The sequence below is a fragment of the Benincasa hispida genome, chromosome 12 (genome assembly GCF_027475165.1).
Source record: "Benincasa hispida cultivar pf3 chromosome 12, pf3_genome.v1.1, whole genome shotgun sequence".
NCBI classification, from domain to species: Eukaryota; Viridiplantae; Streptophyta; class Magnoliopsida; order Cucurbitales; family Cucurbitaceae; genus Benincasa; species Benincasa hispida.
The window spans coordinates 23,133,330-23,205,418 of NC_143489.1; the positions used below are offsets into that span (position 1 = coordinate 23,133,330).

The following is a 72,089-nucleotide window of genomic DNA, read 5'->3' on the forward strand; positions in this document are numbered from 1 at the left end:
GGGGCTCGTGATCTCTCTACTAGATCGTAAAACATGAACATCTTGGATTAGTAAATTGGGTGAATTTGAAATGATTAACAATTTGAAATGTTCAAATTGAATTTGGGGTTTTCAATTTGAAGTGTTCAAATTGCATTAGAGTTTGAATAATTATATTCGATATAATTAAACGTTTAATTTATTGAAATTAAAAAAAATTGGAGAGTTGATAATATTTAAATATTGATTTAAATATTAATTACATGAATAGGATTCATGTTTAAAATTAAGTATTTGATTAATTTAATATTTGATATTAAATTATTTATGTAATTAATTAAATTTATTTAATTAATTTAATTTTCAATTTTATTCAACTTAAGAAATTAAAAATTAAAAATTTAATTAATTTTGAATTAATCAAATTTAAAATAAAAGATTGAAAATTAATTCCATTTAATTTGAATTAAATTGAGAAAGTGGATTTATCCACAATTTTGGGATGATGTGGTGTCATCTTCTCAATCCAAACATCTAGCCTACTTCCAAACTCAAATTGAGGTGGCCATTGTTGAGAACCTTGAGTACTTGCATGCATTTGATGTATAAAATCTCAAAATTTCTCAGATTGCAAGTGGTTTTTTTGGCTGAATTTTGGAAATTTTGCAGCCTTATCCCTCCCCACCCAAAACCCTATTCTATTACCTCACTTCATTCACTTCTATTATTTTTTATAAATAAAGTTAGGTTTGATGTGTAATTTGATTGAAATAGTTTTTTTTTTTATTATTTCTTTTACAATAAATGTATATTCGAATTTCAAATTTATGAGTTTTTGGGTAGTTGAGTCTATTTGTTAGATTTTTATTTGAAATACACCATAATTTTAGGACTTTGGTAACAGGGGTATTTTTGTCCATTATCAAATTTTAAATAGTATTAGAATGAGTTGTTTGGCCATTGTCACCAAAAAAACTTGTTTGGCAATTTTGGTTTTGACCATTTGTCCAATCGACCCATATTTTCAATGTGATTCCATATTTGGCATGCTTCATAATCTTCTATTTCTAATGTCATATTTATTGTGGATTTCTGAGTATTTGAAAAAGTGGTTAAATTGAAATTATTCTTTATGTTTATGTTGATTTATGAAACTCCAGAAACCATTAGGTCGTGGGTTCGAAGCTAGGCGGCAGTAGTTTTCTTTTTTGTTGTATTTATTAGAAATATTGTAATTTTTAATTTTATTTTATTTAATTAATATAATATGTTTACATTAATTTAATTAATTTTTTAGGATGCCAAAATTCTATTTATTTTTGTTGTTTAATTTAATTTTGCATATGATATATGATTAAATTATTTTTCCATTATATGTTGCATAATATATGTCATATAGTTTAAAATCTCATCTTGTGATAAAAATGTTCATTCATTATATTTAATATAAGTGTTATATTATATGGTTACATGATTAATTAAACATGCTCATGCATCATATGTATAATTATTATATTGTATAATAGCATGTGAGTAATTTTTATTAGTAATAATAGAATTGCTCTATTGTTTAATGAAATGAAATATGCATTGAACATGACATAACTTTAGTAAATATAAGAGTTATATTTATAGTGTCGCTAGAATGCGTGTTATAAGTTTAATATTTCATTAAAATATAAGTGTTATAAGTTTAATGAATTATAAATTAAAATTTATAGTAAATAATTGCATGCTAACATAAGGTCTTGATTGAATTTTAAATTGTTTAAAGTTTGGTAATTAAGATTGTATGTTTTTTTTTTTTCTAATGAGATTAGAAATAGATTGATCTTTTATTTCTCTTTAATAGGGTTAATTGGAGAAAATAAAATATTAAATTTATAAAATATTTGCCTATAACCTTTGTTAACATTCTGTCTAGAGTATTAAGCTAACGAAAACGAAATATTCCCTACCTAGGAATTGATCTAGAATGTGAAGTAATCAAATATTTTTCAAGCATGCAATAGATGATTAAAGTTTATTAATGTGTTTGATAAATGATAATCATACATTGTTAAGCTATCTAATATAAGTGTTATAATTGGCAAATTAACAAGGACTTAAATAAATTTTTTAGTCGGATTTACCTAAGTAATAAACTCTAGTTTTAAAAAATACTTAGTGGGAGAAAATGATATATATGATTTGTCTGTTTTTCTTAAGTTCTCGGATAATTCAGATTCATGCTTGGCCTCATGGCACCCATAGGAGCGTCCTATGTGGAATGTGTTTACATGGATTAATATAGAGAGTATTTATAGTAAGTGGGTGTGAGAAGTATGTCAACACATCCTACCGTCTCCTTTATGCTTGGCTTCCTAACGCCTTGGGAGCATCCCTACAAATGGTGTTTACATAGGTCAATATCAGGGTTAACTCTTGAAAAAGATAGGAATATAATTTTTGTTGTCAATATTGTTCTTCCATATGACAGACTTGTTGGAGAAAATTTTATAACTTCCAAAATGATAGGTTACACTTACCAGAATTCATTAAAGAGGTTAATGATATTCGGATAAAAAATAATAGTAACTATATATTATACGAATAAAAGTTATTTCGTGTAATGTTTGGTTGAGAATATTTCAATTCATTGAAGGAGTAATTGATGGCCCGATGGCAGTTGTTATTCTAAATCATTGAAGTATCATTGCATTTTTAAAATGAAAATGGGTTCATTATAAATTTGCTAAAATGATTGAATTTGTTTTGAAGAGTTATACACGTTTTCTAATATAAATGATTTTGTTTGGTTTCATAAAAAACATGTTAGGAAAAGCCTCTCATTTCTACTGTAGGAATAAGTAGAAAAATAATAGAAAAATCAAAAGAAAGCAGTAAAACTAAAAACACAAAATTTACGTGGAAAACTCCTAACTCGAAGAAAAACCACGACCTACCAGAAAAAAGTCCACTATGTGAAAAATTATTACAACCACACAGAACAATTCTCTCACCGATCTCAATTACAAGAGCACTCTCTCAAAGTTTTTGACCAATCACACTCTTTTTCCCCTCTCAAACTAGATAATACATAAAGAAAATTTAACTAGAGTTGGCATTCTAATGGGACGACTGAAAATCAAAGGCATGGACTCCTTTTATATGCTTCGAGCCTATGACTTTCCTAAACCTTTTTTATGTAAAACAAGCCCATAACTTTCTTAGACCTTTTCAATATAGGACAAGCCCATGACTTTTCTAAATCTTTTTTAGGTAGGACAACTGCACTTCTCTATTTTGTGAAAAATGCAACAAATTCCACCTTGGTAAGATATTTGAAGAATCCACAACTTCTGCAAACATCCATTGTCTCCACCGACAATCATAATTCTCATCTCATAGAATTATAATATACTTCACCATAAAAAGTAGACCACTTGGAATACCACATCCCAAAATTTTCCTTCTTTGTCACATGCCGATAAACCAAGCTGATATTTATGGTGCAACTTCTACCTACTTAACTCACTTGAAAGTCCTTCAGCCATCGACACAACTTCCACCACACACCTTGTATAGTCGCCAAGTCAATGCCCCTGTGCAAACTTGTGGAACCATTAACCTCACATCCTCTATCATGGTAAAATGGATATACCACGAGGACGAATTTCGTCTTCTTTAGAGGAAGTCACTGGGATGATTGAAAATCAAAGACATGGACTCTTTTTATAGGCTTTAAGCCCTTGACTTTCCTAAATCTTTTGATGTAGAAAAACTACACTTATAATATTTTGCCAAAATCCCAACAAAACAAACATGTCAAGTTCATTAACTTCCTTTTTATCCGCTAGTAAATTAATTGTAGATAATTATACTACATGAAAAAAGTTCATTAATTCGATTTTAGTGGTTAATAATATAAAGTTCGTCTTATATGAGGAAAGTCCTCAAACCCCTGCTCCTAGTGCCATACAAAATGTTTGTGAGGCTTATGACAAGTGGAGGAAGGTTGATGAAACAGCTTGAATTTGCATCTTGGCAAACGTATCTGATCTCTTGGCCAAGAAGCTTGAGGTCATGCAGACAGCTCATGAGATGATGAAGTCTTTGCATGAAAGTTTTGGTCAACCTATGATTAAACATATTCAAAATGCAATAATGGAAGAGGGAACATATGTTCGGGAACCTGTTCTCGATATGATAGTCCACACCAATTTTGTTAAAATGAATAAAGTTGTCATAAATGAGTCCCTGACTAAAAAGAAGAACGCCAAAATAAATAAATTTGATTTATTTGTTGAGAAACATGTTTAGTGAAGAATGATGATTTTGCATGGATACTTGATTCATGAGCTACAAACCATGTTTGTTCTTCATTTCAGGAATCTGATTCCTAGAGGTAGATGGAGGCTGGTAAGATTACCATGAAAGTTGGGACATGGAAAGTTGTCTTAGTTGTTGTAGGAAGAATGAAGTTATTTTTTAGTAAGAATTATTATTTTTTATTAGATAAAAATTATCTGGTTCCTAAAATTAAGAGGAACCTTATTTCAATTTCTTCCTTAATCGAACAATCTTTTAGTATTTCATTTCTTATGAATAAAGCGTTTATTTCAATGAATGGATTTGAGATTTATCAGCTAGTTTAGAAAATAACTTATATGTGCTAAGACCGTTAGCATATAAATCACTTTGTAATACTGAATTATTCAAGATACCAACATCAAAGACTAAAAGACGAACATTTTCTCCTAAAGATTATACCTATCTTTAGCATCTAAGATTAGGTCATATTAATCTCGATAGGATAGAGAGATTGGTAAATAATGGACTTTTAAATGAGTTAAAAACTGACACTTTACCGGTATGCAAGTTATGTCTTTAAGGGCAAAATGACTAAAAGATATTTCTTGAAACAATTATTTTCTTGATTATTATTATTTCATTCTTTTACCAATTATCTTCCCCTTTATTCCTTCAATCTCTCATCTAATAACCATTTTTAGATCCCACTTTTATTAAACTTTTCTGCCCAAAAATCTCTTTAAATTTCAATAATCATCTTCTTAAAAAATCAAATCATAATTCTATTGCAAATTCTCTCATCCCCCAATTTCATTGAAATTTCTCTTCATTGTTGATCTACTTAAAGTTTCATATTCTTACAACTATTTTTGTTAGAGAAATTCATTTTTCAGATAGATTATTTTGAGTGCCCAAATTTGTTTTTGAAAGTGCTGTTTTTTTTTGTGGGTTTTTAATTTCATCAATTGACTTAGAAATTTGTAATAAGGTGTTGGTATGCCTTGGGTTTGAGCGTAGAGGTTTAATCATGAACCCGAAAAAGAATTTGATCTTTAACCTGTTGAAAAAGGTCGGAATAGGTTGGATCCTAAACCTGAAAAAGGATTAGTAGTGGTTTGACTATTGAACCCGTAAAAAGAGTGGTAAATCAGTTTAGTTCTCATCCTAAGAGAATTCATGCAGTAAAATACCCAAGGAATCATGAGGAGTGGAGTAGGGATTCCAAACTACTATAAAAATCATTGGTGTTATTTCTTTCTTCATACTCTTTTAATTTCTACAATTTATTTTTGTTGCTAATTATTTCATTACTTTAAATTATTTTAGATTAAATTGGTTTGTTTAAATTATTCGAAAAAATTTTAATTTTTGAAACAACCCTATTCACGCTCTAGTGTTGTCATACAATCTTACATGTTTTCCCTCAAAATAACAATCAAGTAATCCATAACAATAAATATTCTTCAAAACATATATAATCTAAAAATTAATTAGCATTATCCATACAAAGATAAGTAATATATTACCATTTTTACAAAGAATAAAAGCTCCACCTAAATATTTGAATCATGTTAGTAATAACAACCATCAATCAATTTAATCATCAATTTCTCATAAACACATTTCACAAATTAAAATTGATCATGATTAACACGAGAAACATTTTATTTTTAAGAGATATTTGCTCCCTCTAAAAATTACCATACTCCAAAAATATATATATGTGTAAAGAAATATTCATGGAGTTAAATAAATCAACATAAAGAATAATTTCAATTCAATCACTTGTTCAATTACTAGAAAAATCAACAATAAATATGACATTAGACAATATAATCCATAGAAGACTTTAAAACATACCAAATATGGAATCCAATCTTAAAAAAAAAATCATCACATATGCTATCTAAAAAAATCAAATAATTTGGCAACATGAGATACCAATTAAAAAGATAAAAATTTAAATACGTTAATCACCCAAATAATTTCACACATATACTAAATAATAAGAAACGAGTTCATCTATATTATTCTAAAGAGTAATCAATTTCATGGAGTTTAGACTATATATATTAAAGTTAATTCATACAAGAAAATATTAATATAAGCAAATGATATGTTATACTAAATATTAGCAAGATACCAAATATGTCCCTATATACATAAGATATAAAATATATATCAATAGCATGATCAATACACAAATAATAGGGATTAAAAACATAAACAATTTCAAGCACTCCCTATTGAAAGAAATTTAGATATTTTATTTTATATTATATTTTATCCATATTCAATTTTATATTATATTTTATCCATATCCAATTTCAAGAATTCCACTTCAAAATTCCATTAATATATTTTAGTTATTTTATTTTATATTATATTTTATATATTTAATATTATTATATTATATTTTTTCCATATCCGTGTTCCCGTTATGCTCGTCAATTTCACAACACGTTATCAGCACGAGCTCCTGTCGTTTTCTCCACTAAAGGTGGTCCTAAAGATATGTCGATTTTTTCCTCTTTGTTATAATTAATAAATTAAATGTTATTTTGCATATTTAGTACATATTAAATTTCTAATATAAATATAATATTTTGAGATAGTGTTGTCATGACAAACCTTACAAAATTAGAATTCGCAGCTTGACATTAATGACAATAATTATTTGTTCTTGTTACTCGATGCCGAAATTCACTTGGATGTTATGAACTTGGGAGAGACAATTAAAGAATGAAATACGACATTCAGTCAGGACAAAATAAAAACTATGACTTTCCTTCACCATCATCTCCATGAGAGATTGAAAATGGAGTATCTTACCATAAAAGATCCCTGTATCTTTTGGAAAATTTTAAAAGAGAGGTTTGATTATAAAAAAATAGTTATTCTTCCTAAAGCTCGTTATGAGTGGATGCACTTGAAGCTACAAGATTTCAAATCAGTAAGTGATTACAACTCCGCATTATTTAAAATCAGTTCAAAATTGTTGTTAAGCGGAGAGAAAATTATTGATGTTAATATGTTAAAGAAAACATTTTATACATTTCATATCACAAATATGCTCCTACAACAGCAACATTGAGAGAAAGATTTTAAACAATATTCTGAATTAATTTTATGTCTTTTCATGGACGAACAAAATAACGAGTTATTGATGAAAAATAATGAATCTCGACCAACCGGAACGACACCATTCCCTGAAGTGAATGCTGTGAATTTTAATAATAATTGTGGTCGAGGTGTGGTCACGATCGAGGTCGTGACCGTGGTAGAGGAAGAAATAATTATTATTTTCATATTGGTCGTTCTAATCATTTAAATTTCAAAAGAACTACACAAAATGATGATCAAAGGAAAAGCTCCACAAGATAAAAGTTCAAATAATGTTGAAAATAAATATTTTCAATGCGGAATGACTGGGCAGTGTTCACGTACCTGTCGTGCGTCAAAACACTTAGTTGGCCTCTATCAAGCCTCAAGGAAAAAGAGAAAAATGTGGAAGCAAATTTTGCATACCAGGATAATGACATATTTGACTCATCCACATGATAAATTTGGATGTGGCAGACTTATTTGAATCTCCTGAAAAGAATATTGACACAGTTGGTGGAACATCAGATGTTTCTTTTGACTTTGAGAATATCTAGACTTAATGTTGTTTTTTCTTTTATCTATCTTCATGTTTTTTTTAGTAACTTTTATATATTTTAAGTGTTATTTTTCTTATCGTAATTATTTTCTTTTACTGAAGGAACATGGATCATTTTCATATGTTGAGTGTTTAAAAAATGAGCAAATAAGATCTATGTCTGGCAGACAGTGCAACTACACACACAATACTTACAAATAAAAAATACTTTTCCAAATTGGCAATGCTTAAAGCAAAGGTAAATACAATATCAGGTTTTACAAACTTGATCGAAGGTTTTGGAAAAGCAAATATTATTTTGCCTAGAAGAATAAAATTTACAATTGACAATGCACTGTTCTCTAGTCAATTAAAGAGAAATCTTCTAAGTTTTAAAGATATACATTGCAATGGTTATCATATTTGAGACTGATAGTAAGAATAATATGGAATATCTATATATCATATCCACTGTCTCAAATGAAAAACGTATATTGGAAGAGTTGTCTGCTTTATCTTCTAGATTATATTATACTCGTACACGAGTAATTGAAATATATGCAACAATGAACCTGAAGTTCATGAATCCAAACATATTTACAATTTTGCATGACCAATTGGGTCATCCAAGATCTATAATGATAAGGAGAATTATTGAGAAGTCAAATGGGCATCCATTGAAGAGCCAGAAGTTTCTTCAATCTAATGAATTATCATGTGATGCTTGCTTTCAAGGAAAATTGATAATTAGACCATCATTAGCTAAACTAGGGACTAAATCACCTTCATTTTTAGAACGAATTCATGATGATATATGTGGACCTATTAACCCACAAAGTGGACCATTTAGATATTTTATGATATTAATAGATGAATCCAGCAAGTGGTCACACGTGTGCTTATTATCAAATCGAAATCTTGCATTTGCAAAATTACTTGCTCAAATAATTAAGTTAATAGCACAATTTCTTGATTATACAATTAAGTCCATTCGTCTTGATAATGCTGGTGAATTTACATCCTAAGCTTTTGATAATTATTGTATGTCAATTAGGATAAGTGTTGAACATCTTATAGCTCATGTTCATACACAAAATGGTTTAGCATAATCATTTATAAAACGTTTGCAATTAATTGCAAAACCATTACGTATGAGAGTTAAGCTTCCTTCATTTGTATGGGGACATGCTATTTTGCATGTAGCATCATTGTATGCATTAGGCCAGTAGCTTATCATAAGTACTCGCCATTACAATTAACTTATGGTCATGAGCCAAATATTTTCCATCTTAGAATTTTTGAATTTGTAATATGTTCCAATTGCTCCATCACAACGCACTAAGATTGGTCCTAAAAAAAGGTTAAGAATATATGTTGGATATGATTCCCCATCAATTATTAAATATCTTGAACCCCTGACAGGTGATGTATTTACTACACGATTTGCTGATTGTCATTTTAATGATACAAAATTGGCAACATTAGGGGGAGGAATTAAGAAGTTGGGAAAAGAAATTATATGGAATGCATTGTTATTGTCTCATTTAGATCTCCATACAGATCAATGTGAACTTGAAGTTCAGAAAATAATTTATTTGCAAAATATAGCAAATCAATTATCAGATGCATTTATAGATGCAAAGAAAGTAACTAAGTCACATATACCAGTTGCATATATTCCATCAAAATTTGATATGCCAACACAACTAGTTGTCACTAATTAGTTTGGAATACGCCAAAAGCGTGGTAGACCAATGTGTTCCAAAGATAAAATCCTCGAAAACGAAAAATAATTAATGGTGATAAAGACTTGGTTGAGGATATAAATACACATAAAGGAATCATTGACAAGACTGGTAAGGAAGGTGAAATATCTAAATATAATAATGAAATTTCAATAAACTATGTTATGACAGAAAAAATATGGAATCAAACTAATGTAATTATTGACAACATTTTTGCGTATAATGTTGTTCTTGATATTATATCTGAAAATGAGGATCATGAACTAAAATCAGTGGAAGAATGTCAACATAGAAAAGATTGGCTTTAGTGGAAAAAAGCAATCGAGACAGAATTAAACTCACTTTCAAAACGTCAGGTTTTTTTACCAATAGTCCGAACACCTAAAGGTGTTAAACCTGTAGGATACAAATGGGTATTTGTGAGAAAAAAGAAATGAAAATAATGAAGTCACAAGATATAAAGCAAGACTAGTTACACGGGATTTTCCACAAAGACCTGATATTGATTTTAAGAAGATGTATTCTCTGGTGGTGGATGCAATTACATTAAGATATTTAATTGGCTTGACTATGTATAAAAGTGAATATGCATCTTATGAATGTAGTCACATCATATTTATATGGATGATAATATTTATATGAGAATCCCACAAGGATTTAAAGTACCTAAAACATATACATAAAACTCCCGGGAATGGTATTAAATAAAATTACAGGATCACTATATGGATTGAAACAATCATGACAGATGTGGTACGTAGATATTTATTAAAGAAAGATATCAAAATAATCCAATATGTCCATGTGTTTTTATAAAAAAATCGCAATAAGAATTTGTTATTATAACTATACGTTGATGACTTAAATATAATTAGAACTCCTGAAGAGCTTTCAAAGGCAATAGAATATCTTAAGAAAGAATTTGAAATGAAAGATCTCGGAAAAATAAAATTTTTCCTTGGTTTGCAAATTGAGCATTTAGCAGATGAAAAATATTTATTTATCAGTCAACTTATACATGAATTTTTTTTTAAAAGATTTTATATGGACAAAGACATCCATTAAATATTCCAATGGAAGTTCGTTCATTGGATATAAAATATATATATATATATTTCGACATCGAGAAGATAATGAAGAACTTCTTGGTCCTAAAGTACCATGTCATAGTGCAATTGGTGACTTATGTATCTTGCTAATAATACAAGACCAGATATTACATTTTTAGTAAATTTATTAGTTAGATATAGTTCTTCTCATATAAAAAGACATTGGAATGAAATTAAGCATAAACTCCGTTATCTCCAAGGAATAACTGATATGAGTTTGTTTTATTCATAGTTGGTTATGCAGATTTTAGATATTTATTTGATCTACAAAAAACTAAATCTCAAACAGGTTATCTGTTCACATGTGAAGGAACTGTTATAGCATGACGATCGGTGAAACAGATTATAACAGCCACTTCCTCAAATCATGTTGAAATTCTTGCAATTCACGAGGCTAGTCGAGAATGTGTATGGCTAAGGTCAATGACTCAACAGGTTCGTAAAACGTGTGACTTGTCTTCTAATAAAAATCTTACAACAATATTATACGAAGATAACACAACTTACATAACCCAAATCAAATGAGGATATATTAAAGGAGATAGAATAAAACATATTTCACCGAAACTTTTCTAAACTCATGATCTCGAAGAAAATGGTGACATTACTATACAACAAATTTGTTCGAGGGATAACCTGACAAACTTATTTACAAAGGCATTACCAACCGCAACTTTTTAAAAATTGGTGCACAACATTGGAATGCGGCGACCCATTAATCTTAAGTGATGTTTTCATGAGGGGGAGTAAATATATTGTATCCTTTTAGGAGTATGTATTATAAGAAATATGTACTCTTTTTCTTCACTAGGTTTTCCCCATATGGACATCTAATGGGGAGTATTATGAATATTATAATAATAAATAGATGTCCATTGCTTAGTGTCCCAAAGCCATGTGTCACCCTTATATGTTGTCCATGTGACTCGTAATTATTCATACTTGGTGTCAAGTAAGTCCACATCCTACTTGCCACTTTGCCTATAAATAGTGACATTTTGTGGATTTGGTGAGAATTCCACTTCAAAATTCCACTAATTTATATATTGTCCAATTTTATAATTTTAGTTATTTTATTTTATATATTTAATATTATTATATTATATTTTTTCATATTCGTATTCCCGTTGTGTTCGTCAATTTTACAACAGGGATATAAAAATAAAAGTATAAAAGCATATTTAACGTAATATATTCAATAATAATAATTATTATCGTATTGATAACAAAATCAAATTAATAATTAAACTCTACAAAAATATGACAACAAAAAAATATAAACTTTCCATCCAAACAATCTAAAGATTATCAAATTCAAATTTAAATTTAAAATCATAAAATAACTCGAATTATTTCAAAAAATAAAGTTACCAATTCGTGGAATTTCCCTATAGAAGGACCAAGATGTGGCTAATTTGAATAAATCCATTTCTGAAGCTCAATCAATCTTCAAAATTTGAATCTTGGAGCATACCTACAAAATAAATTAGCAAATACTTTTTGGTACCCATATTTATTTGGATCCATGTAGGTTGGTCTTAATTTTTGGAATCCATTTCTTTTTAGTTCCAACATTCATAACATTTACATCATTAAATACAGGCATATAACATGAATATTATTTATGATCAAATTTACCATAAGAAAAACAAGATGCATTATGATTATGCATAAATTTTTCATTCACATTATATTTATGCATATTATTATTTTTCATATAACTATTCCTTTTGTAAGTGTTTTGAAATTTGATATCATAAGTAACATTTATCTTTCCATGACCATTAAGAACATTTTTTATTTTATAACAATTTGGTCTAATGTGATCTTTAATTTTACCATAATGACATGTAGGTATAAATTTTGCATTATACACAAATTTAGCATTATACTCGAAATTAGTCTTAGTATGAGAATGATTTTAACAAACACTCATTCATAAAATTTGACTCTTTTTTTAAGAGCTTTTAACAAGTTTAATGATTTAGAAAATAAAGAATTTTCAAAAATAGAAAAACAAGGAAAACTATTTACATAAAATAACATAATATTATTTTATAGAAGTTGATAGAGACTGATAGAAGTCGATTAGTATCTATTAGTGATAGAAACTAATATAAGTCTATCATTAATACTGTAGACACTGATAGAGAAGTCTATCATTATCTATCAGTATTTTTTGTATTTCCGTGAATAGTTTGACATATGTCTATCTGTGAAAATTTCTTTAAAAAATATCATGCTAAAAAAATTTAATCTTATCTAACATAAAACACTTTTCTTTATTATATAACATTTCAATATCATCAAGTCATTCAAGTCATTTTTCAATTCTATGTATGAGGAATTAATTTTCTCATTTTCTTCTTTCACACTACTAACCTCATTTAAGAACTCATTATATTTCTTGAGCTATTTTCGTGTTTTTCTTTCTAAGTGACATATATTCAGAACCTATCTTTCCTTCATCATCGGAGTGTGCCATCAAGCACTAATGAGATTTCCAAAGTCGTCTTTTTTTTTTTTTTTAATCTTTGGCAATTTTCTTTACTTCCACCTTTAAATATTTCATTCACACCAAGAAAATTATTAGAAGGATAAGATCTATCAATTAAATCATTAGCACAAATGTTTGCCATAAGCTCAAACAATTAAGTTTTCAAGAAAAATGTAATTTGGAAATAAAATATTTTAAGGAAAATATTTTTTTTAAAAAAAATCGTCCAATTGGAACACTTTTTCAAAATTGAATTATAAAGGAAATAATTTTCAAAAGTTTCTTTTTTTTTAAAGAAATATTTAAAAGTTTAAGAAAATTTAGTTTTCAAGAACACGTTTCCATAAAAAAAAAAAAAAAAAAAAAAAAAAAAAAAAAAAAAAAAAAAACCAGATATAATAAAACAATAAAGACAGTTTTAAAGTAGTGAAAGAATAGGATTTCAAAACACTTTTTGAAATAAAAAAGTGACCTACCCACTATGATACCAATTGTAGAATCACAACATTAAAGATAAATAGGGTTGCTTCAAAAATAAAAACTTTGTTCAAATAATTTAAACAAACTTATTCAATCTAAAATAATTTAATGTAACCAAAGAATTAACAACAAAAATAAATTGAAAAAATTAAAAGAACATAGAGAAAGAAATGACACTGATGATTTTTATAGTGGTTTGGAATCCCTACTCAATTTTTCAAGACTTCTTGGATATTTTATTGCACGAATTCTCTTACAAATGAGAACCAAACTGATTTACCACTCTTTTTACCAGTTTCAGGAGTCAAACCACTACCAATCATTTTTTAGGTTTAGGATCGAACCTATTATGATATTTTTCAACGGGTTAAAGATCAAACCATTATGAATCCTTTTTCTTTTTGGGTTCAAGATCAAACCTCTACACTCAAATCCAAGGTGCGATTACAAATTCACAAGTGAATTGATGATATTAAAAATCCAAAAAAAAAAAAAAAAACTCTCAAAAGTGTAAATTAAAAAATTTGGGCACTCAAAATAATCTCTCTCAAAAATGAATTTCCTAACAAAAATAGTTGTGAGAATATGAAACTTTGAAGTAGATCAACCACGAACAATTGAGAGAAATTTCAATGAAATTGGGGGATGAGAGATTTTGCAATTAAATAATGATTTGATTTTCGAAGAAGATGATTGTTGAGATTTAAAGAGATTTTTGGTAAAGAAAGGTTATTAAAAGTAGGAATTAAAAATGGTTATTGGAGGAGAGCTTGAAGGAATAAAGGGCGGAGATTAATTAGTAGAAGAATGAAATAATAATAATAAAATTAAAAAGGAAACTGGCCGTTGGAAAGCTTTTCCTTCTTTTTAATTCATTTTAAAATAAAAACTAATAATTATTCTTTTAGTTTCTTTTTAATTTAAAAAACAAGGTGTCACAATTTGAGTTATCCAATTGATTTGATTCGTCATGTGTGTACCATCTATTCAACTCGTATTGTCACGTGATTGGTTTACGTGTGCTATGTCATTGTCACATATGATTTTTCCTTTAAATCTTTTTTTGGCTACGACTTCTTCATTTGATGTTCTATTTGAATGATTCAACGTGCTTTGGAATTGTCTCTCCAAACTTTATGCTATGGACATTTTAGAACACTAAAATCATTAATAAAAATATTTATTATCATCAAGACATCTAGTAAGATTAAAGCTCATAAAATTGATACTCCTCGCTAAAACATGAGCGGCTATATTATCTGAACAAGGTACAAAACTAAGCCTTTTCATACAGACTTTGTTCATCAAATCACAAATCTCCTATAAAATGACTCCATTATTTGAATTAAAGAGGTTCTTAGGGTGGACAGCCCGCACAAGAGATTGTGAGTCTGATTCCACCCAACAATTAGTACTACCACATTCATCGAGCAAAGACCATGGAGCAAAGCAAAGGCTTCAGCAGCGAATCCTTCGAGGTTTCCATGATAACTTTTTGAGAAAGCATACACCATTCTCCCGCCCGAGTCCTGAATAATTCCATCTAGCCCTACCCTACAAGAATCAGCCTCAACAGATGCATCCACGCTCAACTTGAGGCTATTAATCTTAGGCATGGACCAAGAAGACTTTCATTCAACGATTTTCGCATACACTAAAGCCATCCGCCTGCACTTAAGTTTGGAGGGGAAATATAGCGAGTGAATCGATTGCAATCAGACCATATTATCCAAACCCCATGGCAACATACACCATCTTCGACTTCGACGAGCCCATCTACAACGCAAAACACACCTCTTGGCACAACATAGCATAAGACAGAATCGCCTCCAAGCTTGGCACCAACGCTCTTTACATTAGTCTCGCCTTGCGACACTTAAAAGAAGATATGTTCCATAGTCTCTCTATCCTTCCCACACATCATAAAAGCAGGGGTGAGACTGAATCCTTCTTCTATGAAGATTATTTATTTATCAAGGGATCAAAGATTTGCATTCTTCCAACTCAAAAAAAATAAAAAGATCTTTATAAGTTCCAAGAAATTTACTTATTCCATTTTATATTTCTTGGTAATTAATTTATACATTCCATAAAAAATGTAATTAATTTATATTATGAACATACCGTTTCAAATAAAAGCTTCAAATACTTAAATAATAAAATAAAATCCACTTTTGATTTTTAAGATTTGAACTTAATTTCTATTGGTTCAATGAATTTCAAAATTAACATTTTTTAAACTTCATATTTGAATTTAATTTTTATTTAGTATTTAAGACTTCATGATCAACATGTTTAATTCTCAAAGTTCAAATTTGATTTTTCATTGATCCTTAAATAGTTTGAAAGTAGTTTCTAAATTAGTCTCGAAGTAGAGGTGACAACTAATTGATAAAATAGAATGGTAGTGTAATAGTTAAACTATGTTGATTGGACTTTAATGTGCATTATCTTAAAAAAAAGATAATAATAAGTTAGACTTTTTATACTTATGAACATGTTCATGTTAGAAACTAATTTCAAATTTTAGATATAGATTAAAAATCAAATTTAAATCTCAAATACCAAGTATGTCAATTTAAGAACTCTAAGAATAAAAAAGACTCAAATTTAAATCTTAAAGAAGCGGGTGTTTGAGATAAGGAGTTGGTTATTATAGTCCTAAGGTATTATAGTTAGGTTATAATACTTTGTGTTTGAGCCGTAGATTATTTTAGTTTCAGTTATAATAATATGTGTTTGAAAAGAAAATAGTAAACACTCTAGCAAAAAATGAAAAAAAAATGATAATGTAAAATAGTAAAAACTATAGCAAATGGGGGTTTTGAAATAGTGTTAGCAAATGGGGGTTTTGAAATAGTGTTGACTGTAGTTAACTGGAGAATATAAACTAATATTTACTGTAGCAAGAGATGATTATTATAATTTTAAGATAGTTTTTGCCTCCAATGCATCCTAAAAATATTAGCTTTGAAAAATTTGGGATGAAAGAAAAACTAAATTCAAACTTTAGGCTTTAAATAATATGACATTTCAAAACATTTGCAAAATCTTTTAAATAAAGTATGGTAAAATATTCACCTTGTATTTAAACTGTAATCTCTGTTGAAAGTGAGGTACAAAAGAATATACAATACATATACAACTCACTAAAAATAATTTAATATGTTGTTGTCAAAGTGGAGTTGATTTATTTATCTATTTTCATCAAAGCTTTGAAGAAAGAGAGGGAGATGGGAGAGGGGTGTTATTGTAATTTGAAAGCAAATGGAAAACATTTTGGTTCAAGTAGATCATACTACTTTAATATATAATTTTGGTTTTGATTATTTTGGTTAATATATCTTCAAAATGTTACTTTCTCTATACTTTCATCTTTGAATTACTTTGGTCCTATATTTTCAAAATATTTAATCTAGTCCATGTAATTTAAAAATGTGACGATTTCTATTTGTAAAATTTAACAATTTTATACGTAATGAAGTATAATGCTAAAATTTTGATAAAAGAATCAAAATAAAAACAAAAATGAAGGTATCAAAATAGTCACTTGTTAAGAATACATGGATAAAGAAGCCAAAATTAAAAATATAATGATTAAAATAAACAGAAAATGAAAGCAAAGTAATCAAAACAAACATTTTGTTAAAAAGATATTTAAAAAATATGCAAAAAAAACAAAAATTGATAAGTTATATCACACTTGGTAACCACTTAGTTTTCAGAAGTGATACATGTTTTCTCATAATTTCTTACCCATAGACTATATAATTCCTACATAAATATTTGAATTATTTGACGATCTTAAAAATATCAAAATAAGCCTTTGATTTATTTTTTAAAAAAAGTTTTAGAGGACCATTTGGATTGACTTGAAAAAAAATATTTTTTACGAAACTCATTTTTATTTAAACATTTTTTTTATAAAAATAGATTAAAATACATTTGAAAAACAATTTTGAGTGGTTGTCAAACACTCTCATTTATTTCAAAATACTTATTTTTTAAAATTAAATACTTGAAAATATATTCTTTGCTTAAAAAAAATATTTATAAAATATAGACAATAAAATAAAATCCTAATAAATGAAAGTGCTGTTTATATACTTATTTATTTATTATTTAAAAAAGAAATTCAAGTGGAGATGAAAGTAGTATTGAAATTTTAAAGCACCCAAATATTTTATAGGTGGGGGGATAAAAAAGCAATAATACGATAATAATGGTGCTAATGTATAAATATATTAAAATCGTAACTTTCAACTAACCGTAGCGTAGGTTACTGTTCCAAACAACGTCTAGGTTATCTTCCCATCATTCAAATTTGACTTTTGCTTTCCTAAGGACCGTCTCACTGTAACATTTTCCAAGTAAAATTAATTTCTACAAATCCAACGGCAGGAAATAGATGAAGACAGATCATCCGTGATCCTGGTCGTCCCTTTTTTTGACTGGACTTGACCAACAACTTTTATTGGTTGAACATATCAGACTCAGATAACCTAAAATAAAACACACCGCGTCGTAAAATTGCCCGAAAATAATAGCTATTTAAAAAATCAATCTGTTTTTGTTTTTTGTATTTCAAATCCAGCTTTGCACTTCGCACTTCTTCTCTCCCTCCTCTTCCTCTCGCTTCTCCACTTCTAGGGTTTTCAGAACGCCGTCTCCAGCCTCTTCTTCGTGTATCTTCTTCAAAATCCATCAATTTTCTAATCTCAGGTAATTATTTCTTGCCCAGCTGCAGCTTTCCCACTGCTATTACCGATTGGAAATGTGCTCACTCCATTTGCGCCTTTTGATCTATGTATCAATGACTTGCTCCATTGTGTTTTTAGTTTATTTTGATTTGGATATACCTTTCTCTGGTGACTTTTAGTTGTTTTAGAGTGTCAGGTTTTATTGGCAAGTGTGGAATTTGTTTCGAGTGTTTGTGTGTGTCATTTCGTCAATAGTCCATTTCGATCTTGTGGGAATTTCTTGCCATGTTATTTATGGTATGGGTCTCTCCGGCTTGACGCTAGGTTTGCATTAGTTGGAGTAAGGGTGGGGTTCTTGCTAGATCAGTTCAAGTATGACTAGGGTTTTTAATGGTTCGTCTGTATTATTGAGATTTGCGATTTTGTATTTCGGTACGATATTTCTTAATGACGCTCGAGACGTGCGGACTAGATCGGATTGGGAGGTTTATATTGGTTTGCGAGTGGGTACTTGTTTGAACTAATGATTGACCGTTGATTGTCTTTCATGTGCTCAGGTGAAATATGGCAATGGAAGTTACACAGGTGCTTCTGAATGCTCAGGCAATAGATGCGTCTGTGAGGAAGCAGGCAGAAGATAGTTTGAGGCAATTCCAAGAGCAGAACCTCCCCAGTTTCCTGTTATCTCTCTCTGGTGAACTAGCGAATGAAGAGAAGCCAGTTGACAGCCGTAAATTAGCTGGTTTGATACTTAAGAATGCCTTGGATGCTAAGGAACAACATAGGAAGTTTGAGCTTGTCCAAAGATGGTTGTCACTGGACGGTAATGCCAAAACCCAGATAAAGACATGTTTGTTGAGTACTCTTTCTTCGCCTGTGGCTGATGCTAGGTCAACAGCATCACAAGTTATTGCTAAAGTTGCAGGCATTGAGTTGCCTCATAAACAGTGGCCTGAATTGATAGGTTCACTTTTGTTAAATGTCCATCAGCAATCAACTCATGTCAAACAAGCCACCTTGGAGACTCTTGGTTATTTGTGTGAAGAAGTTTCTCCAGATGTGATAGATCAAGATCAAGTGAACAAGATATTGACAGCTGTTGTGCAGGGTATGAATGCATCGGAAGGGAACAATGATGTCCGACTTGCTGCCACACGATCTTTGTATAATGCTTTGGGATTTGCTCAGGCAAACTTTAGCAATGACATGGAGCGTGATTATATCATGAGGGTTGTTTGCGAAGCCACCCTATCCTCTGAAGTGAAGATAAGACAAGCAGCTTTCGAATGCTTGGTCTCCATTGCTTCTACGTATTACGACAAATTAGCTAGGTACATCCAGGATATTTTTGGCATTACTGCAAAGGCTGTTAGAGAAGATGAGGAACCTGTTGCACTTCAAGCTATTGAGTTCTGGAGTTCTATTTGTGATGAGGAGATAGACATCTTGGAAGAATATGGGGATGATTTTACTGGAGATTCTGATATTCCATGCTTTTATTTTATCAAGCAGGCACTACCTGCTCTTGTGCCCATGTTACTTGAGACTCTTCTGAAGCAAGAAGAGGATCAGGATCAAGATGAAGGGGCTTGGAATATTGCCATGGCTGGGGGCACGTGTCTTGGGTTGGTTGCACGAACTGTTGGAGATGATATTGTCCCGCTTGTTATGCCATTCATTGAAGAGAACATAACCAAATCTGATTGGAGGCAGAGGGAGGCAGCAACTTATGCCTTCGGTTCTATTCTGGAAGGTCCTGCCCCAGAAAAGTTAATGCCAATTGTTAATGTGGCCTTGACATTTATGCTGACTGCCTTAACACAAGACCCAAATAACCACGTGAAGGACACAACTGCATGGACCCTTGGACGGATATTTGAATTCCTTCATGGTTCAACCGTGGATACACCAATAATTAATCAGGCTAATTGTCAACAGATAATAACAGTTCTGCTCCAGAGCATGAAGGATGTTCCAAATGTGGCAGAGAAAGCCTGTGGTGCTCTCTATTTTCTTGCTCAGGGTTATGAAGATGTTGGTGCATCATCTCCTTTAACTCCCTTTTTCCAAGAAATCGTTCAGTCCCTCTTAACTGTTACTCACAGAGAGGATGCTGGTGAATCACGTTTGAGGACTGCTGCGTATGAAACATTGAATGAAGTCGTTAGGTGTGCAACTGATGAGACAGCCTCAATGGTGCTCCAACTGGTACCTGTCATCATGATGGAGTTGCACAATACCCTTGAGGGTCAAAAACTCTCATCTGATGAAAGGGAGAGACAAGGTGAATTGCAGGGCCTGCTTTGTGGATGTCTACAAGTTCTTATTCAGAAGCTAGGTTCATCAGAGCCTACGAAGTATATGTTCATGCAGTATGCAGATAATATGATGGGTCTTTTCTTGAGGGTCTTTGCTTGTAGAAATGCTACGGTTCATGAGGAGGCAATGCTGGCTATTGGTGCTCTTGCTTATGCAACTGGCCCAGATTTTGCTAAATACATGACTGAGTTCTATAAATATATAGAAATGGGGCTTCAGAATTTTGAAGAGTACCAAGTTTGTGCTGTCACTGTTGGTGTAGTAGGGGATGTATGCAGGGCACTGGAAGATAAGATTTTGCCTTACTGTGATGGGATTATGACTCAGCTGCTTAAGAATCTGTCTAGTGATCAATTGCATCGCTCTGTTAAACCCCCTATTTTCTCGTGCTTTGGTGATATAGCACTGGCTATAGGGGAAAATTTTGAAAAGTACTTGATGTATGCCATGCCAATGCTCCAGCGGGCAGCAGAGTTATCTGCACATACTGCAGGTGCTGATGATGAAATGACCGAGTACACCAACTCCTTGAGAAATGGTATTTTGGAGGCGTACTCGGGGATCTTCCAAGGTTTCAAGAGCTCTCCAAAAACTCAGCTCTTGATCCCTTATGCTCCTCATATACTTCAGTTCTTGGATAGTATATACATGGGAAAAGACATGTGAGTTCTTTGCTGATCTCTCTCTCTCTCTCTCTCTCTCTCTCTGTGAATTGGATTTTTTGTTTATATTTTGCTTGCTTGGTTTTTCTTAGGGATGAGATCGTGATGAAAACTGCCATTGGGGTCCTTGGAGATCTAGCAGACACACTGGGAAGCAATGCTGGTTCTTTGATTCAGCAATCTGTCTCAAGCAAAGACTTCTTAAGTGAATGCTTGTCCTCAGATGATCATTTGATTAAAGAATCTGCTGAATGGGCCAAATTGGCCATCAGCCGTGCCATTTCCATTTAAGGCTTTTGCTGGTTGGCATATTCTTTTCATATTCAGAGTCTTTGCATGCATTTGGGTGTGTTGAGTCGGGGTCCAGGATTGCATCTTACAAGTCGTCGTCACTTATAGACAACGGAAGCTGTTCACTCCCAGTTGTCACTAACTCTTGCATCATCATGAAAGCATTGCTAACTATTGCATTAGCAACGTGAAGTCGGTTCATCTCATTTTGTCATGGTGGAAGCGGGAGGAGTCATCCATTAAGTACTGTCATTTATACAGCTGGGTTGGTTCGAATGTATCTCTGATTTGAGATAAATGCCCAGCCTAGAGGGGCTTACCTTTATGTGGGTCTGGGATGTTGAAAATGGATGAATGCACAGAGGGAGTTGTTTCCCTTGTTATGCCCCGCTTAGGCACCCTTGTGCTACTTTCTCTGAACTTCTACTTCCTTTAGCGGTTCTATTTAAAGATATTATCCATTCATATTTTTGTTCAAAATTTTCTGCATCAGTCTTATGAATTTCAAGGTCTCGTTGTATTCAGTTATTCACCTCTTTCTCTCCACTTCATAATTGTACACCTTCTTTGAGAACAGACACACCTTCATACCAATATACCCTTTAGGGCGTCATTCCTGTAATGTGCATTCTTTTTGGTTAACGTTCTGTAGTTATGTTTCATACCAATATACCCTTAAGGGTGTCATACCCTTAAGGGCGTCGCTACAGTCTTGAAAATTGTCATATCCCACACGCTCTGTAGTTCTGCTTTGTTATGACATTTTGTATGATGTACTGTGTTCTTATAGGAAACATCACATGAAATCTTGCTGGGGATGAAATATTGTAACACTGTAGCGATATCAATGAGAGTTTCCGTGAGATTGTTTATGACCTTTTTTCTTTACTTGAAGGAATAGGGTAGAACTCCGGTAAACCTGGTGTGTGAATCGTTGTTTTCTGAGTTTTTGTGCTGTGTATTCGAACGAAACGTTCACAAGGCCCTTCTCTGTTTGAGGTGAGGATGCTGCCTTGGGCACATTTTTGCATTTGAAAAAAAGTAAGCAAGGAGGGAAGCTTCCTTCACATTCACATATTTATAGAGGTAAAAGCCGTTTTCCCGCTATTTTTAAACCATTTTGCACATGCTTGGAATAATATGTTTATTTTGAGAAGTGTGTTATGTGATGGTAATGATTTGCTTTGTAAAATAAAATGATAACCCAATGCTATATTTACCTTTCCCCTTCTCATCGTATCAGCCATTTCATCTTTAAAAATTATCTCCTCTTCCTTTGTTTTTTCAGGCTCTCGCTGCTCTTTGAAAACTGGCTTGATGTTTATGCTTTGTGGTTTTTTTTATTGCCCAAAAAAAAAAAAAAAAAGAACAGACCAGCACATACCAAAGCTATTTATACTGAAATTATTAAGAATTGTATTTTGTAGAATTTTTGTTGAAAAAGTTTTGATAATTTATCCTGAAATGATTTAGAATTATATTTTCGCAAAAAGAAATACTGAAAGCTATATTTGAATTTCAAAAAAATAAAATAGAAAAGTCAGTTATTTTAATTAATTATTTATTTTAATGAAATTAGTTTATGGAATTGATTGATACAGCGTTTGTAAATTTAACTAAAATATTAGTAATATGGTAAACAGACACAGAATATCTTTTTTATTGTGGTATAAACGATCAACCACTCATTTGATATTTTATTGATAAACACCTTCATTAGATTCGTAGATTGAGATTGAAGGATCAATCACTCGTTTGATTTTTTTTATTTAAAAAATTAGGTTAGATACTCCCATCCGCTTTCATTTTCGAAATCGGGTCAGATTGGTCAGATAATCCAATTTTTTTAAAATGTCGAATGAGCTTTTGGTGACATTAAATTTGGGTGAAAATTTCAAAATATACTCGTTTATATGAAGAAAAAAAACGTTTGGTTCTCGATCACTCTTGATATTGCTCTCTTTCTCTCCCGTTCTTTCTTATTTTTCTCACTCACAAATCACTATTCTCTCTCTAGATCTCTCGCTCTCTCTCAGTCTCGTTCTCACTTTCTCTTGTTTCCTTTCGTTATATCCTTCGAGTTTTGCTGAAGTTGGTTGGAGAAGAAGTCGCAAGCATCGTCAAATAAGTTGGTGGCTGAAGGTCACGTTAAAGAAGAAGGAAAGAGCAAAAGAGATAAATAAATCTGAAGGGCATATTCGTAACTTCACTTATCTATGATATCGGTATAATGTTATTTGACATTTTTTTAACAACCTTGAGTCATTTGTCATTTTAGGCTCAATTTTGTACTCATCCATACAAATATTTCTTAATTTTCTTTACCTTATTTTTCTTAAGAGCCATATATAGTTTTTAAAAGTTTACTTTTTTTTTTTTAATAATTCAAATGTGTTTGCAAAAATACTAAAAGTAGGGAAATTGTTAGAAATAACACTTTTAAGTTTTCACTATACAAAACTAGCACATTTTTTAAAATTCATTCAAATAGCTTTTCTTGGTCCATCTTGGGCTAGATCGACCATTGAAATTTAGTTAAACAAAACAGTTTTTTCTAACTATTGATTGTTTTGGCCCTTCTGAGCCTTTTCTCGGTATAGAGATTAGTCTGAGATTTTAGTAATTTTTTCCAATTTTATGAAAATATCAATATCGATGAAAATTTCGGAAAACTTTATGGATGTTGATGAGAATTGCTATAATTAGTTAATTAAACTTCGATTGTGGCTGAATTAGAATATAATTGACATTTTAAATCGTAATTTCTATGAAGTAAGACAACATCTAGATGTGTAGTGTAAAATATCTATGTAAATGTTAATGCGATAGCAAAAATTTTGAAAATAAATAGAAAAATAAATACAAAATAATATTGATAATTAATTATAAAATTAAATTATGCAAAATATTTACATACAAAATAATTATAAAGGTTTCATTATAAAATGAAGTGGATAAAAAAATGAAAAATAATATCATTAAACTTACATGACATAATAGTGATATAAAAATCATAACATTAAATACAAGAGGGATAAAAAAAACATAACATTAAATATAACTCAACGTGGTGGAAAAAAAATCTATAAATAAATAGAATTTGAGAGAAAATGAATGAATATTAGAGAACCTCACATTGGTTGAAGTTTGAGGTAAAATAATGTGAAAATTTAATGGAAAAGGTTTGAATGAAGTTAAAAATAAATATATGTTATTTTTCTTAATTTTAATTTAATGAAAATGAAAACTTTGGATGATATATCATCAATTCAATTTTGAGATGAAATATAGTAAAAAAATCAAAGGAAAAAAATATTTAAATGAAGTTAAAAATAAATATGTGGTTTTCTTGAAAATAATTTTTTAAAATTTTATTTTATTTTTTATAGTAAAGGGGAGAAAATTTCCATTAAATTAGCATAGCTAAATATTAAAAAAGATTGAAATTTCAAAAAAATTAAAAAAATTAAAAAAAATGGGAGAAATCAAAATACCCCTCTACTCAAATTTTAAGCCTATCGAACTCCCGAAATTTCATTTATATCTAACCGAAATTTTCCTCCAACTTTGGAACACAAATTTAGAGATTTTTACTTAATTAATTTAAATATATATAAATATTCAGAACATCATTTAATTTAATTATGAATGAAAAATGTAGTTGAGCGAGCTGTAAAGAAGAAAAAAGTTGTTGGAATCACCTGCTTCGCATCTCACAGTAAGCGCCAAAGTGAAGACGTCCAGGATGATGGCACGTGTAAATAGTACAAAATCACGTGGGGATTTCCCAATATTGCGTACGCCGCCGCTTTCAATAGACTGTACGTTTGTTGCATAGGTATTTATGCCCTCCGCCAACGCCATCGCCAACGCCATTTTTCCATTTTTCCAATCTTCCAATTTTTTTCTTCGTAGATTCCGTTCCGAATCCAGGGTTTTCCAACTCCTTCAATCAATCTTCTTCTGAATTTCCCTTTCAGATTGGCCTTTACTTCTTCTTCCTTTCTTCAATTGGCCTCGCCATGGCAGAGTGGCAAGACCTTCTCCAAACCCTCTTCATAGGCCTCATCTTCTCTTATCTTGTTGCCAAGTTGATCTCCATAGTCGTCTCTTTCAAGGAAGATAACCTCTCTATCTCTCGTACTGCCTCTACTGCCACCGACGGACCTTCCAAAGCCAACCCAATTGAAACCGACCCGCCAGATGTTGGGTCGGGCTCGGGAGATTTCGGGTTGGCGCACGAGGCTGACTCTGTCATCGCGGAGCATGGTAGTGTCAGGAATGAGAGTATTGGTGGGAGTGATACCGACGATGATGATTGGGAAGGGGTGGAGAGCACCGAGTTGGATGAGTTGTTCAGTGCCGCGACTGCTTTTGTTGCCGCCTCTGCAGCTGACCGGCTTTCACCCAAGGTATCCAACGAACTACAGTTGCAGCTCTACGGCTACTATAAAATCGCCACTGAGGGGCCTTGCAGCACGCCACAGCCGTCTGCCTTGAAAATGACAGCTCGAGCCAAGTGGTATTGGTGTTTCTCTACGTTTAAGGCTTTCTCCCCCTACCTGTTCATTATGAAGATTTGCTACCTAGTTCCTTAGCCATTACTTGGTGAAGAGACTGGTTTAATTATTGCAGGGGCAGTTACATTAGGGAGAAATTATTCGAGTATAGTGCTTTAATTAGTATGCGTTTTAAAAGCCTTGCTCCATTTGGCCCTTTTGATCAGGTTTTCACTGGTGGACACGGGGATGAAACTTAAATTATGACTGTATTTAGGAAACCCAATCCATCTTTGGACCATGGTCATTGTAGTTATGGCATGTGATGAAGTACGTTTATGGAATTTTATTCTAGTAGTTAGGGTAGCAAAATAGTCATTATATACAACAAGGCATTTTGGTGAGATCACTACCAAATTTCAAAAAGGTCATGGAGTTCAAACTCCACCTGCATGGGATATTGAAGTCCTTATTTTTTTTGCTACCAAGTATAGGTTTAGGTCGATGTGTGTCATGTGGTAAGACTAGCTGAACATTGTGTTCGCTCTACACTCACAAATGTATATAAACGTGGTGTTGGTTCTACACTCACAAATATATATAAAGAAAAAATAAACTTTCTCATGTCGTGTTTAAACTGTAAGATGCTTTACACTCTTGTCGTGTGTTATCATGTTGTTATGTTATGATCACAAAAATATGAATTAGAATAGGTGAAGATATCTGAAATCAACTCTTCCGAGGTAACAGCATTTCAGTTCATTTTGGGCTGAGTGTTTTCTTTATACTTATAGGTAATTGTTTTTACCAGGCAAGCGTGGCAGAAATTGGGTGCCATGCCTCCTGAAGAAGCAATGCAAAAGTACATTGATATCGTTACCGAGTTGTTTCCATCTTGGGTGGCTGGTGCAAGTGGGGTGAGAACTTAATTTGTTTATTTCACCATCTTTACTTGTCCTATTTGCTTCTTGTTTGTTTGTTTGTGTTTCTTGTTCTCTTCATAATTAGCTTTGAATGCCTATGAGGACCAGAAGAGCAAAGACGGAAATGCTGATGCTAGAAGTAAAGATTCTAGAGGACCAATGGGGCCAGTCTTCAGCACTTTTGTATATGAGGAAACCGGGAATGAGTTGTAAGGTTCCTTTTAATGTTGAATATAATCGTTCTACTTATAAGCCACGCTTTCGTGTGTTTCCCCCATTTAATTGTTTGAAACATTAAAACTACTTTAGTTGATATTATGAACAGAAATTTACAACTTACTGAAATGTAAAGCTTCTCATGTGAGCTCATAGACATGCGAAAGGAGCTGTGTATAGAGTGCTAATAGGAATAACGAGGTCCTACCAAGTCAAATGCTTCTCTAGCTGTTTCCTTAATCATTAGACAACCTATTATTTAATTTCCAAGCGCAATTCCATAACAAGGCCTCTATTGTAGATGTTTTCTTTCTTCTTCAAATCACATTTGAAAAGTTGCTCCTAGAGCAATGATTGATGCAGGAGCTTGAGATACTAGATCGTTCTCTTATTAGATGAGATGGTGAGCCTGTCACCCTTTTGTCTCATTCATGTCTTGTTCATCCCTTGATCAACAAGGATGCTTTTTTGGTGCTTGACCATTTTTTTTGGTTTGTTAGCTTTAATAAATAGTGGAAAAGTGCATATAGTTGAAAAGGGGAGGAATTAGTTAACGTCCTGGGTCTTGGAGTTTGGTCTATGGTCTGGTTGAAAGAGAGTTCTTTTTTTGGGTATTTCCTACCTGGGTAAAGCCAGCGTTTTCTAGACCCAGGCTTTTGTTCCTTCTGGATATTTTTTCCCCTAGCTTTTCTTGAATGATCTATGGTCCTTTTTGCTCTTTTTCTTTGGGTAAGAGGTTGCTCAAGCAATTTTATTCTAGTCGGACTGATTGGTAAAACGTGGTTGATTTTCAAAACTAAGTAAGAATCTTTCCTGCTCAAGGCCACTTTAATGAGCATTTTCACCCTTTAAGGTCGGGGGTGGAGTTGTAGTTTACTTGTGGAGGTCTAGAGTTGGAATTTTCAGCAATCCTGAAGATTACACTTTTCAGGGGGATGCGTGGTTGTGTTAGACCTCTTCCTTCTCTAAGTTAAAAATCTTGTGAAGGTCCTCATTGATTAAGATGGGCGGAAGATGGGTGGGTAGAGAGATGATTTTGGGGGTGAGCCAAGGTTAGGGGAGTGGGGCCTAGTTTGCTGGCAAGTTAGACGAATACATTGTGTAAATATATGATATAGGGAGCGAAGGGAGAACATCCTTTTTGTTATATTGGAGTAAATGGTTTTGGGAGAGATGGGAGAGCTTCTAATTCTCTCTTGGTCCTTGTATTTCTTCTTGACTATAAATAACAGTTATTGAGTTCTATCAGCTTGTTTCTAGGCTGTTGACTCTTTTTTTTCTCATGGGTGATATTTCTCTGTTTTTTAATTCTCCCTTGGGTCCCTGTATTCCTCCTTGTTGTAGCTTGTTTTTTATATGGCTCTCTTGTGTGCCAGGTCTGTGTTTTATTTTCCTGGTTTGGTCTGAGTAAAAATGGCTCATAATACCTTTGCAAAAAGACGAAAATGGTTAATAATATATATAAAAAAGTACCATGCCTTCCTTCACCAGTTCAGCCTGCAAGAACTGACAATATTGATGAGGGGGTTTTCTTAAGTTTACTATGATTACAATAGAGTGCCAATCTCAACATGATGTTGATGAAAATAATTTGTCTTGATCATCTTACTATTCATTTAAATGGTTGCATGAGTTTTGTCCATTAATGATTTTGTCCCCCCCCTCCCCCCGATAAGAAACTAAAATTTCATTGATAAAAAAAATGAACGAACTACAAGGGCATACAAAGACAAGCCCAACAAAAATAGGAAGCCGAAAAACAAGCTGCAGAAAAAGGCTCCATCCCAATGAAATCAAACCAAGATCATAAAAAGGCTCGGTGATAGATGCCCAAACCAAGATCATAAAACGACTTAGTGACAGATGTCCAAACAAAGGCATTAAATCTAGCCACTTACTCTTACCTCTACCTGGAACGGAGAGAAGTGTGGAAAGAACAGAATCTAATTTACTGTTTCCTTCATAGTTTAGAAGCAATGCCAACATTTTCTTTCTGAGAATTCCTTTCCAACTTCTCTTGATCTCTTCCTTTTTTATTGCTCTATTTTATTTTGAGATTTGAATTTTTCGTTCCTCACTCCATTTTGACTTCCCTCTTTCCCCTTTTGCTTTATTTTATGTTTTTGGGATCTTTATTACAAGTAGAGTAGCTGACTATTTTCATCATTTTGTTATCTTTGTTTAATTAGGCATCATTATTTTGTTAATTTGATATTTGATACTGCATATCTTTTCCTGTTGCTGGAGTCTTAGTTCATTGGTAGCTTATCATTACCAGAAACTTATTGTTAAGTGCTCCTTAGGGAGGGATTCTTCTTTAGCTTTTTTGGATGTAATATCTTTGGATACAATCTGAAGCTTTTCAAGCCCACACAAGGAATCCCACTACTGAAGATTTTGATTTCAACTTTCAGGGAGCTGGAAGATATTCATGGCTTTGCTAGAGAAGGAGAATTAGAAAATTTGCTGAAGTGTGTAGAAAGTGGTGTTTCAGTGAATATCAAGGGTTAGTTTCTCAAGCCATCTTTGTTTTGGTTCTTCACAATTCGTAACTGTGCTTAATGTTTAATGTCTTTGAACATGGGTTACAAAGTCAATAACCTCTTGGAAAATTAAAATTAACTAAAAGAAGTTGTTAACCTATTATTTGACTTCCAAAAATGAGATAGGTTTAATGAGTGATGGAGGTTGGCAAATGAATTGATTCACGATAAACTTCGAAGTAGGCATGTAGACTTGATTTAGTTAGTTTGCCTTCATAGGACTCTAACAATCAAGGATAACGTATTGTGATATTATGGGTATATTTAGTAAATTATTCTGGGCTGGAGAAAGAAAAGCTAATCAAATGAGGCCAATCTGGCTTGAATTATTGTTAATCTGCTTCTGAACTTGTTTCCAAAAAGAACTTTCAAGTGACTCAATGATAAGCTTGATGCCTCTGATCAGTCTATCAGGGAAACGTTGTTTAGCATATTCACCTTTTATATTGAGCCACAAAAGAACTCCTGGTTTGTTAGAATTATGTATGATTTCTAAAGGAACAGCTTACCTTCTGGGTATGTGAGGACTGTGTGTGATTTTTATTTAGACAACCTTCATAAGGATCAACAGATGATTCTGGGGTTGGGTGTGCTTTCATTATGTAGTTCGAGTTTCATTGTCTACTGAATGATTCAATTAGGTGTATTATTGTGCCCCTTTGCTGACTAATATGATGCTGTCATTGTGATTTTCTTCTGTTGCTTTTCTAAATTCATCTGCGATCTAATGAACGCCCCATCGTTGCACTTTGATTTACCAGTAATGATGGTAATGGTATCGTGGTGTCTACATCATTCTCTCTCTACTCTATAGGTTCTATTTTATAGAGTTGGAGCTTCTTCTTTTAGAGGGATTCCCCTTTTCTGTGGGCTTGGTTTTTTGTATGCTCTTATATTCTTTATTTTTATCTCAATGAAAGTCATCGATTAAAAAACAAAAGAAACTAGTCTGGTTTATTTTATTTTGTTATTTTGTTATTTTGTTTTTTTATTTTTATGAATTTATATATATGCTAAAAAGAAATGAGAAACCACTTCATTCCAATTTCCAAAAAAAGGGATAACAAAACAACCTAACAAGCAAAGGGACAAGAAGTCCCTTCCTTGACTGAGATGAGGTTACTAAAACACATTCCAATCTAGGTTAATGGTTCCCTACTTTTTGCTTGTGCTATCCATTTTTTTCTCTTTCTTTTTCCCCTTTGAAAGGAAACATAATGTCATCAATATAATGTCATTTATAAAAGGAGGGGCGAGATCCCCTACCGAGGCTAATTGAATTTACAAGAAATGCACTCCATATATAACTTTTACAGAGTAATCGGAAAACTTATTTCTACAGCTGTAGAAAGGATCTGATCAGTTAGATAAGGGTAATTTCTTTCCTGTACACCAAAAACAGAAGTTCTGAAGTTCCTCTCTTTCCAAGTATTCCAGAGGAGTTTTGTAATGATATTCGACCAAATATTATAGTTTTTTTCTTGAATGGGTGAATAAGCTAAAAGGAGTGAAGGAACAAGGCTAAGAGTTGGCTACAAAAAGTAGCAGCAAATTGACAGTGGATAATAATTGTGATCATGTGATTTTGAATTGTGCCTGCACTTTTCTTGGGTATTGCTGCTGTCCAAGATATCTTCTAGATAAGGATTTTAACTTTCTTCGGATATTTGATTTTCCGAATCACTTTATAAATTTCCGATTGGTGAATGCCCCTTCGGATATTTAGGTCTCTTAGGAGAGCTGCAAATAGAAGTGCCCAAAGGGCTCAATTGTCCAAGTCCATAAAAGGAGATTGGTTGGAGAGAAGCTGACAAAATATGACTCATGAGCGAGAGCCAATCCACATTCCTTCTTCATTGAGATTTCTTCTAGAATTTGACGATACAGACTGAAAATTTGTTTTCAAGAACTTATTTTCAGATCATGTAGCCGATTAAACCTAAATTTTTGCTTCTAAAATTTGCAAATTCCAAATTTCCCTATTCTGTAGAAAGAGAAACTATGTTCCAGATATTTAAATGATTAGCCTTTCTATTTCCTACAACATTCCGGTGGAAATCCTGTGTTTTCGTCTTCAGCATTTCTGTCGAATTACAAAGATGAATTCCATCTTTAACAAAGAGAGAAGATGGGCTGTAGTATTTCCCAACACAGACTGCACGACCCTTGGAAGTCATCCATCTTGTTTTTCCATTGCAGCAACGTCATAATTCTACACCCCATTGATATTTAAAGATTATGGAAATACCCAGAAGGACAAACAATTAGGTGCCCAACTTCCTTTACTACATTCAATTCTATTAGCTTGTAGATGCCTATTGACTCTTTGATATCGATGTCAGGAGAGGAAGTTTGACCAACCAAGCCTATTCTAACAGTCAGGTAGATAACCAATTTTCCTCCAATCGTCCAATTTCATGATTTTTCCTAGAAGACCTCTTTTGGTTAAAGTTCTTTTGTCCCAATTTAAGTAAAGAGCCATTCCTAAACCCTCTGGCTAGATAACATCTAAATCTTTCTTTCCCAAATTACAATAGTTAACTTGAAACTTTCTGAGATCCAAATCTCCACCTAATATGGGGGAAGTCTCATGCCATCCCCACGAGAGAAGAGTCTAGTTGTAACTTGATATTCGAAGTTTAAATTTTGAAATGCTTCATGAAGCTGGGTATAATTTGATTTTAGATAAAAATAACATTTGAAAATATTTTATGGCATGCTGTGCTTCTATTAAAGTTTGTTTCTTTTTTATTGCAAATGATTCAAGCAACATGCTGTCCTGGCTACATTTTTCTTTTCCTTCCAAGGATGATGTTGAGTAATATCTCCTAAACAATTCTTTTGAATGATTGCAGATAGTGAAGGCAGGACCCCATTGCATTGGGCAGTGGATCGTGGTCATTCTAATGTTGTGGAGCTGCTTGTTAGCAGGAATGCTGATGTCAATATAAAGGTGAGGTACCTACAATATATTTAACACTAAATATTTACTGATCAGGATTGCCTGCGAGGTTTCCATACCACCTGAGCCAAACCTCTACTCGGTGGCAGCTTTTGCCTGTGCCACGTTTCTTATTGAAAATGTACTAGTAATATTAGTCAGAAAGGACTTACCTTAGTTCAGGCCAGATTTCAGAGATCTGCAAATTGTCATTTTATTTATTTTGTTAAAAAGTAAATCTGTGCATTTTAGATGGTAGATTTGTTTTTTAAATGCTCTATACAAAATTACAACTCAGTAATAGTGACCTACTGGGTCAAACCCTTCGTTTCCTATGTGAATGAAATTTTGTGCACTTTCTGATGTAGGACGTCGATGGCCAAACTCCATTGCATTATGCCGTTATATGCGACCGAGAAGCGATTGCCGAATATCTCGTGAAGAACAATGCTAACGTTAGCGAAAAAGACAATGATGGAAAGTCACCTTGCGATATTTGCGATTCTAACTGGCCTTTCATGGTCTCTGCAGAGAAGTAGAAAATGGCAGATGGTTTATCATGTTGGGTGTGCCTTTTCCCTTCTATCTTCTAATTGATTATTTCACTCGTTCCTTTTGAATGTAAATACTCCCATGCATGGCCTTTCCTAACAACTTCTTTATAAATAGATTTGGAGTATTTATCACGTTTACCTGTTCCATATCCCAATGCTGAATATTACTATTTAGGGTAAAATAGATAGATAGATAGCCAGATATCATACTTAGTATTTTTATCTCATGGGAAAATTTTCTACTACTTAATCTCTCAGGATTTCTACAGTATCTAATAAGAATAGCATGTTGATGGAATTATCTCTAGTTCTGATAGATCAATATCAAATGAATAGGACTTGACAACTATTGCTTAGGAGAAATTGAATGCTTTCTGAAGTGGAAAATGGTGCTCGACTTAGTTTCATGCCATTGTTGTAATTCAACCACAATTATACCTCAGTGGTTTGTTGCTATTTACAACTTTTGACTATTGGATTTCTATTTCTTATGATAGAGAAGTTTGGTTTGTTTTTCCTGGATAATGTGGGATTAATTTATAGGGGATGGAGACATTTTTTATGCAAACTCTCCTTTTCCGCGGTAGATAGGTCTGCCTATGATCTATTTTAATGTCTTTAAAAGATTGTATTCGATAATCTTTTCGTTTTTCCTCGTTTCTTATGATGAACTACATCGAGTTCAACTCTAAATTGAGCATAATTCAATTGAGTCTGTATCATCAATTTTGATAGGAGAGGTTTCATTCTCTTACCTATATATTATCAAAAATCGATGGTGGCTCGATTTTCCAGCCTATGAAAAGTTTGCTCAGATTAATAATAGTTGCTTTTTGTACTTTCTTTTGGTTATTTTCTATCAAATGTCTAACTTGAGTTGTAGAATTCTGTCACCTTATAAAGGAGTTAATAATCTTTTACGATGGAAGATGCTCTAAAGTCTAAACTGCTCTAAACTGCATTTATGCTCGTATCTTCTCTCCTCTGGGAGCTGTTTGAAACGTTGATGTTTGTGTTTGGGGTGTAGAGTTGTATTGTCTGAATTTATATGTTTTGGGTATATAGAGTTGTATTATCTGGTTCATTTGTCCGTATGAATACTATTTTTTTTTAAAAAAAATTATAATTTAATTATTATATCAATTCAGTTTTTTTTTATTCAATTATTGTCCTTTAAATAATTATTTATTATTTTTGTTTAAAAAAATTTAGTCAAAATTTAAGATTAATCGTAAATAGTCAACGAAATACCAACATTTAAAAATACGAAATTTAATTTTAAGTCAAGGATAGACGTACCAATTTTTTTTTTTTAAATTTTTTTCCACTTTTTAATACTAAACATATATATATAATTTTCAATCATGATTTGAATTTTGAATAGTCTTCAAAAGTAAGATAAATAAATAAAAATAAATGAGTGGAAGTATTATTTATAAATTTAACTTTTAAAAACTATCGAGAACTAAAGAGTTATGAATGGTCAGTTAAATATTTCAGTGGGGTATTTAGAAAAAATATTTTAGTGAGGCATGTAGAAAAAAAGGTTTTGTTTGATTTTAGGGATTTCGTTAAGGTTTTTCTCACATATATTCATGGATGAGTTTTCTATTGAGGTTTTATAATGGGCTTTTGAAGAATAGATTTTGAATATTGATGTTGTATATGAGGATTTTTTTTTTTTAATTTTTGAGAAATTGTGTACAAAGATTTAATCCAAAATATTGTGATTTTTTTAATGAGCATTATACATATAAATAATTGACATACTAAGCAAATAAAAATGAAAACTTGAATGATATAATTTATATATGATAAATTATTAATATACTCTATCACCGGATACTGGAGGGAGGAGAGAGTGACGATTGAGTATAAAATGGGAGTAGACATAAGAAGTACATGGTGGAGAAGTTGAGAGAGTTGTTAAATGAGGGAAACATGCCTTGAAGTAGTACTCATTAATTATTTAAAAATTCTAAAAATAGTAAAACTATTTGAAATGCTTTTAAAAAGTTGGGTGTCTTTGGGACTCGCAGTCGCAATATTAACTATTTTTTCTCTCTTGGATAGTTGAGCTATTTATTAATGGAGGCATCTCCTATTTTCATAGCATGGTCCTAAAAGTTGTAACTATAGTACTGTTACATTTGGCCAATTCAAAATAAATTCATAATTAAAACATATATTCAAACTTCTCTTTTTCAAAAACTTTCAGTCTACCTTTGCGAATACATTTTTATACTTTCAATAGTATAAGTATAAAATCAACTTTGCTGAAATATTTCACTCATTTCCAATGAATAAATACTTATTGCATTCATCATTTTCTATGTAAAATAGATATTAAAATTTTGGTTAAGTTAAAAGGTTTTAATCTCGTTTTCATGATTTTAAAATTTTCAATTTTGCCTTCATAATTTGAGTTTAATTTAAATTTGGTTAGTTTCGAATGTTTCATTTTGATCTATATGTTTGGTTAACTTTCACAAAGTGTCTTTGACCTATTTTTTTACTCACCTATAAAAGTTCATCTATTTCCATATACTCTTGACTCAATACTAAATCTTAATGATAAGATCAATTAAATCATATGATCCAATTTGAAACTTTGATCAAGTGACTGATTAGAAAATTTTAAATTACAAAAACTAAACCGAAGCTATATCGAAAATATATGTAACAAATAATGCAGTAAATGAAAATGCAAAAATCCTGATTTTTGCATGTTAGCCAATGAATTTTTTATTATTTTCAAAGAGAAAAAAAAATGAAACCTTTATAATATGAAATATATATTTTAAAGGAAAAGATAACTTTTTGTCCCTATATTTAAAATAGGGATACAATTTTAAAATTCAATTTTTAATTTCATGACATTATACTCCAGACTTCAATAAATGTGAATCACCCCCGGGCATGAATGAACCGATCACATCCAAATAAGAAGGATCTTGAGGACATTGAAGTATGATTAAGAAAGGCTTAAAAAAGGTTTGGGTTGTTAGCCAATTCTTAATTTTAGTTCTTGTAAACATAAGGCTTATCAACATTTTGATGAGAAGCTTGCTTCAATCCATAAACCGATTAAAGTTGCAAACCTTTTGCTCTTGACATTGGGTTATGAATCCCTCAAGCTTCTAAACTCATAGTCATAATATGAGATAATCGACAGGAGTATCCAGATAGACTTGAACATGACATCATGTGAAAAAGTTTCCTCATAGTCAACTCCTTCAATTTGGGTATAACCCTTTGCCACAAATTTAACCTTAAAGGTTTGCACCTTCCCATCAGCACTCCGTTTTCTCTTGTAGATCCACTTCTAACCTATAGATTTTACCCCCATCAGGTTGATCTACAAGATTTCAAATTAAATTGAAGTAAATAGATTCCATTTCGAGATCTATAATTTTGATCAATTCATCTTTGTCAACATCCTCCATTTCCTTCTTGTAAAACAATGGATCCTCAACATCTACGTCAACTATGATAGTTACGGTTTTTGTTAAACCATATCACAAATAAGCGGGTTCGCAACCCTCCCACTACGTTAAGACTCCCTCTGTTGAGGTTGATGTCCTAAATCTCGTAGGGTTCTGTAGTTTATAATTGTATTGTACAAATATTTTATTTATTTAATAAATTATGAGATATTTTATTTGACATTTAGTAGTATTAAACCTACAAACTAATAAACTGATATCCAAGGTTATCTTTTGAAGCTTAAACAAGTGTGTAGAGACATACAAGTGGATCATGTTTAAGTGATAACCTAAATGGTCTGTAGTAGATGGATAAGGTTGGATTCTTTATCATGGTGACACTACGAGTATGACCTATTTTGTAGGTATTATAATTGTCGTAAAGTGCTACAAATTATCTGATCCTGATCATTCATGTGGAGATATGTGAGCGAGGGTATTCTATACAAAGGAGTTTGTATAAGACCATACCACGAAATGACTAGTATTATTATATAACGTCGTTCACAATAAAGACTTACATTTCACCAGGATGACCATAGGGACATGACCTGAATTCTGAGTGAAAGCGGTCCTTTGATTTGTATGGGTGAAAGTGGCCAAATCGTCGACTTAACAAGCCTACCATTTAGAGGATTTGTCTTATTGGGGAGCTGGAAACACAGCTACACAAGACGGAATTCACTTATTATCCGACGTCGAGGAAAGTAGGTAAATTGTTCCCTTAAGGGCTGATTCTGAGGCTTGAACAATGTGGCGCCACACCATTTTCTAGCCCAATAGGGGTTTGGTCATAGTTGGACTATGACTTATTGTTGATTAGAGGGATCATGGTACTTAAGGAGTTAGATGTAACTATAAGTGCAAAATAGTAATTTTGGTCTAGTTGTACTTACGAGCAATTTGTGAAGGGTCATCGCATTGAAGGATCTCATACTAAGAGTTCTATGAGCGTGTTCAGATCACTCCGATTTCACAGTGACCGAATCACAATAGATATACATTCAATACATACAGTTATGCACATTAAACTAATTATTGGCATGCTCATAACACAAAACAATAATAAGGAAAAGGTCCATACTAGTTGAAGACTCTTTTCGCACTTCTGAACCCAATGCAGCGGAAACCCTCCAACAGATCTACAACACCCGGCGGATATGTCGACTGCAACAGCACGATCAATGCGAACACGAACGCCGCAACGGGGACGACACCACCACTAATGAGCCTCAAGTATTCTCGGAGTGAAAAACCAAAGGGTGGGCTTTGGTGAATTTGGTAGAGGAGGGAGGAACAACGAGTCGTGTAGGCGATAAGCAAGTGGGAAAGAAAATGATGCTATCATATAGCAGAAGTGCTTATCGCATAAAAGAGCTACACGATTGTGTAGGATTTGCTAAACGATTGTTTAGCAAAAGGTATACGATCGTTTAGCTAAATCAGCACATTATACGATCGTTTAAAGAAGCTATCCGATCGTCTAGGCGATAGTGTGCAATTGTTTAGGCGCAAGGTATACGATTGTTTAGACGAAGAATGCTATCGCATAGGGTCTCAAGAGATCGTTTTGAATCACCAACGCGCGCTTCACAAATTCTTTTGGGCGATTGAACGACTACCGATTGCACGATTCAAAATGAAGACTTTTTTCATTTTTAACCCATCGGTTACCATAACCAACACTGCCCACTACCCACATCCGAACGTGAAAAAATGATTAATTATCATTTAACTAATCAATTAATTAATTAATAAATATAATCATATTATATTTATATCCTATAGTTTGATATCACATATCTACTATAGTATTTTCTCCTCTACTTGATATAAATCATATTTATATCTAATTTCCTCCAAAATAATGTATCTCATACATTTGCTAATTATATCATATATAATTAACCAGTCCAGTTATATCATATATAATCGAACTTTCTCTTGTCAATTTGAACATTTCAAATTAACCCAAATACTGGTTCTCGACTTTTATCCAAGCTACCCAGGGGACTTAATGGACCTATGGCTCGAAGCTTCAACAGTACATGAATAGCTGACTAAACTCTTTAGCCACGAGATCCACCATCCGTTAACTATCAGTGATTCCATTGAAGACCAACAGCTGAACTCTTCTTACCACAGATATATTTCTGTGTCCATCGGATATAACCAATCATAAGTACGATGACCCTTCATAGATGCTTGTAAGTACAGCTGGGCCAAATTACCGTTATGCCCCTATAGTTACATCTCACTCCTTAAGTACCACTGATTCTTCTAATGAACAATACAACATAGTCCGAACACCTCTCGGGCCAAGAGAAGGTGTGTGGCGCCACATCGTTTAAGCCCCGGAATCAGCCCTTAAGGGAGCCATCTATTTACTTACCCCTACCTCAGGGAAGAAGTGAATTTCATCTTGTGTAGCTGAGTTCCCAGCTCCCAAATCAGACGAATCATTAAAATGGTAGGTTTGAATTGGCGACTTGGCCACGCATTCATACAAATCAAAGAACCGCCCTCAATAGCAAGAGTTCCCAACTCACTTAGGATTGAGGTCATGTTACTTATGGTCTTATGGTCATCCCAGTGAAGTGAAATCTCTGTCATGAACGGTATTATATAACGAGACGTTAACACTTCGTGGTCAGGTTTTATACAAACTCTTTGTATAGGACGCCCCCGCTCGCATGTCCCCAACACGAATGATTAGGATCAGACCATCTGTGACAAGTCACAACACTTGTGACCATTCCACAAAACGGGCCGCGTCTGTAGCGTTACCAGGATAAGGTTTCCCTCTTTTATCTATATACTACAGACCATTTTTGTTATCACTCAAGACATGATCCACTTGTATGTCACCATATACATGCTTGAGTCTCACATACAGATAACCAAAGATTTTATTTTTATTGGTTTGTGGTAAAACAAATAAAGCAATTAACCGAGCAAAATATAATATGTGAAGTAAATATCATATATTAATAACACAAGTGTTCGTACAAACTGTTTACAAACTACAAGACACGAGACTTTAGGACATCAACCCCAACAATCGCACTGTTGATTAGTTATATCCAATGGACATAGAAATATATCTATTGTGTGAATAGTGCAGCTGTCGATCTTTAGTAGACTGCCCGACAATTAATGGATGTTGAATAAAATAATTAAAGAGTTTAATTAATTATTCAAGTACCATTGGAGCTTCAATCTACAAGTCCATGAGGTCCCATCTGTAGCTCAATAGGATTAAATGATAATCAATTTTAGATTAATTTGAATCGTTCAAATTAATCGAGGGAATTAATTATATGTGGCATAATTAATTTAATTTAATTATATATGATACAATCATTATAATGTATGTAATACATTATAATATAAAGTTTATTTGAGAGGAAATAAATATTTGAATATGATTCAAATATTAGTTATATGAATTAGATTCATATAATTAAATTTAATATAAATGAGATTTATATTAAATGTCATTTGTGAGAGAATTGGAACTATAGGTTATATTATATTTAATACAATATAAAAACTATAGGTTATATGTTATATGTGATAAAACATATAGTTATGTATATATGTATAATAAATTAGTTATTATATATATAATATTAATTAATTAAAATTAAATTAATTTTTATTGTATTTTATTTAGTTTAAATTAATGGGAGGGAAATAATTTCCTTCCCCTATTCTCTCTCAACTCAAAACGTGTGAGTGAGAGATGGTTGGGATTGGCTTCATCTTCTTCATCACATTAGGATTACTCGTTAATGGTTGATCAAGTTTGATAGATTCCCCTCCGAAACAAGAAGTTCTGGTCCTAGAGGGATAAAATCAACCATTTGATGCCCATTCGCTGCATCCACTAGGATTATTTCATATCCTCTTTTTTCTTTTCGTATTATTTTGCTTACTATACCTACTGTTGTAGCATTATAAACATTATTATTACTCTTACTCCTGTCGGGATAAATTTGATCCCTTCCCTTGTTCCCGTCTACATATATGGTTATTTTAAGAAGTAAACATCTTTCTTAGTCACGGGGTCTGGGAAAAGAATAGGAAAGGTGGATTTACTACAGGTCCTATCACGGTAATATTTTTTTTTAATGAGACGATAGCTCTGAAAACACAGATTGCCCATCTTTTTTTTTTTTTTATCTCGGGAGAATTATGATCATGGGGGAGGGGGCGCTAATTCAAAACCTTCGGGTAAAGTAAAAACAACCCTCACATTCAAACCGCTTTTTTTACTAATTTAATTTTAATTAATAAATATTAATGGAAGGAAAATAACTTCTTTCCCCTATTCTCTCTCAACTCAAAATGTGTGAGTGAGAGGTGGTTGGGATTGGCTTCATCTTCTTCATTCGTTTTGATAGAGAGGAAGAATATAGAACAGTTCTGTAGAATTCTCATAGATTTTTCTTTTCCCATTATCTCTTCTCCTCTCTTATCCAATATTTCCCTCACCAAAATCACAGAGCTCACAAAACTCCTGTGATTCTCATCCCAAAGAATACGGAGGACTCATTCTTGGTGGTGTTCATTTGAATCTTTTGATCGTTTTGTACATGACAATTTTGGAGAATTTTTTTTTTTTGAAGAAATGTTATTCAAATGTAAGAGTTTTCATAATTCCTTTTCTCTCCTTTTAATTTTATATTTAGCATGTTATAATTAATTTTGTTGTATAATTGTTTCTGTAAAATTCTTGATTCTCTAAAATTGGGATCTGGGTTCGATCCCTGTTTTCGCTCAAGGACCTTCACCAATTCCTTTACCTTCAATGCTTGAGGTGGGTGTGACTTACTAAATGAACCAACTTCAACAACTCTTGTTGAGGTGTTGGGATCTTCAACAACTCTTGTTGAAGGTTCAGTAGTTTCACTAGAAAAATCATTCAACACGGTCTTATTGTGGGACTTATGCTTTCTTATATAGTCCTCTTCTAAGAATGTAGCGTTTGTCGACAAAAACAATTTATTATCTTTAGGATCATAGAAGTAACCACCTCCCGTTCCTTTAGGGTAACCTACAAATAGACACAATTTTGAACGAGGTTCTAATTTCTTAGGATTTGCCTCAAGCATATGTGTTGGGCAACCTCTGATCCTAAAATGACGCAAACTACCTTTACAACCATTCCATAGTTACAAAGATGTTCCAATAACATTTTTGGAAGAAACACAGTTCAAAATATAAACTACAATTTATACCGCATAACCCCAAAACGAATCAGGTAAGGAAGCACAACTCATTATAGATCGAACTATGTCTAACAGGGTTCAATTTCTCCTTAATGATACACCATTTTGTTGAGGTGTACCAGGTGCCGAGAGTTGGGATACAATTTCATGCTCTATCAAATAGTCTTAAAATTTTAAATCTAAATATTCTCCACCTCAATCTGATCGAAATTTTTTAATCATTTTATTTAATGAATTTTTAACCTTAGCCTTGTACTCATTGAACTTTTCAAGGACTTCAGTCTTATGTTGCATTAAATAAATGTACTCATACCTAGAATAATCATCAGTAAAAGTGATTAAATATTTAAACCCTCCTTTTGCCTTAACATTCATCGGACCATAGAGGTTTGACTATACAAGTTCTAAGGATTCTTTGGCCCTGTGACATTTTCTAGTAAAAGATCTTTTAGTCATTTTGCCTTCAAGACATGACTCACATACAGGTAAAACATTTTCTTCTAACTCGCTTAGAAGTCCATTCTTGACCAATATCTCGATCCTATTAAGATTTATGTATCACAATCTTAGGTGCCAAAAATGGACATTTTCCTTAGGAGAAATTCTGTGTCTTTTATTTTGAGTTATCGCAGTTTTATACAATTTAGTATTAAGGACAACTTTAGGTGCTACCGGTCTTAGCACATAAAGATTATTTTCTAACTTAGCAGAACAAAGATTGATACCATTTTTGTAAATAAATATTTTATTTACTAAAAAATTTACAGAATAATTTTGTTCAATTAAACATTTTACAAAAATCAAGTTTCTCTTTAAATCAGGAACTACATATACAATGTCCAACAAATAAATCTTTTCTGTAAAATAGGGAAAACCCGATTGGGGGAAAAACTAAAACAATCCTATCCATTTCTAGAGTTTGAATAAAGAGTCATGTAAATTCCATTCGTAGGAGGATACAAGCAAAAGTGCCTCGAGACCAAGCATGAAAATTTACTACAAACTAATGAGAGAGATCGTGGGATATGTTTGGCACATGTCTCGCTCCCACTTATTGTAAACACTCTCTCCATTTACCTTGATATTGACATATACAAACACCACCCATATGAGGACATAAACAAAGGTGTCTCGAGTCAAGTATAGATCTCACGGTGTGAACTTTAAGGAAGAAACGTGAAAAAGAAAAATGAAGTACCATATACCCCATTTTTCTCTTATTGAGTGTTTTACCTAAGTTTAATTTAACTTAGAAAAATATGGTTGATTATTTTACTAAGTGATTGTTTAAATTTGCCCAAAAGTAACACTTACTTTGGAAAGTTAAATAACTTTGATTAATGTTCGTTAAACATTTTAATAAACTTTAATCAATAATCGCATGCTTGTAGCAAATCTATCTATTTCTCCTTTCTAGGTCAGATCCCAGGTAGGGGTGTTTCGCTTCCATCAACTTAAATACCTCAGCCTAGACAAAACTAGCTTTAGACAAAAGATCCCAATAGATATGTTTGCTACAAATTCAGTCTTTTAATTAAAACCAATCTAGTCCTATTAAACTGATTTAAAAATTAAATTAATTTATAATCTCATTACAAATTTTGTGATTTTAGGTTTATGTGAATCATATTATAAAACCATTTTAAAGAATGATTTAAACCTAAGTTTGCATGCAACCTAAATTATTGATTTTAATTTATAGTTTCATTTATTATAATAATTATAAAATAAATGAAACAAATTAAAATCATACATTGCATCAAATGACATACTTAATAAAATTATAACAATTATAAGATTATCTAAAATAGTATCATGTATCATATAATTCTCATTTCATTACTAAACATACATAGCAGTTATATACTAAGTAATAAAATAATTAATAACATACATATATCCATACATCCATACATCCAAACTATATATTATAACCCTTATAATATAAATGATACATGACTATGTTATTAATGCACGCAAGCATATATTATAACACTTATATTATATGATGCATGAGCATGCTATAAAATTAAATCATGCAACTATGTATTATAATATTTATAATATAAACGATGCATGAATAATGCATAACCTATGGTGGGATTTTACTATTTGACATACATTATGACATATATACATAAAGTTAAATCATACATCAAATGCATAATTTAAACAACAATTATTGGACCGGGATTGGACTCCTAAGAAATTAATTAAATCAATATAACCTTTATATTAATATTAATTAATATAAAGGTTATATTGATTTAATTAATGAAAAAACTAACTATTACAAAATAATAGTCAAACCGGTTCAAAACAGGTGAATCGGGGTTTGAACCGTACGAACCGAACCGCTTAACACCCGAACCGCTCAAACTAAGTGAATCGGATGCGAACCAGCTGAACAAAGGACCGAACCGCGTGCAAACCGAGAAAATATTTCCGTCTCGAAGCATTGCAAGAATACGAAAAAAATTTCCGTTTCGCTCTTCGCAGTGTTGTGATACTAAGGCACAACGTTGCAACGCTACTATAAAGTAGCCACTGCACAAACGCGAAATCCTTCAATTCTTCTCTGATTTGGGCCTTGTTTTCTCCAAAAAAAAAAACACCGAAAAACTCACGAACGATTCAAGACAAACAAATTACATACTCTATAACATGAACTATGCCCAAAACAACAAGTCATTACAAATTAAATTTTAAAGAAAGCGAAAAATCTACATATCAACCCTGAAATTATCCATAATTGCAAATCATTCATTCCATACATTCATCAACATGAATAAAATACAGGATGGAAAACCCACCATTAACTGTAAATTCAATTATGGAAAATTAAAATTGAGACTAAGAATCTCCCCTCTGATACCAATTGAAGGAACCGTGAGATCCACTGTGGAAGCGGGGATCGTTCCCAATTCCTAATTTTCACAAAATTTAAAAAAAAAGTGAGGAAAATTTGTGCAATTCATAGACTATTTTTACAACATGCAAATAAAAGAAATTATGGTTAGAAATTACATACCCTTGAAATACCCAAATACTTCAGGTAATCCATGGAACCGTTCACGAACAATTCATATAAGATACCACCAATTAGAGCCTTCTGTATTCTCTTTTGGGTAGAGAATTCTTAAGAGTGTGTGGGCTCTAAGTTTCGGGAGAGTGAGAATGAACATTGAGAGGGGAAATTTCTCATTTTTGTAAAAACTTACAGAGCACTCTATTCTCTCTTGGAAAGAAGAAAACGAATAATACGTCAAAAAACCAACTCCCATTCTCCACACGTTTTGAGTGAATTAAGGAGGGAATTAATTTAAAAACGCACGTACATACGCACACACACACACTAACTAAAGACCAACAACAACACTATTCACACTACATATATATTTATGTGTCCATTGGATATAACCAGTCAACAATATGATGACCCTTCACAAATTGCTCGTAAGTACAGCTGAGTCAAAATTATTGTTTTGTCTCTATAGTTACATATAACTCTTTAAGTACTACTGACCCCTCTAATGAACAATAAGTCATAGTCCAACCATGACCAAACCCCTATTGGGCCAAGAAAGGGTGTGATGCCACATTGTTCAAACTCCGAAATCAACTTTTAAGGGAATAATTTATCTACTTACTTTGACATTAAGAAATGGGTGAATTTCGTCTCATGTAACTGTGTTCCCAACTCCCCAATCAGACGAATTCCCAAAATGATAGGTTTATTGAGTTGACGATTTGACCACTCTCACCTATACAAATCAAAGGACCATCTTTATAGATAAGAATTCACAACTCACTAAGGATTCAGGTTATGTCACTTATGGTCATTCTGGTGAAATGCAAATCTATACTATTAACGATGTTATATAAAGACATTATTCATTTTGTGGTCCGGTCTTATACAAACTCTTTTATATAGAACACCCTCACTCAATCTCTATAAATGATCAGGATCAAATCATGTATAACACTTTACAATAATTGTAACATCTACAAAGCGAGTCTATTCGTAGTGTCACCAGGATAAAGTATCCAACCTTATCCATCTACTATAGACTATTTAGGTTATTACTTAAACATGATCCACTTGTAAGGTAGAATGAGAAGAGAGACATTGAATGCTTTCCTTGGTTTGTAGGACCAGGGAAATTTCCTTACATGAAATTAGATAAGTGGTAATAGGTAGATTGCGTAACATAAGAAAATGAAATAGGAGGGCTCGTGATCTTCTGGGGAAGTTCTCATATTGTTGGAGTCTAGCTAAAGTAGAAAAGCTAGCTCTTAGTATCACTGGCATTGGGCAAGTGAACTTGTCTACATAACAACTCTTACTCTACCAGAGAATCTAGTTCCACTCCTCTGGTATGAAGTCTTTCCTTGGCCTTCTCTTTTGAGCTTATTGTAATCAAGCGTGAATCGAATGAACCTCCATTCTATCTATGGGTTTGTACTTAAACTCTGAAAATGGCAATTTCTATTGTCGTCCCATATTCCAAAATGAAAGCGGTAACTCTAATTCCGTTTATCTCCTTAACAGTATTGACGGTGTTCTCAAATATTGTCGAACAAAATTTGATACGATGAGATAGAATGCAATAGAAACAAAGACACAGAGAACGAGTTACCTACCCTTAACGGTTCCATTATCAGCTTGCTTCTCCTAATGGTAACACCAATCTTCAGGTCGTTTACATGCTTAACTTGCATTAGCAATGTCAGCCTATCTATGTCTAACGTGAGAGACCAATTGCCTTAGTTAGAAGGAAGGCATTCTCGAGACAAAGTTTTCTAATTAGAATCCGAAATCCTAATGATTACTAGGTGACCCTGTCTCTAGATAGATGTTTAAGCTACAGAAGATAACCTTGGATGTTAGTTTATAAGTTTTGTGGGTTAATGCTACTAAATGTCGAATAAAATATATCATATTTTATTAAATAAATAAAATTGTTTGTACACTAAAATTACAAACTACAGGACCCAAATGATTTAGGTATCAACCCCAACAATGATTGCATGCTTATGACTATGTTAAACTGATAGTGACTTTTAGTGCTCCTTCGGGCTATGTACATCGCATGTTGTTAGCCTCGAGTTCACATCTTATGTCTATGTTCCAGTGTTCCCTTGAGTTCACTACTTATACTTATGACTATGTTCCTCTAGGATCACTACTTATAAAAGCGATGCACACTTGAGTCTCGAAAGGAAGGCTAACAGTTCATCTAGGGGGCCAAGTAGTGGGTCGCTTACTAGGTATTTTCATATTCATTCTTTTCTCTTCATGTTTTCAGGTAAAGTCAAAGATAGACCAACAAATGACTAGAGAAATATGTGATCCGACCATTGGGACTTTACATCACTATCACACTATTTTTTTAATTTTTTTTGTTGCCATGATTGGTTTATGAGTCTTTAACATTTAAAACTCTTGGTTAATTCATTTATTAAATGGTTAATTTACTTATTTGCTTAATTTATTTTAAATTAGAGTCAGGGATACCCCGAATAGTGTTTTCAGTAATTTATAGTTTAGAGCTTTATTTATGAAATAATAGTTTTAGTTCTTTTATTTAATTTTCTTCGAGAAATATATTGTTAAGTCTATACACGCATGTAGTAGTGACCTAAAAGTATAATAGAAAGTCGGGTCGTTACATAATGCCTCCCCAAAGTAAATTGGAAAAATAATACCCATGAAGCAACCAAAAGATCATACACAATTCTCAACTAAAACAAAATACCAAAAGTTATGTTACTAATACCTAGACCTATAACTTAAGCATAACTCTACTATTAAGACATTAGTAACTTCACAATGGATTATGCAACTCTCTACTTCATATCATCTATGAATTGAAAGGTCCGAATGATCCACACCCTCTTTTTTTATTTCATTAATATTAATGAAATTTCGGTAGAAGGCCTACGGGTCGTGAACTTCTTTTCCCGAAGACCTACAAATCAAAACTATTGATTCATGAGAATTGCCGCTTACATAATCTTCTTCTGTTCGAAGAAATGATTCATCGAAATAATCAATAAGTTAAAACTACTTCGTAAGTATAGGTTCGGTATCCCATAATGATATTGAATAAAGAGAGTTATTTGTTTTTCCACTTGTTACCGTTCATAGTAGTGTTAAAAAAAAAAAAGCAACAACGTGAAAACAATTCATATAGTTCGGTTTGGTTGAAAACTAAGAGCTTATAATATGTAATAAATTTATTATCAATGTGTATGTCTATATATATTTTATTTATTTACTTCAATGGTTAATCTAAAATTTACTTTCACATTAAACCCATTTCTATTTTTAACCTAAATTTGTTTTCACTCAAACCCAAATCATGTGTTTGGTTAATTAGTAATCGAATTTTTTAGGTAGTCAATTTTTTTTTTTTTTTTAGAAATTAGAGCTTCATCAAACTAACAAACTCATAGTTAATGGCAAGCTCTATCTAAAAACTATATAGATTAATCGAATCTCAATTGAATTGAATCAAAATGACCTAAAATTTATGGATTAATTTGAGTTGATTCATAACTAACCATAATTATTTAGTTATAAAAATCTATGACTAGACTGATTAGATAACCACAAAATACACTAAAATCCAATTAATTATAATGAAAAATTTTCAAAAATAAAAAAATAAGAAAAATTATTTACAAAATAGCAAAGTTAATTTTTTTTTTATAGAGGCTAGTTTGACCATTTTTTAAAATTTCTCAATTATAAACATAACACAAAAGAAAAGAAAATCAATACTGATAAATCTTAAATATATATTTATCATAAAATTTAAATTTGAAAAGATAATTGATATCTTACCTACTAATCCGAAAGTTTTGGTTATTTTATTATATGAGTTTTTGATAATGATTTTAATGATAGATTAGTTTATCATGTCTTGTCCAGCAAGGCAACACAGAAGGTTGTGATTGGATTGTACAGGTCAGACCTAAAACCCTAAAATGAAATCAAATGCATCCGAAATTCTCTCATAAATTATTGCTTTTGGGCGAAAAAAAAGAAAAAGAAAAAGAAGAGAAAAATCAATTTAGTTTTTAGGATTTCAAGTCCAGCCTTTGCGCTCTTCCATTTTCTTCTTCCTCTCGCCCTTTCCCTTCCTCTAGGGTTCCTCCAACTGCCGTCTTTTCGCTCTTCTACACTCTTCTTCTTTCTTGCAATCCCTTCAATTTTCCCAATCCAGGTATTGATTTCTAAGCCCCCTTTGTGTTTTTCTTCATTGGGTTTTAATTTGCTTCTGATTTTCTGCTTTCTGATCTGTGCATTTTCTATTCGATTTTCTCCGATTTATCCATTTTCTGCTTTGTATCCTTAACAGGATTCAGTTCTCGATGTGTTTTGTATTGTCTTTTTCACTATCTGTGCATTTATTATTATTTTTTAAGTGTGACGAGTTTGTGATAGTGGTCTGTGTGGCATTACATTTAGCTCATTTCGATCCTGTAAAAATTTGTTGTTATTTCCATTTCTTATGGTTTGAACCGGAAGGATGCAATATCAACATAGATGGTTGGTCCGTATGACTTTAAGGGCTGGGTTCTCGATAGATCACCTGCAGTTCAATTAGTTTTATTATTAATTTGCGGTTGTGTTGTTGAGATCTGGGTTCTGGCTCTTTGTTCTTGGGTTTTGTGATTGCTATAGTTAGTTTTTGTCTTTCCCTTGATATTTCTATATGAGCTTTTGGGATTTGATGAATATTTGCGTAGTAAATGGATTTGTGTAATTTACGCAGTGGTGCAAGTCACCAATTTCCTCAATTCACTAGCGGTTGACTAATTTGTTTTCGGAGTTTCAGGTGAAACATGGCATTGGAGGTTACGCAGGTTCTTCTGAATGCACAGTCAATTGATGCAAGTGCGAGGAAGCAGGCAGAAGACAGTTTAAGGCAATTCCAGGAGCAAAACCTTCCCAGTTTCTTGCTGTCTCTATCTGGTGAATTAGGAAGTGAGGAAAAGCCGGTTGACAGTCGTAAATTAGCAGGTCTCATACTTAAGAATGCACTGGATGCTAAGGAACAACATAGAAAATTTGAGCTCATTCAGAGATGGCTATCACTGGACAGCAATGTGAAGACCCAGATAAAGGCATGCTTGTTGAATACACTGTCTTCAGCAGTAGCTGATGCTAGGTCCACAGCCTCCCAAGTTATTGCAAAGATTGCGGGCATTGAGTTGCCTCATAAGCAATGGCCGGAATTGATAGGTTCACTATTGTTAAATGTTCATCAACAATCGTCCCATGTCAAACAAGCCACCTTGGAGACCCTTGGTTATTTATGCGAGGAAGTTTCTCCAGATGTCATAGATCAAGATCAAGTGAACAGGATATTGACAGCTGTTGTTCAGGGAATGAATGCATCTGAAGGAAACAATGACGTACGACTTGCTGCTACTCGATCATTGTACAATGCTCTTGGGTTTGCTCAAGCAAACTTTAGCAATGATATGGAGCGTGATTATATCATGAGAGTTGTTTGTGAGGCCACACTATCCCCTGAAGTGAGGATACGCCAGGCAGCTTTTGAATGTTTGGTCTCAATTGCGTCAACATACTATGACAAATTGGCTCGCTACATCCAGGATATTTTTGGCATTACTGCAAAGGCTGTTAAGGAAGATGAAGAGCCTGTTGCTCTTCAGGCCATTGAATTCTGGAGTTCTATTTGTGATGAGGAGATAGATATCTTGGAAGAGTATGGGGATGATTTTACTGGGGATTCTGATATACCGTGCTTTTATTTCATCAAGCAGGCACTACCTGCCCTTGTGCCCATGTTACTTGAGACACTTCTTAAGCAAGAAGAGGATCAGGATCAAGATGAAGGGGCTTGGAACATTGCCATGGCTGGGGGTACATGTCTTGGGCTAGTTGCACGAACAGTTGGTGATGATATTGTTCCACTTGTTATGCCATTCATTGAAGAGAACATAACAAAATCAGATTGGAGGCAGAGGGAGGCAGCCACTTATGCTTTTGGTTCAATTTTGGAGGGGCCTGCTCCAGAAAAATTAATGCCAATTGTGAATGTGGCCTTGACCTTCATGCTGACTGCCTTGACTCAGGATCCAAATAACCACGTGAAAGACACAACTGCGTGGACCCTTGGACGGATATTTGAATTCCTTCATGGCTCAAATATAGATACACCCATTATTAATCAGGCAAACTGCCAACAGATCATTACAGTTTTGCTTCAGAGCATGAAGGATGTGCCAAATGTCGCTGAGAAAGCCTGTGGTGCTCTCTATTTTCTTGCTCAGGGTTATGAAGATGTTGGCCCATCATCTCCTCTAACTCCATTTTTTCAAGAAATCGTTCAGTCCCTTTTGACTGTTACTCACAGAGAAGATGCTGGTGAATCACGTCTGAGGACTGCTGCATATGAAACATTAAATGAAGTTGTGAGGTGTTCAACTGATGAAACAGCACCAATGGTGCTGCAGCTGGTTCCTGTCATCATGATGGAATTGCACAATACTCTTGAGGGGCAAAAACTATCATCTGATGAAAGGGAGAGACAAGGGGAACTACAAGGCCTGCTTTGTGGGTGCTTACAAGTTCTTATTCAGAAACTAGGATCATCAGAGCCAAATAAGTATGCCTTTATGCAATATGCGGACCAAATAATGGGACTTTTCCTGAGGGTATTTGCTTGCAGAAATGCCACTGTACACGAGGAAGCAATGCTGGCGATTGGAGCTCTTGCCTATTCAACGGGCCCAGATTTTGGTAAATACATGACTGAGTTCTATAAATATATAGAAATGGGGCTTCAGAATTTTGAGGAGTACCAAGTTTGCGCTGTCACTGTCGGTGTGGTAGGGGACATATGCAGGGCAATGGAGGATAAGATTTTGCCCTACTGTGATGGAATTATGACTCAGCTGCTCAAGAATTTGTCCAGCGATCAACTGCATCGTTCTGTTAAGCCCCCTATTTTCTCATGCTTTGGTGATATAGCACTGGCCATAGGGGAGAATTTTGAGAAGTACTTGATGTATGCGATGCCCATGCTTCAAAGAGCAGCAGAGTTATCTGCACACACAGCAGGTATTGATGATGAAATGACCGAGTATACAAATTCTTTGAGAAATGGGATTTTGGAGGCATATTCAGGGATCTTCCAAGGGTTCAAGAGCTCTCCAAAAACTCAGCTTTTGGTCCCTTATGCGCCCCATATACTTCAATTCTTGGATAGTATTTACATGAGAAAAGACATGTAAGTGGCTCTCTCTCTCTCTCATGTGGGTGTGAATATGTGTTCTTAAATTGAAATTGTTTGTTTGATGTTTTCGTACTTGTATGCACTGCAGGGATGAAGTTGTCATGAAAACTGCCATTGGAGTCCTTGGAGATCTGGCCGACACACTGGGAAGCAATGCCGGTTCTTTGATTCAGCAATCTGTCTCAAGCAAAGACTTTTTGAGTGAATGCTTGTCCTCCGATGACCATTTGATTAAAGAATCTGCTGAATGGGCTAAGTTGGCCATCAGCCGTGCCATTTCAATTTAGGCCTCTGCTGGTTGGCAAATTCATTTTTTTCACATTTGAAGTCCTTGCATGCATATGGGTGTGTTGAGTTGGGGTCCGGATTGCATCTTACAAGTCGTCACTCTCAGGACAACGGGAAGCTGTTCACTTCTAGTTGTCACTAACTCTTGCATCATCATCATCATGAAAGCATTGCTAACTATTGCATTAGCAGCATCTAGTCGGGATCTTGTATGTCATGGTAGAAGTGGGAGGAGGGAGCGTCCATTGGCGCCCCCAGTTCGTATGGCTTTGTCAGTTCCAATTGCATCTCTGACTTGAGATAGTGTCCAACCTAAGTGGGGTTTGCCATCATATAGTTTTGGGTTGTAGAAATGAAGTACGGGGAGCGTTCATTCACTTCTTCTCCCCCTGCTTAGACACCCTAGTGCTTTTTTCTCTGAACTTCTACTGATCTACTCGAGTGGTTCTAGTTAAGGACTTAATACCCGTTTGTTTATTTTTTCTGCATTAGTCTTGTGAATTTTCATGGTCTGGTTGTATTCTGGTCTTTCCTCTGAAATTCACTTCATATTTGTACACGTCGTTTGGTTCAGTTTCATAGCAATACACATCATGAAGGGTCGTCAGCATATATCATATCCTGTATTTCCATTTCATTTGGTCCTATTTTGTCGTTCAACATACATGATCAATACGGTGAATTCGTGAAATCATTATATCCCTCAGGTCATTTTTGAAGTACAGTCGTCACTTCGGAGTCTGCTTTCTCTTTTCCTTTATTTATTTATTTTACATCAGATATCTTTATTATTTTGCAAATGACAATATGTATCGGAAACATCACAAAAGTGATGTTGGTGTTTTTGGATTCAGTTGTTGGGTTGGGTGAGATGTCTCTCAGAAGTTGAGGATTTTGTTGGCTTGTATATATTTATTTGTACAAGGAAAGTTTTTGATGATTGGAAATTGAGGGTGCTGAAGATATATTCCATGCCAGCTTCTGGTACTATAGCCTTTTCTGGATGCATTTCATCAACCGTTCATCTCTCTCTCTCTCTCACTAATTGTTTGTTGTTCATTTTTAAAAGAGAGCATTATATTTTTTTTAACGATTTTCTTCAGCTAAGATGTCATTTGTTAGGTATTTGGCTATTATATTAATAGTTTTTTCCACCGACTTGATGACATGTTTTCATTCTTTCCATACCATTTTTGTCTGTCAGACCTTTTGGATCATTGAATCGTTACGTCATTGTGGCCAATTTTTCATTCTTTAAAAGACTAAGAATGAGATGATCATAAAATTAATCTCTTCTAGATGTGCAATTGTCTTTGCCTTACATGCAGGAGCAGCAGTATCTTGTATGATTCGTCTCTGATTCAATAAAGGCACCACTTTCCTTAGTTGGTGCGACTGCATCTTTTCATTTGTATTTGGATGTAGTCAGTTTTGTTTCATCTTTATGTGAACAGCGTCTTCTTTTCCATTCATTTTAAAACAGCTTTCTCATTTGCCATAAGGAAGCAAGCAATTTATATGAAAATTTAACTGGATCTATTGGTGTAGTGTTTGACAAAAATAAGATTTTTATGACCATTTGGTCATGGTTTTTAGTGATCAATCTTAACCTATAGAATTCTTCTCCTGACATATTTCATCAATCAAGAAGTTGAGGTTCAAATCTTTTTCACCCACACGTGCATATTCATCAGTTTTTTCCTTTTATAAACTTTTTAAGGCCTTCAAATAATAATTCATCAGTTTTTCCCCTTTTTGAGCTCTCTTATTCTGTTTTTATCTGTCTTGGTTTAAGCTTACAATCTCTCCAATTCTGTTTCTATCCATCTAAACCACTTGAATCTTTTTTAATTCTCTTCTTATCTGTCTTATTAGTTTTTATCTCTCTCCAATTCTGTTTATTTCTTTTTAGTGACTTATTGGACCCATCAGCAAGCTTCAATCATGCAACCATGAAGCATTTGAACTTAAACTATAGCTCATCATTGATATTTGACACATAAAAGAACTGCTCAAACATAACCACAAAGCTCAGACTTGGCCCTGAGTGATAATCAAAGCCAATAGCAGTAGAAGCATAATAAGGAAGTGAAATTGAAAAAAAGAATTAAAAAAGCCTTACTTTATCCAAAGATTTCCTCATCTTAGCAGGCTAATATACACTCTCGATCCACACATACCATGTTCATTATCTTGGTGAAGGAAAATAGAAGTGTTTTAATGTTATTTAAACCATAAGCTAAAGAGAGGCTATCTCAAGGCTTTCCATTTCCAGGCTTCTTCGGATCGTGTCTATTATTTGCTTTTGTCTCATCATAGTCCTGTACGTCGAGTGTCATAAGCTTCCTTGCATTCATTTGGATGCTACCGACCTTTTGCACATTAGAGGAGAAAAAATAGAACTCAACCATTTAGTAACATGAAACTAGCTAAGATATAGTTCATTGGAGCATAAGTTTATTATTTGACTAACAAGAAAAATATCTCAGGATCTATTTGATGTAATTTTGTTTATAAAATAGAACTTATGGAAACTACTTGCGCTAGTATTTTCGTTGTTTACTTTTTTCTCTCTTCTAAAAAACACTATAATACCTTGATGATCGACTTCTCTGTAATCTTGATGTCTCGAAGTGGTTCAACCATCGCTAAACGAAGAAAACATATATATTAGCATCATTCATTGAGACGACGAGATTATGAAACTGAACAAAAGAAAGTAGGTAGAAGTAGGTTACCTGATGAGGAAGGAATGGAGATGGAAAGGAGAAGGAGAAGAAAGAATTTAAGTTTTAGGGACATTGTGTTGTGTTGAATAATCTTGAGAGAAAGGGGAAGTGAATTTGTAAGAAGCAAAGGGTAGGGGAATAAGGCATGAGAAGTTAGGCTTTTATCCTTAATTCCACAAAGGAAATTGGAGAGAAATTGAGAAGCTATTTTCATGGTGCTTCCCCCCAATAGCTACAGAATGATGATTTAGTGCATTAACTTTTGCCCACAACCATTAAAGTCAACTCTGCCTACTATTCATATTTTGGGATTTAAATTTAAAGCAAGAAGGGTTAAAAAAAAGGAGGAGAAGAAGTGATTCTGTGCATGTCTATAATGTAAGCAGCCAATCCCCTTGCATGGCCACAGGTTTTGCCAAATTAAGTGCTGCCCATTTTTAGTGTTCTTTTCATCAAGTCAATCTTTCTATTTACTTTTTATTTGTGAAGAGCCAAAAGCATGTATCTTAATGCTCCTACTTTCACTTGAAGATTAAAAATAAAGGAAGAAGCACCCTTTAATTTGGAGAGTGTTTTTGGCTTGCAAGTGGGGTTTTCTAAAACATAAAAACTTTTCAATTTCAAATGGCCAAATGGCCAAATGGGTAGTGTTAGAAACTTCTTAGAGTCTTAATATCATATATATTGTTGTTGGATATTATGGTTTCAGCCAAATTTAGGTAGAATTCCAAGATCCTTTTTTTGGGACTCCAACATTTCTATGGTAACCAAAAACCCACTTTAACAAAAGAGAGCCATTGGTCCTCATAATTTGGCTTTCATCACTTTCTAAGTCAAATAGAGAAATGTAATAGACCAACATGATAGTGGACTACAATATATGAACAACTTTTAAATACTATTTTATCATTTTACTTCAATTTGGTTTCTATATTTATAAATATTCAATTTCGTTCATACACTTTTAAATTTGGTTGAATTTTATCTTCGTATTTTTAAAATATCTATTTTTTTTATATTTTTAAAATTTTAACATAAGCAAAATAGTTAAATGGTCACCTTTTAAAAATATAATGATAAAATAAAATCGAATATAAAAATACATTATATATATATATATTAAAAAGAGATTTGAAGTTTGGAAATAGTTTAATTAGGTTTCCACTAATGAAAGCACTAAAAGGAAGGCAAAGGCATGAGAGAGAGACAACTCAACACATTAAACTCTCTAAACAAAAGTTTTCCAATTTTTTTAATCACTAATTTAGACAAAAACACAGCTAAATCAATCATGGTGTTTATGGGATAGTGATTGACTAATATTAAACTTCATATAAATCTCTGTTTTTCTTAATGGTAATTATTACCACCTTTTTTTTAATTATCATTATTAGATATCTATTCATTTTTTGACTGTCTGTCTATCAGAGAGACAATGAAACTTTGCTATATTTATAAATAAGTTGGCTCATTTTGATATATTTGAAAATATCTCCAAAATATTATTCATTATTTATTTAGTGTAATAAATAGGATATAAAGATTTGAACCTCCAACCTAAAAAGAGATAATAAATATTAATTATTGTTAAATAATACCCGCTTTGGCTAAAAACATGACTTAACTGATTAAAGTATTATATATATATATGAGAAAGTGTAAAAAATTCGATGTCTATCTAGTGAAAATAATTTTTATTTTAGATCATCGCATCACAAATATAGAAGTTGAGATGTGAGGTTCAAATTTTCATAGTTTTGGCAAAAGTTGTAGATAAGATACTTTAACCTTAGTATATAATTAAGAAGTTAGTTGGGAAATATATGTTAATTCAAGTATGATTGAGAAGATTTTTTTTTTTTTGATGTATAATAGAAAGTCGAAGAATTTAATTACATACCTTTTAATTAGGGGAATTCAAATCACATACCTTTTAGTCATGAATAACATTATATATCTATTGAGTTATATCTAGTCAGATAAATATACTAATTATTATTCTAAAAGTTAATGGTTTAACCTTCAACCATATAATTATTAAACTAAAGAAATAAAACATTTGTGTGAAGAGAACTATCAAGCATTAAAAAGTGGGTAGAAAAAGAAGTTGAAAGTTAAAAATGTGCACCAGTGATGGTAAAACTGTTGAAAATTTGTATAAGATATAGCAAAATTTTAGAACTATCAATGATAGACACTGATAGACTTCTATCAGTATCTATCAATATCTCTAATAGACACTGATAGAAGTCTATCGGTGTATTAGTATCTATCAACGTCTATCATTGAAGGTTCTAAAATTTTGTTATATTTGGTAAATATTTTGATTTATTTTTTTATATTTAAAAATAGTCCAAAAGAAAAATGATCTTATAAAAATTAAGGAATAGCTATTTTGCCAAATGCACTCAATCTCTATCCATTGCTTTTGCTCCTTTATCAAGAATGAAGTGTTAAATTTTGAATTAAATATTTTACTATATAATAAAAGTTTGGCATTTTTTTGTAAAAAGGGATAATTATACTAATGTGGAGATTAATAATATTAATAATTAGAAGTTTTGTTTAAAAATGGTGAAAGTTGTTTATTAGTTAATTTTTTTTAATGAATATTCATAAAATTGAGAAGATGTTCTTTCCAAAATAAGGGTTATCATAATTAGCAGATTAAACCTTTCAAATAATAATAATAATAAATTAATTAATTAATTAATTAAAATAAAATAATGGCATATTCAAATTTAAGAGTGGAATGAACAGCTTTAGTGACACTTCTGCAAATTTGGTGCAATCACTCAAAGTGCTGTGTGCTGTTGAGTCCATGGGATGGTTAATTACAAAAATTTTAGAATTTGATAATTATTTGAATTTCAAAATTTAAATTTATAAACACTATTTTTATCATCTATTTATTATTTCATTGTTTTGTTATTTACTCTATAGGAATTTTTTTAAAATTCGAAGTCAAGTTTTGAAAACTAAAAAAGCTAAATAGATATTAAACAAGATCAAAGTTTTTTGTTTTCGACTTTTAAAAATTAAGTTTATAAACTCTATTTGCACCTTTGGTTTTTTTTTTTTTTTTTGTTATCTACATTTTACAAATATTATTTTGGGCAAATATCAATTTATACCTCTGAATTTTGAGTACTATATCAATTTAAATCCTAAACTAATAATTATATTAATTTAAATCTTGAACTTTGGGGTTGTGTCAATTTAAATTCTAAACTAATAATTATATGGATTTAAATCATGAATTTTATAAGTGTATCAATTTAAACCATGAACTTTCATAATTGTACCAACTTAAACTCTTTATTATGTTTTATTTTGATACACTTGTGAAAATTCAGAATTCAAATTGATAGATTTAAGAAAGTTCAAGGTTTCAATTAATACAATTATGAAAGTTCAGGATCTAAATTGATATAATTATTAGTTTGGGGTTTAAATTGACAAAACTCTAAAAAATCAGGGTTAAAATTAATGCAACTCCTAAAGTTTAGGGTTTAAATAGATAGAATCCTCCAAGTTTAGAGTATAAATTGATATTTGTCGTATTATTTTCAAAACTAAGCCAAGTATACTCGTATATAAAAGATATTTTTGTTTTTTAAAATGATTTGACAATAAATTATTTATTTATTTATTCACTCTCTTCTTAGCCTCTCATATTTGATGAGGTGAGATATGAAAGATGAAATATTAGAAACAAATAAAATTCTAACCATTGTTTTTGGGTTGAAATGGGTTTGTGGGTGTCACATCATAAAAAAGTTTAATACCACCTTCTCTTACGCTTGGATCATCACACCAAAAAATTTAAGAGATGCAATATTATGGATGATATGATAATTTGTCACAACCGACCTCTTTACAATTTAATAATAATATCATCTTTTTAATTTAGTTTTGCTTGAATAAATCTTATAACAAATAAAAATGTACAAACTTGTTGTAAACTTGAGGAGCACAACGAAAATACGGATATTGATAAAAATATAATATTAAAATAAATTAAACATAATATATAAATATATGAAATAAATAAATAACAAAAGTAAATAAAATAAAAATGATGGATTTCTCCACTTTCTCCAATCTTTTTGGATTTTGCCCAATGTGTGTATGCCAAAACCCACAAAATGCTATTATTTATAGGTAATTTGGCAAGTAGGAGGTGGATTGCATGGACATTAATAATATGTAATGTTGAGACACATAGACAACACTTTGGGAAATGAGGACATGACACCTGGTCAATGGACACTAAGCATGAGCATCTAATGGGCATCTATTGTCATAATATTTATAATATTTCCCCTTAGATACCCATTATATATATGAAATATGCCTCGTTAAAACCTTATTAGGAAAAAATCCATTGGGAAAAAAATTCTTGTGAATGAAATAAAGTACATATTTCACATAATCTAATACTCGTAAAAAGAATACATATATTTATTCCCCCTCATGGAAATATCACTTGAGATCTCTGAGTCAGCGTATTCTAATATTGTACACCAATTTCTCAAATGTTGTGGATGGTAATGATTTTGTAAATAAGTATGTTAAGTTATCCTTCTAACAAATTTGTTGTACAGTGATGTCACCATTTTCTTCAAGATCATGAATGTAGAAAACTTTTGATGAAATACACTTGGTTCTATCTTCTTAATATATCCTCATCTGATTTGAGATATGTATGTTGTGTTGTTTTTATATAATATCGTTGGAAGATTTTTACTAGAAGACAAACCACATGTTTCACGAATGTGCTGAGTCATTACTCTTAGTCATACACATTCTCGATTAGCCTCGTGAATTACAAGAATTTCAGTATGATTTGAGGAAGTAGCCGTTATAGTCTGTTTTACTGATCGTCATGATATAAAAGTTATTTTCCATGTACTAAGTAACCTGTTTAAGATCTAGATTGTATGGGTTAGATAACTAACTTACATTTTCATAACCAACTAGATCCTAAGTAGATTTATTAGAATGAAATAAATCAATATAAACTAATCCTCAAATAAAACATACAATATGTTTAACTCTACTTCAATATCCTCTTTTTGGACGAATATCATATATATGTAACAAAATTACTAAAAAGTACTACAAAGTGTAATGTATAAACTAGTCAAGTTATATAAGTGCACTTATTTCTCAAAATTTATGGTTCTTCGGGACCTAATATTCTTCATCATCTTTCTGAGATCAGATGATATATCATTTTTCACATCGAGTGAATGAACCACCATAGGAGTATTCAAGGATGTACATGTTGGGGTTGATGCCATAAATCTCGTGGGTTCTGTAGTTTGTAATTGTAATGTATAAACGATTTATTTATTTAATAAAATATGATATATTTTATTCATTTAGTAGCATTAACCCACAAAGCCAATAGACATATTTTATTCATTTAGTAGCATTAACCCACAAAGCCAATAAACAAACATTCAAGGTTATCTTATGCAGCTTAAACAAGTATGTAAAGACATACAAATGGATCATGTTTAAGTGATAACCTAAATGGTCTGTAGTAGATGGATAAGGATGGATACCTTATCCTTGTGACACTACAAATACAACCTGCTTTGTAGATGTTAAAATTGTTGTAAAGTGCTACAAATGATCTGATTATGATCATTTATGTCGAGATATGTGAGCGGGGATGTTCTATACAAAAGGGTTTGTATAAAACGGGACCACGAAATGAATAGTCTCTTTATATAACGCCGTTAATAGTAGTGACTTATATTTCACCAAGATGACCATAGGTGACATGACCTGAATCCCGAGTGAGTTGTGAACTTCTGCCTATGAAGGCGGTCCTTTGATTTGTATGGGTGAGAGTGGCCAGATCACCGACTTAATAAGTCTGTCATTTTTGGGATTTGTCTGATTGGGGAGCTGGAAACACAACTATATAAGAAGGAATTCACCACTTCCCTAATGTCAAGGTAAGTAGATAAATTGCTCCCTTAAAGGCTGATTCCGGGGCTTGAACAATGTAGCGCCACACCTTCTCTTGGCCCAAAAGGGGTTTAGTCATATTTGGACTATGACTTATTGTTCATTAGAGGGATCAGTGGTATTTAAGAAGTTAGATGTAATTATAGGAATAAAACGGTAATTTTGGTCCATATGTACTTACGAACAATTTGTGAATGGTCATCGCACTGTTGACTTATATCTAATGGACACAAAAATATATCTCTAGTGCGAATAGTGCAATGTTGGTCTTTGGTGGAGTGACCAACTGTTAATGGATGTCGAGTAATTTAATTAAAGAAATTTAATTAATTATTCAAGTACCATTGGATCTTCAATCTATAGGTCCATAAGGTTCCTTTGTAGCTCAATTGGAATAATTGAGACTCAAATTAATTTTTGATTAATTTAAATTGTTCAAATTAATTGATGAAATTAATTATAGATGATATAATTAATATAATGTATTTGAATCATTATAAAATAAAGTTTATTTGAGAGGAATTAAATATTTGGATATGATTCAAATATTAATTATGTGGATTGGATCCATATAATTAAATTTAATATAAATTTTATTTATATTAAATGCCGTGATTAATTGAGAGATTTTTCAAACTATATGTTATATTATATTATAATATAATATACACCATAGATTATAAATGTTAATATCAGATATGACATTTAATATAATGTATATTATATGATAAGTTGGTTATCATATAATTACATTATGTTATTATTAAATTAAAAATATTTTAATTTAATTTCAAAATAAAATGGGAGGGAGTTATGTAACTCCCTCCACATATCTCTCTTAAAAATGATAGTGGAATGTGCAGTGGTTAGGAGATTTTGTGTTTTTTCAAATTAACACATAACGTTTTTGGCTTCTCCCAATTATTTCCTCTACAGTAAAAACTTGTTCTCTCCCCCGCTTCCCAAAATTAACACAGAGCCTACAAAACTCCCTTGGATTCTCAACCAAAGGAGAATACCTTGATAATTTTGTGGTGGTGGCCATCTTGGATTGCTATGTTTGGGAGTTTTTCGAATAGTTCATGACTGATCGAGAAGAAGATTTGTGAATAAGAGTAAGTCATATTCTAACCATTCTCTTAATTCTTTTCAATTTGCATGCTATAAAATTTTTGTAATTTGCATAATTGTTGTTCTGTAAATTTTATTCTGTGAAAATTGAAAATTGGGAACGATCTCGTTTCTACAGTGGACCTTATAGTTCCTTTAGTACATAATCCATAAAAGATCTTTAATGTATAAATTGATACAATTCCATTTGCTCTATGCTTTATTTGCAAGCTAAGACAAAATTTATCATCTCAATTTCTTTCTTCAGAAATTCTATTGTCTTTGAAATCTTTTCAGGAGTTTCTGCTGAAATCATCAACATATAGTAAATCTCAGGTTGTGATTTCTTTATAAAAGGATATAGACAAATAGGGTTATTTTTGTACCCTCATACCAACAAATATTGAAGATGATTATATCACATTCATCAGGAATATTTTATAAGAATATTTATGATATATATATGATTCTCTAATATTTTAATTATAAGATTATGTTACCTTTAATTCTTCAGGAATTTTCATAAATAAATATTATTATTAAGAGATTCATATAAATATGGTATGACGGCATCTATACGATGTATATTAAACTTTTCATATACAATCAGATAAATTAAATATCTCATGATTAATACCAGTTTATTGAGAGAATTATTGTGGGATCTGTCTCACTTTATATCTTGTGACTTCACTCTATTTATTTTACAAATACTCTACTTCTATCCCACATGTTTGTCATTCTTGGAGTTTAGACTACTAGTCATCACGATTTGAAAAATGAGTTTATTTACATTTTGATTTTTTCTTTCCACATAAGTCGATCCTTTCTATGTCGATATTTTTCATACTCACTTTCATAAATAATATCATGAGTAACATTACATGCAAAAATATTGTCAACTTATATGGTTCCATAATTTATTGAGATCTCATTATTATCCTCATTTACTTCAATATCCTTATGAGTAATTATATCTAGGATTTCTTCTAGAACATTCATATTCTTAAACTAAGTCACTTATGACTATTTCTTTTTCGAGGATTTTTCTCTTTGGAATTGAATGGTTTATCATGCTTCGGGCGTGTCCCAGACTCATTAGTGACAACTTACTACATTTAATGGAGTATTTGTAGCTGGTATATGTGACTTACTCACTTTCTTAACATTTATAAATGTATATGGTAATTGATTTGCTATATTTGCAAATGAATTATTTTCTTAAGTTCAGGTTCACATTGATCTATACGGGAATCTAAATGAGACAATAACGATGCATTTCATGCAATTTCTTTTTCCAACCTTTTAATTTCTCCCCCTAATGTTACAAAATTTATCTCATTAAAATGAAAATTAGCAAATTGTGCAGTAAATACATCACCCAATCAGGGGGTTCAAGATATTTAATAATTGATGGAAAATCATATCAATATATATTCCTAACCTCCTTTGAGGACCCATCATAGTGTATTGTGGTGGAGCAATTGAAACATATACTGCACATAAAAAAAATTTTAGATGGAAAATATTTGGCTCATGGCCATAATCTAATTGTAACGGCAAGTACTTATGATAAGCTATTGGCCTAATGCGTACAAGTGACGCTGCATGTAAAATAGCATGTCTCCATACAAATGTAGGAAACTTAGCTTTTATAAGCAATGGTCTAGCAATTAACTGCAAACGTTTTATGAATGATTCTACTAAACTATTTTGTTTATGAAAATGAGCTACAAGATGTTCAACACTTATTTCAATTGACATACAATAATTATCAAAAGCTTGGATGTAAATTCACCAGCATTACTAAGACGAATGGTCTTAATTGTATTATTAGAAATTTGTGCTCTTACCTTAATTATTTGAGCAAGTAATCTTGCAAATGCGAGATTTCGACTTGATAATAAGCACACGTGTGACCATCTGCTGGATGTGTCTATTAATACTATAAAATATCTAAATTTTCCACTTGGTGGGTTAATAGATCCACATATATCACAATGAATTTGTTCTAAAAATGCAGGTGATTCAATCCCACTTTAGCTGGTGATGGTTTAATTATTAATTTTCCTTGAGAGCAAGCATCACATGATAATTCATTAGATTAAAGAATCTTCAGGCTCTTCAATGGGTGTCCATTTAAATTTTCAATAATTCTTCTCATCATTATAGATCTTGGATGACCTAATCTTTCATGCTAAATTGTAAATATTCATGGATTCATGAACTTCAGGTTCATTGTTGCATATGTTTCAATTACTCGTATATGAGTATAATATAATCCAGAAGATAAAAATAAAACTTTTCCAATATACATTTTTCATATGAGACAATAGATATGATATAAAGATACTCCATATTATTCTTTTTATTAGTCTCAATATGATAACTAATGCAATGTATATCTTTAAAACTAAGTAGATTTCTCTTTGATTAACTAGAGAACAATGTATTGTCAATTGTCAAAATAATATTTGCTTTTCTAAAGCCTTCAATCAGGTTTGCAGAACCCAATAACGTATTGACTTTTGTTTTCAACATTATCAGTTTGGAAAATTATTTTCTATTTGTAAGTATTGTATATGTAGTTGCACTGTCTGCCAGACATAGATCTTCTTTACTCATTTTTTAGTCACCCAACATATGAAAATGATCCAGGATTCTTCATTAAAATAAAATAATTATAATAAGAAAAATAACATTTTGAATATAAAAAATTTAATATTAACAAGGGAAAAAAATATGAAAATAAAAAAACAGACAACATTAATACTTAATATTCTCAAAATCAAAAGAAACGCTTGTTATGCTATCAATTGTGCCAATTTTCTCTCCGGGAGATTTGAAAAAATGTGTCACCTCCAAATTTGTTATATTGGATGGATAAAATATCTCATTATCCTGGTATGCAAAATTTGCTTCCACATTTTTTCCCTTTTTCTTTTAGGGAGGCTTGATAGTGATCAGCTAAGTGTTTTGATGTACGATAGGTATGTGACCACTCCCAGTCATTCCATATCGGAAGCATTTATTTTCAACACCTTTTGAACTCTTATCTTGTGGAGCTTTCCCTTTGTGATCACTATTTTGTGTGGTTCTTTTGAAATTTGAATGATTAGAACGACCATCACGAAAATAATAATCTCCTTTGCCATGGTCACGATCTCGACCGCGTCCACGACTATTAACATTCCGAACATTCAGTTCAAGGAATGATGTTGTTTCAGTTGGTCGAGATTCATGTTTTTTCGTCAATAACTCGTTGTTTTGTTCGACCATGAGAAGACATGAGATTAGTTTAGAATACTGCTTAAAACATTTCTTTCGATATTGCTACTACAAGAGCATATCTAAAATGTAGAAAAAAAGTCTTCTCCAATATATTGATTTAAAATTTTGGAGCCTCAAGTGCATCCATTTACGACGAGCTTTTGGAAGAAAATTTGTTTTCTGATGATCACAATTTTGTGGCATCCATGTGTATTTTTTTTAGAATAGGTGATATTATTATACAACAACAAGGGGGATCCCATAGCCCGGGATCAAAGCATCAAAGCATCAAAGCACAAGCAAAGACAGGGTAACAAACTCAAAACAAAGCCTACAAGATAAGATCATAACAAAACCAACACAAAAAGAAACAAACTCGCAGACCACTAGAGAGAGAGCCAGAGAAAAGAGAAAAAAACAAAGAACAACAGGAAGTACAACAAGAAAAACATCCGTAAACACACTATATAAGACCAAGAAGATCAACCCGCTAGGAAGAGGCACGAGCACAAACGGTAGAAACCATAAGGTGAACCAGAGCTGACACCGATCTCGGTCTACTTTTATGCAGTCGCCGATTATATTCTTGCCAGATGTAGTATATGGAAGCACACCAAAAAACACGGAATAACTTACTACGCACCCCCTTACCCGACCCCACTCGACACAACCAACTCAACTCCACATCCCAACTTGCCACCCGATGCGACGAGCCCAATTGACGCAACACACCAGACTACACCTCTCTCCCAAACCCACACTAAAAAAATAAATGATATCGCGACTCCACACCTCCCCCACACAGAAGGCACCCCCTTTTCACAACACACCCCAACTCCTAAACCAATCTCACGTACCCAACCTGTCCCTCACAGATAACCACGCACAAAAGGAGTGATGCGGAATACCACCCCCTGCCTACAAAATACCAGCCCAAGACACCGTAGGACGACGAGGACGCAAACTTTCCCACGCACTAGCGATAGAAAATCGACCATTCGCATCCAGTACCCACACCCAATAATCTTCCCCCCTCACCCTCGGCTCCACTGCCTGAATAAGAACCCAAATCTCAAAAAGCATCCTGGTTCTAAGATGCCACATGCTTCACACCCAACCCCCCTTGCCCAACGGCAAGCACACCTCATCTCACGCCACCCGTTCACCACCCCGACTCACTGCATTACCCTTCCATAAATAACTACGTAACAGACGATCAACCTCATGAGTTACACACGCAGGCAACACGAAGATGCTACACTAAAACACCTGTAAGGATTGTAAGATAGACCTAACAAGCTGTAACCTCCCAGCGAAAGAGAGAGACCGCACTGCCCAGCTTCTAATACGAGTTGTAATCCTCTGAATCAAAGGAGCACAATCCTCAGCCCTCAACCAACCCGCCAATAAAGGTAAACCCAGGTACCTAACAGGTAGTGAACCAAGAGAGAAACCCATAAATGCAGCTAGTTCTTCTGCCTCCCCAGACTCCACACCTGCAACAAACATGGAACTCTTTCCAACATCAGCAACTAACCCAGACAACCCTGCAAAATTTGCCAGGATCTGCCTCACAAACTTCAAAGAATCTCTCTCAGCTGCACAGAAAATCATTAAATCGTCTGCAAAAACCAAATGAGTCAAGCCCACATGCTCACACTGATCATGGAACCTAAACCACACAGGAGGATTATTCAACAACCTATACAAGACCTCCATCACCATCACAAACAAAAAAGAAGACAATGGATCCCTCTGTCTCAACCCTTTCTACCAGGAATAAATCCCTCAAGGGGACCATTAACGATCATAGAGAATATAGGCGAAGTAACACAAGCCCTCACCCAACTAATAAACTGCAGGGACATACCTATAGTCAGAAACACACCAAACAGAAAATCCCAATTGACCGAATCATACGCCTTTTGAAGGTCTACCTTCAACACACAACGCAGCTTCCCTCTGCCCTTCTTATACCCTCCCACAAGCTCCTAACACAATAATATGTTTTCGAAAATCGACCTACCCAGAACAAACGCAGACTGGTTACCACTGATGAAAGCAGGAAACCACAATCGCACTCTCTTAGCTAAGATCCTCGAGATACACTTATACACAACATTGCAACAAGAAAGAGGACGAAACTCCTCCATACGTTCTGCTTCTCGCCTCTTTGGGATAAGAGTGATAGTAGTAAAATTAACTCCATTAGGTAGGTAACAGGACTAAAAAAAATTCAGCACAGCATCATAGAAATCATCCCCAACCCCATTCCAAGCAGCTCTGTAAAAATCAATTGAAAACCCATCATGCCAGGAGCCTTCCCAGACTTCATCGAGAATAAAGCCTTCTTAATCTCATCCCAACTCATTGGGCGACCAAGCGCCTCCACCCCCTCCTCAGACCAGCTGAATTGCACAATATCCTCAATTCGGGCAGTAAGATCCCTATACCCCACTGGTTGAGACCTTAAATAACCCCGAAAGAAATCTACTGCCACCCTTGCCACCCTGTCATGCACCATCTGGCGAGTCTCCCCAGCATCCACGACTGTAAATAAACCACTGCAGCTGCGTCGAGAACGAACACAACGATGAAAGAAAGCTGTGTTCATATCACCTAACTCCAGCTACCTCACCCTGACCTTCTGTCGGAGCGACGCCTCCTCCAATCTCGCCACTGACCAGAACACCTCAGTGGCCCGAGCCGTCTCTACACACACCGAATCTAAATTAGGATCCCTTTCTATCTTCATCTGAGAAACCTCCATAACCTGCCTAGCCGCCCTCACCTCATCAGCTAACACAGAGATATGCCTCCCAAACGAAGCACGTAAAACTCTCTTCACTGCCTTCAAATTTTGCACAAAGCTAACCCTCAGGGACACATCCTCAGACCTTCTTCACACTGACCTGATAATATCAATAAAACCCTCAGCCTCCGCCCAATGCGAAAAATAACGAAAAGTGGGAGGCGGCCTACTTCTTGTCTCCCCTGTAGACACCAGAAGAGGGTTATGATCAGAAATTCCCCACTGACCAACCCTAACCTCCGAATACGGAAAAGCTACCTTCCACGCCTCATTTGACAAGCAATGGTCCAACCGACGCAAGATACCATTTCCCTGAATTTTACTAGTCCAAGTAAACCAGTTACCCGTCATTTCCAACTCAACCAGATCCGCCTCCAATAACGCCCCATCAAACTCCTCCATCTCCCTCAAGCTAGGGTAACCACCAAAATCCTCCGAACTACTATGAATAACATTAAAATCCTCAAAACAACTCCAAGAAGTTGCCATGAAACATACACATTCATCAGCCGAGACCACAAGTTCCTTCTCTCGTTCACATGATTAGAGGCATACACAACACCGATATGTACCCAAGTAGAAGATATAATATCCACTAAGGTCTCAGAAATGAACTGATCCCCACTGACATCAATAGAAAACTTATAGACACTCTTCCGCCACATCACCCAGATCCTTCCAACTCCTCGCACATTATAGCTACACACACAACTCCACGCATCACCAAACCTACCCATCACCATACCAAAATTTTCAGGACGAACCCTCGTCTCAAGCAAGTAGCAGAAAGTAACAAAGGACGAAACCAGAAGTCTGCCACCACCTTACATTTAGCAGGGTCGTTCAACCCCCTAACATTCCAGGAACACCAAATCATGGACCTTGCAACAGATCACACCTACCATCTCCCACTAGGCCTTTGCTTGAAATCTCGAACATCTCATCCATAACAGACAATGGATCAGGATCTACCTGCACTAGAGCCAAAGCCAACGAGTCTCCCCCCTCATCACACAAAATATCAAAATTATTGCGATCATCAACATACTTTACAAACCCCGTAATTCCAAGGGACCCATATACTACTCTGTTCCTCAAGGGCACCGAGTCCTGTAACCCACTGCCACCCTTATGGCCTACACCTCCTCTATCCCGCCTACGACGACTGACCATAGTAAACTCGTCAACACTCCCCACACCCTTACTCCCAACCACTCTGTTATCTCTTCTTTCACCAATACCTACGTCCTGCCCCTTCCTCACACTCTCAATACCCCAATTCTCCCCTAAACACCCCTCATTTACCGCCACAATACACAACTTCTGACTCTTTTCCACACACTGCTTCTCACACACAGCCTCAGTATGCCCAAAGGATCCACAACACGCACATCTATGAGGTTTCCACTCATACACTATTGGAATAAGAAACTCCTGATCCCACATTCTGACAGTGACTGAAGAGGGCATTAACGAATCACCATCCACCTGAACACAAACCCTCGCAAATGATAACCGCCGTCGCTCTCTTGTTGCAACATCAAAAGAGACAGGTTTACCCATGACACTAGTTAACACTGCTAAACCCCTATCCGTCCATAACTTCAGGGGAACATGCTCCAGTTTAATCCAGATAGGAATAGAATAAAAAATAAAGGTTCAGGAACAATACCTGGGGATCACTGTCGTGATAAAATGGGTTTGCCACCCAAGTGCTATGGACCATTCTCCAGCACCCAATCCCTTGACTCTGCCTTCTGAAATTTAAAGATAATCAAACCGTTCTCCAACAAGGTAATAGTTGGCATCTCTACGCATCCCCAAATTCTCCGAATAATTCAACAAATAACAGTATACGGGTGTTTGGCATCCACAAACTGACCAACCAAAGATTTCTCCCACAGACAAACACCCTTTTCAATAATTTCCTCACAGGGTTCAACAATAACCTTTTCATCTTAAACCACTGAGGGAATGAACTCTAAATTTCCCCTCAACTTCGACCCAAAAAGGGTCGCCCACGAATTACCCCCTTTCACACCGTGACTAGAACCACCAGAAACACCCTTCCTCCTCCAACATGACCGATTTAGGACCAAACCCCCTAGCTAAACCAATTTTGGGAACCCACTCCTCCTGAACACGAAGATCCTGTGTGTCCACTGAGCGACCCTCACTATCAAAAGGCCCAGCCCGTGAAACCTCCTCCCTACCTGACTTTTGCCTCCTAAGCCTCCGAACTCCGGCCCAGCATGCGGCTCACCCACTAAAACCCCCACTCCTTTTGACCCTTTTCCCAGCTCCCCCAGAACCAGACCACCCATTTCAACTCCGATCACCCCAATTCCATCAAGGCCCAACCTAACACCCTTCACAACCTGGTTTTCATCCAAGCCCTCAACACCCTCAATGATCCCAGACACACCCTTCAAACCTTGGACCCCAACTCCACAAGAGCCCAAACTCTCTTGCCTATCAACTGACCCAAAACCCAACCCACCCAGATCAACACCCACAACCTGACTTACTACCGAATCTAGGTTAGGTGATAAAGACTTCCCTTCGATCGCCTCCAGAACACCCACCGTCGATCTCCCTAGCCCTACATTGTCAACACTTCTCCTACCAGACCTGTCACCCTCCTTAGAATGACCGTCAGACAAACCTAGATCCTTCACCTCCGAAGAACGGGTATCCATACCCAAATCGATCTCTAATCTAAGCAGATGAAAGGGTTGTTGAGCAACTCGACCTCCATTCTTCTCCTTCAGTCTTAAAGGCGACCGCTTACGCACCATCGTCAGCCACTTCCACTGTGGTTAGCCCACACCTCAATACCTCCAAAGGCACGAACTACCTCGGATCAGAACAGCCAAACAAACCGAAACCAGCACCTCGGTGGACAACGACTGACCTGGACCCTCCACCTTGACAGCGACCGACCAGACACGAACCGGACGCGAGGAAATCAAATTGAAACTGAAGTCGTGAAGAACAGAAACTGAAGAGATGACCTGAAGCTGAAGCGGTGAAGAACGACCTGAAGAAGACGGACTGTCGAACTGAAGCTGGACAGAACAGAATGCGAGGAACGAAACCCCACGAACGGACCGCCTACCACCTAAGAACGGACCGCCCACCACCTACGAACGGACCACCTACGGCAGCGGCGACGCTAAACACTAGAAGAACAAAAGACAAACTCGCGAGCTATGTGTATTTTGGATTTTGAGTAAATAAATAAATAACTTATTAAATTACCCAATATAATATTAGAATAAATTAAACATAATATATAAATATATGAAATAAATAAATAACAAAAGTAAATAAAATAAAAAGGATGGATTTCTCCACTTTCTCCAATCTGTTTGAATTTTGCCTAGTATGTTTATTCCAAAACCTACTAAATGCCACTAAGGCAATTTGGCAAGTAGGGGTGGATTACATGGACCCTAATAATGTGTAATGTTGAGAGACATATAACATTTTAAGAAATGAGAGCATG

At 33.4% G+C, this 72,089-nt stretch overlaps 4 protein-coding genes and 1 long non-coding RNA gene across 6 annotated transcripts; 3 read left to right on the plus strand and 2 right to left on the minus strand.

Annotated features, from left to right (window-relative positions):
* Positions 1 to 18,315: 18,315 nt before the first annotated feature.
* LOC120092990 (importin subunit beta-1) lies at positions 18,316 to 22,337 on the plus strand. The gene is made up of 3 exons (XM_039051275.2): positions 18,316 to 18,465; positions 19,001 to 21,424; positions 21,517 to 22,337. The coding sequence occupies exons 2-3, from the start codon at positions 19,008 to 19,010 to the stop codon at positions 21,713 to 21,715; spliced, it is 2,616 nt and encodes an 871-aa protein (XP_038907203.2). The 5' UTR covers positions 18,316 to 18,465; positions 19,001 to 19,007; the 3' UTR covers positions 21,716 to 22,337.
* Positions 22,338 to 25,523: 3,186 nt separating this feature from the next.
* LOC120067767 (acyl-CoA-binding domain-containing protein 1-like) lies at positions 25,524 to 33,689 on the plus strand. 2 transcript variants are annotated; one of them, XM_039019343.2, is made up of 6 exons: positions 25,524 to 26,237; positions 27,026 to 27,131; positions 27,246 to 27,346; positions 29,768 to 29,859; positions 32,752 to 32,849; positions 33,206 to 33,689. In XM_039019343.2, the coding sequence occupies exons 1-6, from the start codon at positions 25,738 to 25,740 to the stop codon at positions 33,374 to 33,376; spliced, it is 1,068 nt and encodes a 355-aa protein (XP_038875271.1). In that variant the 5' UTR covers positions 25,524 to 25,737; the 3' UTR covers positions 33,377 to 33,689. The 2 variants fall into 2 exon arrangements, with proteins under 2 accessions (XP_038875271.1, XP_038875272.1); XM_039019344.2 differs by having other exon boundaries at positions 25,543 to 26,237; positions 27,249 to 27,346.
* A 15,326-nt stretch (positions 33,690 to 49,015) lies between these two features.
* On the plus strand, positions 49,016 to 53,652 carry LOC120092498 (importin subunit beta-1-like). The gene is made up of 3 exons (XM_039050595.2): positions 49,016 to 49,342; positions 49,958 to 52,381; positions 52,476 to 53,652. Exons 2-3 carry the CDS (start codon positions 49,965 to 49,967, stop codon positions 52,672 to 52,674), a joined length of 2,616 nt encoding a protein of 871 aa, XP_038906523.1. The 5' UTR covers positions 49,016 to 49,342; positions 49,958 to 49,964; the 3' UTR covers positions 52,675 to 53,652.
* Positions 53,653 to 54,745: 1,093 nt separating this feature from the next.
* On the minus strand, positions 54,746 to 55,552 carry LOC120092500 (uncharacterized). Its single transcript, XR_016525264.1, has 3 exons — positions 55,414 to 55,552; positions 55,271 to 55,323; positions 54,746 to 55,047 (listed from the first exon to the last, which is right to left on the minus strand). It is a non-coding gene; the product is annotated as an uncharacterized LOC120092500 (long non-coding RNA).
* A 12,453-nt stretch (positions 55,553 to 68,005) lies between these two features.
* On the minus strand, positions 68,006 to 69,070 carry LOC120067439 (uncharacterized). Its single transcript, XM_039018999.1, has 3 exons — positions 68,682 to 69,070; positions 68,403 to 68,639; positions 68,006 to 68,339 (listed from the first exon to the last, which is right to left on the minus strand). Exons 1-3 carry the CDS (start codon positions 69,068 to 69,070, stop codon positions 68,006 to 68,008), a joined length of 960 nt encoding a protein of 319 aa, XP_038874927.1.
* Between the last annotated feature and the right edge of the window lie 3,019 nt (positions 69,071 to 72,089).

What these genes read in the sequence shown, in the direction of transcription:
- LOC120092498 (XM_039050595.2), top strand. Translation starts at nt 49,965, where the DNA reads ATGGCATTGGAGGTTACGCAGGTTCTTCTGAATGCACAGTCAATTGAT. An exon ending in ATTTACATGAGAAAAGACAT is followed by an intron (nt 52,382 to 52,475) that starts GTAAGTGGCTCT and finishes TATGCACTGCAG; the next exon opens with GGATGAAGTTGTCATGAAAA.
- LOC120067439 (XM_039018999.1), bottom strand. Translation starts at nt 69,070, where the DNA reads ATGGCAACTTCTTGGAGTTGTTTTGAGGATTTTAATGTTATTCATAGT. An exon ending in GGTTTTATTGATATTATCAG is followed by an intron (nt 68,640 to 68,681) that starts GTCAGTGTGAAG and finishes CCTGAGGGTTAG; the next exon opens with CTTTGTGCAAAATTTGAAGG. An exon ending in CGACAGAAGGTCAGGGTGAG is followed by an intron (nt 68,340 to 68,402) that starts GTAGCTGGAGTT and finishes TTCTCGACGCAG; the next exon opens with CTGCAGTGGTTTATTTACAG.
- LOC120067767 (XM_039019343.2), top strand. Translation starts at nt 25,738, where the DNA reads ATGGCAGAGTGGCAAGACCTTCTCCAAACCCTCTTCATAGGCCTCATC. An exon ending in GGGTGGCTGGTGCAAGTGGG is followed by an intron (nt 27,132 to 27,245) that starts GTGAGAACTTAA and finishes TATGAGGACCAG; the next exon opens with AAGAGCAAAGACGGAAATGC. An exon ending in TGTTTCAGTGAATATCAAGG is followed by an intron (nt 29,860 to 32,751) that starts GTTAGTTTCTCA and finishes GAATGATTGCAG; the next exon opens with ATAGTGAAGGCAGGACCCCA.
- LOC120092990 (XM_039051275.2), top strand. Translation starts at nt 19,008, where the DNA reads ATGGCAATGGAAGTTACACAGGTGCTTCTGAATGCTCAGGCAATAGAT. An exon ending in ATATACATGGGAAAAGACAT is followed by an intron (nt 21,425 to 21,516) that starts GTGAGTTCTTTG and finishes GGTTTTTCTTAG; the next exon opens with GGATGAGATCGTGATGAAAA.